Source organism: Zingiber officinale, chromosome 4A (genome assembly GCF_018446385.1).
Source record: "Zingiber officinale cultivar Zhangliang chromosome 4A, Zo_v1.1, whole genome shotgun sequence".
In the NCBI taxonomy this organism is placed as follows: Eukaryota; Viridiplantae; Streptophyta; class Magnoliopsida; order Zingiberales; family Zingiberaceae; genus Zingiber; species Zingiber officinale.
Window position 1 is genome coordinate 156534414 of NC_055992.1, and position 71625 is coordinate 156606038.

A 71625-nucleotide genomic window follows, 5' to 3' on the forward strand; every position below is an offset into this window, starting at 1 on the left:
AATCCTTCTTAGGATTGGCAAGAAAATCATCACTGTTTTTACTCAAACTATGAACTCATATGGAAGCTCAATTATAGAAAGTCTTTCACCTTCGAAAGGTGGCATTATATGACAATATTCTTTAGTATTTCCTGAAATAACAAAAATCTCAAAACATAAGAGGATTATTGCAACAAATTTTAACAAAGAAGCTATTTAGAAAGCAATATATAACACAACTAATTATACCAAAATCCAACAAACATATCTTAATAATAAATAAAATAGACAACAAAAATATAATCTAAACCTAAGAAATGAAGGGCAATGCAAGAATGGAAACCTAATTTAACCTAAACTATATTTGCAGAAAATTAAATGCAAGATAAAGAAAACATCTAATGAAACTAAGCATGCAAGAAACCATAGAACAATTAACAAAACCTAACCTAATAATATGCAAATTATGAACGCATTCAACAAAATGAAGCATTGCAAGAATCTAAGCTACAGAAAATGTGAACTAAAGTAAGACAATGATTAGGGCATTTCAACGTCATTGATCCTGTCCGAAAGTCGATGGAAAGCTGAGGATGTGGAGGTCCCATTGACTGCCCGTAGACTCCGCTCCATCCTACAAAACAGATGATGTAAGTCTCGAGCCAGGGAAGGGGTCCCCGGCATTGACCCTTCGACGCTCAAATCAATCACCGGCGATGATGTAGAAGGTGGAGCAACAAGAATGAACATTGTAGCGCAAATAATGTATAGCGCGTACCTCCGCCGATGCTTGGACCCCCATTTATATAGAGTTCCTGTAGCGCGCAAGCACGCTTCCCCAGGCAGGCACATTTCTTGAAGTTTCCCTGAAAAGACTTGTCAATAAAGTGTCTCTGACACAATACCTTAACAAGCCGAGCATATCTCTGATGTGACAGTGGAAGCTTTCGTCGCACGATCTTCTTATTGACCATGTCTGGTCTCAGCGGCACTAACTCTTAAAAGGATGTCGAGAGATAACACAGTGGGTTCGTTGCTAGGCCGAGCGGATTAGTCGCCCGGCCGGAACTTCGCTATGCATATGCCGCGTCCGCTCGGTCGAAACCTTGCTGCGCCTGTGCCGAGTCCTATTGTCAGGTCGTCCGACCGGCCAATACGATTATCATCCGTTTGCCCATATGATACATGAACGTTGACCGCCCTAACTTTAACATACATCGTGGCAACTAACCCCTGCAAGGTGGGCCCCTCCTTATCACCACATCACATACCTCCCCCTCAAGTCTAGTTGAAGGAGGCTGCAAGTTCGACTGACTGGACAAATTGTCAATGACGCTTTTCACCCGATCGGCTTATGACACTCCTTAGCTTCTGATCGGACCGACGTAGCCCGATGGTCGGCTATGTGACCGCTCCCTTGTAACTGAGCAGATGTGTTAGCAAGTTTCTTTGCCGATCGACTTGTTAAAGACCGTCGTTCGACGATACGTCTGCTTCCTTACATCGATCAACACAAGCAAGATCCTTATGCTTCCTTGGGTGGGCGCGATCTAGGTTTACATTATCTATATTTCTGGGAAATAGTGCAAATCTCTGCTCATTATAGCTGAGTGCACCTACATGCCTAATTGCCTTCATTAAATGTCATCCCGTGGGCCAGCACCACATGTCCCTCCTACTGTCGTTACACGCTTGGCGTGACAGGCGAATATCCTCTGATGATGTGACCTTTAGCGCTTTGAATTCAACAACCAGATTTCTGCCTAGGTCTTTGCGACCCTAGATCAGAGGGCCTCGATCGACCGGCCCTAGGGCTTATAAACTCGTTCTCACCGCCTTCTCCTTTCGCATATTTCCATCTTCGAGCTCTTCGGCGATACTCCACCTTTGTCTCTCGGCGATATCCTTCCTCTCCTGCTCCTCCGGCGACATTCTAGTAAGCTTTCCTTCCCTCCAATCGTATCTTTTCGCTACCTTCTTTGCTTTTTGCAATGGCGAGTTCTTCATAGTCTCCCGTCGTCGTCCCTGGGCCTTGGTACACCTCTATTGAGTCCAAGTTTGACGCTAACGACGGTGAGAGCCTGACAGCTGCCTATGAGTTTCCTTTTGATTACCAAGTTCTTCTTCCTTCTCCTTCCAATTGACCAAATGCTCCACCGCTTGGCTATCTTTGTTTCTTTAGAGATCAGTTTACCGTCAATCTGTGATTTCCCATCCACCTCTTCTTTCCTGTCGTATATAAAAATTTTCACATCTCTCTTCATCAACTAGTATCGAACTCCTTTCAGTTGTTGTGCGGGGCGGTGGTTCTGTTCTGCCTGCACGACATTTCTCTCACTCCCCGACTTTTTCATTATTTTTATTATCCCAAATTGTCTGAGCCAGAGACTTTGCTTTTCTAAGCCTGAGTGGGCTTAGTTTTCTTCAATAAAATGTCGACCTCCAATAAGTATTGGAGGGAGTACTTCTTTTTTGGGTGCCTTCTCGAGCGGCCAGACTTCCCGACCGACTGACAGCTCGAAGTGGTGAGTCAGTCTCCACTTAAAAAAATACAAGAGTTGATTAGACTACCTCAATTCGACTTCAATACTGGCCAGTCAGAAATATGACATGCACAAGTTGCTGCTGGAGGGTAACCTCTATATTTTCGATTTGAGTCTGATCCGTACAAGGCTTCCGTCCAGGCTAGATATGCAACTTCTTCACTTCTTTCTTTGATTCTAACTTATTTCTCTTATTCTTTTGCAGCTGACATCATGCTGCGTATGCGTCTGGCCAGAAAGGCCAAGCTTGCGGATGCTGAGATCAATGCAGCGGACATGGCCGAGCTGGAGAGTCGTGGTCTTCAGCCGATCGGCTCACAAGAAGACCCGCATGGCGAGAGTGAGTGGGCTCCCGCCTTAGTGAGAGAAGGGATAGCCAGCCGGATGCCCAGCAGTGGAGCGATTGGTGCATCAAACCCTCCCTCCAAGTGGTTGCCGGTGATTCCAGTTGAGAGGGCGTCAGATTCGGCCTCATCTGGGGAACCACTGATAAGGCACAAGAGGCGATGGGCGAAGACTTCACCGCGATCCGGTTCCTCAGTGGTGTGAACCCCCATCAGAACCAGTTCGCGCCCTTCCGCCGAGCGAGTTGAAACATAGACCCCAGCTCCAGCTCCGGCGATTGCTCCCTCTACGTCGTATGATCGGACACCATCCTTATCCGGTCTGCCACATTGAACCATCTGCACGCCACCAATTACCTTTATGCTGCTGCCATCAAAGATTCGAAAGTCTGGCATTCGTCTGGCGTCATCATGTCGGCCGTCCGGAAAAGCGACCTCGGGCCAATCAGCCTCGAGCGGCCAGCACCACATAACAGTGATTCTCCATCTTCCGACTGAGAAATGGCGTGAGTCGGACGACGTTGACTCCTGAGCCCCCGAGCACCAGATAATCATTCAGGGGCTGCTCGCACAGATATGGGCTGACGCCCGAGCCCATGCAGCGGTCATACCTCCGGGAGTGCTCGCGGACAGCCACACCCAGATGTCCACTGGGGTAAGTCTTGTATTTTCTTAATTTATCTTCGATCAATATTTTCCTGGTTATTCGCAGTATTGGATAGAGAGTCAGGTTATGCCAAAGGCTTGCTTTTTTGGAGCAGCAGAGCGACCAATCATCTGCTTCTCAGAAGCAACTGGCGCAGATGAATACTGAGATGGCTCAGCTACGAGCCGATCTTGCTAAGAGCGGCAAGCTGCTAGAGGCGAAGAAAGGAAAAAGCGCCGAGCAGGCCACCTAAATAGCTCGACTTAATAAACAAGCCAACACCTTTGAAATCAAAATCCATTCGGCCAACACTAGGAAACTCCGGGCTATTGAAGATCTGGAGATCAAGAATAAAGAGTTTCGGATGTTGGCTCAAAACTTGAAGGATGCTGAGGCCGCACTGAAGGATGAGAGGGATAGATGGTTGACTGAGTAGACTTCAATGAAGACTCAGCTCGACGCCAAGGATGAAGAGTTGGCCCGGTTAAAGGAAGAACTTGAGGCCTCCCGAGCGGCCCTAGAGGCATATCAGAGAGCCGAGTCGGGTAGGTTTGAACTCATGAAGCAAGCTTACATCCGCTCGGATGTTTTTAATGACAAGATCGTCGACCGGGCACTTCATCTGTTTGACCTGACGATTGAAGGGGTGTTCGCCCAACTTAGGGAAGGTGGCTACCTCCCTGCTGCTCTATCGAGTAAGGTCATCAGTCGGGATAAGCTGACTGAATCGTTGCCTGATGATGTCTTGGATTATCTAGAGTGATCTTTGCTCAAGTGATTTTGTATTCAACCTTCTGTTTGTAATCCTCGTTTCAAGTATTAATGATTGATCGTCCGCCCGACAATCTTTTCTTATTCGTTCGTCCCCTTGCCGCCATTTGACTCACATTTTAGTTGTTCACGTGTTGCCGCGTAAAACTCGTATTTCGAAGACTTGCAGCTTTTGAGTAGCGCGTATTCATGGTTGCCCGTTCGTCATTCTTGAAATATAAGATCGACGCTTGACCACTTATCGAGACAAGGGTTTAAGGTCGCCGCTCAATCACTGATGACGACAGGGGTTTAAGGTCGCCGCTCGACCGCTGGTGAAGACGAGGGCTTAAGGTCGGCGCTCGATCGTTGGTGAAGACGGGGGTTTAAGGTCGCCGCTCGACCGCTGATGAAGATGAGAGTTTAAGATTGTCGCTCGACCGCTAATGAAGACGAGGATTTAATGTCGCCGCTCGATTGCGGATGAAGACGAGGGTTTAAGGTCACCGCTTGACCGTTAGTGAAAATGAGAGTTTAAAGTCGTCACTCGACCGTTGATGAAAACGAAAATTTAAGTAACTATCTTCTCCGATCTATAATTTGTCTCTCATGGATTATGTTACAGATCACGAGTTCTAAAATCACGAAAGATTAAATACAATTTTTAATCAGCACAACCTATGAAAAGATTGTAATGAAACAGGAAAGCATTCTCTTGTACCCTACAACAGAACAGAATGTAGGAACAAATTGGAAAATTTCCACTTGTTCAAAAGAGTATTTAGAGAAGGATTTCAAGATTCAGGAACTTTTCTTTATACATTCTATCATAAATATTAGAAATGTCTAACTTATTGATTTATCAAGTCTAGAACAGAAATGTAACAGCTCAACTAGCAGAGTTGTTTTAATAAAAGCGAAAAAAACTAATGAAATTAACAACTCGAATGGAATCCCAATTAACTGTAGACAGGCATCATATCAATTATGTATCTATTGCTAAATAAAACTCGAAAATTTTAAAATTAACAAATAAATTTATTTTACAAAGTTTAATAACTAATCAAATAAATTTAAAATATAAATTTTTCAAATAAATTTGAATTGAGGATTCGATAATATTTAAAAATTAATTTTAAAATTATAAAAAAATTAAGTCAAGCTTAAATAATTATTTTAACAATTTAATTTATTTTAGATTAATTCAATATTTAGTTCAGCTTAATTTATTTATAGTCCTACTTCTATCTTCGAGCAATAGATGAAGTCGCCACTACATTAATGATGCAGAGACCGACTCAATCAACTAATGATCGATCTATAGGTGTCAATTAAATAAAGATTAAATTAAAGGTCAAATTTGATTGATCCATCTGTGGCCACCTGATCCCAATCTGGTGGTTGAAAATAATTACAATTTCAGTAGCCAATCATATAATTTCTTAAATAAATGGCTAAGGCGACACTGTTTATGGCCACCACCCATCGTGCTTCAATTTTTTTTTTTTTCTGAAATTCAAGGCTAAATTTAATCCTCTTTCTTCTCATTAAAAATCCTATCGGAACAGAGATCTTTAATTTTTGGAAAATAATAATAATAATTTAGATCATCCCTTTGGCCATAAAAATATTAGAAAAAAAAATATATAAATCCGTATATAATTTTAAAATCCTTCAGAAGAATGGTACCGCATATGAACGTGTATGGGTTCATTTTGTGCTGTGTCCCCGGCCAACCGTTTTGCGTCCACAAATAAATAAAACTTTCAAGCGCTTTTTTTCCCGTTTGGTAATTGGCGAAGCTCGACCGCCGACCGCTGCCCCATCGCTCCGCCCGTTCCATCTCCGCCGTCGATTTCTCTCGCAGGGAGGGCCGGCTGCGTCGCCCTCACGGCCCCACCCAACCATTCTCGATCGATCCAACGACCGAAGACAAAGTTTGAGGAGGAGGAGCAGGATTGATGAGCGAGGTCCAGCCATGGATGCTCTGGAGCGCCACTGCATCAGGGGCTTCCTCGTCGACGCCAGATTCGCCACCAAGCTCGCCGCTCCATCGTCCAAGGGTAGGAGGAGCTGCATTTGGGTTCCTTTTCCCACGCAACTACGGAGGCCGCCGATCCTCCTGCCGATCTCTTCTTCTTCTTCTTCTTCTTCTTCTTCTTCTTCCTCCACTACTTCTTTGCCCTTCGCCACAGCATCGTCCGAGGTACTCGAATCCTTCGCCCTTTTCTTCTTTTTTTGTTCGGTGGTACTTTTGGGCATCATAGCTTTTGCCTTTTTTTGATTCTCGTTAGCCTTCTGGTTTCCTTCCTCCTCCGTCTCGTGTTTCGGGATCTCGGCTTGCTATGTCTTTCAGAAAGTCCATTACCCTTTTCGAAAGCAAACCATTTGTGGAAACTCGTTGTTTGATTGATATCTGAGGTCGTCCAGAGGATGCAGCGCATTACTTCGTTTGTAATCGAAAGCTTGATTTGAACTCTCGTTTGCATTCTCACAGGTGCAAGCGGATGCGCTCACTCCCGATTCCCCTGCTGAGACCGTGCGCGTGAGGTTTGTTCTACAGAAGGAATGCTTCTTCGGCCAGCAATTCTTCATCGTCGGCCATGATCCGACGTTTGGCCAGTGGGATCCTGCAAATGCGATTCCTTTGGAGTGGTCTGCCGGCCATGTATGGACAGCTGAGCTGGTGAGATCGACGAGACAAGGACTCTGGCGATTTGCATCACGAATCAATATGCAATAGTTTGCCTTTTACACAAATTACATTTGTGCATCAGGATGTGCCTGCCGGGAAGACGATCCAGTTCAAGTTCATACTCAAAGGTCTCTCAGGAGATATCAGTTGGCAGCCTGGCCCTGATAGATCTTTGCAAACATGGGAAACCACCAAGACCGTTGTCATTTCTGAAGACTGGGACGATGCAGGGTGCCGAAAGGTTACTGAGGAACATCGAGGAGTCTTCGTTGCGGTCGACGACGAACCACAGTCCCCTGAGCTCAATTTTGGCGGTAACAATGGTGCAGTAGAGGATCAGACTCCAGTGCCTGACTCGGCACAAGTTCCTGTGTCTGGGAGTGCTTTAGATCCCCCACAGGAAACAATGGTGTTCAATGTTCTCGATGCGCCGTTCAAATCTGTTGAGGCTGAGCACGACAACTCGCCGCAGGTAATGTTTCGACATGATGTTGCTGCAGATGCTGCATTTCCTATCTTCCTAAAGTCTCTGCCATTTTCTTTGCAAATAACATGTTCATAGATCAAATATATGCCCACAGGAAACAATGGTGGTCAATGTTCCTGTTGAGGCTGAGCACGACAACTCGCCGCAGGTAAATGTTCGGCATGTTGTTGCTGCAGATGCTGCATTTCCTATCTTCCTAAAGTCTATGTGCCATTTTCTTTGCAAATAACATGTTCATGGATCAAATATATGCATTGAAACCATCTGAAATCGAGAATTATCAAATACTATGAAGAATGTGAAACATAATTGTTTGTTTCTTGCACCATTGAAGAATTATCAAACACTTTGTTAACTTCACAAATCTGTTTCCATATGTTGCATGGTTATGAATCAGTTCTCTCGGGAAGGAGATGAATCTGAGGGGCCAATCAGAAACCAAATTCAAGAAGAGACTGTTGCACCTTTTCGACAACTGAACATCGAATCTGAAGAAGTTGAGAGTGTTGATGGGGCAATGAGTCGAGACAAAGATCTTCCTAAAGTAGCTGACTTAAAGTCGATGGCTGGGATCATTCATAATGACTTCCAATGGGGTGGTAGAGCCATAAAACAGTTTCTCACGAGTCTGGGAATTATTTCACCCTGATGGAAATTTCATAATGATCTTGTGTAACTTGTTGCTTCATGTGTAATTTGAGCAGCAGCAGAGATTTATTTTTTAACTATCCTCCAACAATCTTCTTTCTCACATCCAACAATTGAACGATAAAAATTATTTAAAACTTTATTCTAAAGAAATAAAGAGAAGGATTGACAAAGGTGAGAAAGGATACTCGGTGGGTTTCTTGGCTAGGAAAAATGTAGACCAAAGGTGTGCCTTGACAAGATAATTAACTCTTAGTTATCCATCCTCATGTTAAAATTAAATCGAACTGTACCATCTAAGCAATCTTCTTTCCACTGATGCAGTAAACACGAGCTCCAGCATCATACACAGTCAGGCCAGCATCTTCGCAACCCTTGAAAAAAAGTTTCTCTTCTCCCCCAAGCCTGCGTCTCCAACTCATGAGAAAAAATGGCCACAGCAATTTAACTTCTTTTCCTAGCAATCAACGAGGCGCATTGATCAGTGCAAACGAGAGTCAGCTACAATGGAGGAACTTTCTGTTACCTGATATTGGCAAAACTATACCGTCTGATACGTTTTCCTTGGGTTTGTAGTTGTTCAAGAGAAAGCATAGAGTTCTTATCAAATTAGGATACTGTTTCACATCTGCAAGCAGAGAATGGGTGTGAGTGGGGAGTTTCCAGCCATAGTTTATGCAACTAGGGAGGAAATCATACATAACAGGATATCACTGGCGATAATCATGTCCCAGTCCGGTTCAGATGTAGGAAACTTGTCGCCCCATGTATCTGAAGAACTCAAAGAGAGCAGAATCATTATAAATACAAAGTTATGTACCCTTAAGAAAAAAAAAAAAAATGGAACATTTAAATGACTACTCTGTTTTATCATTTATAAAGTATCAAATAGAATTCACCTACACATTTATCACCATCAGTGAGCAACATTTGCCTGGTCCATTCCAGAAAAGCACTTACAATGTACTGAGTCAGAGTTTATAGCAGTTTAAATAAAACTTATTATCTAGTTAATTAACATGTGAGAAGTTTAATAGAAGCAGAAAACTTTCAAACAAAAAATCACATACTGGTAAATAATATCAACCAATGAAAGAATTCACCCAACTATTCTCTCTCCTCTCCTTGCAGTAATATCTCTCTCTAAATTGTACGCCAGATTATAATTTCTTTTACTGAAGTTCTTTGCTGTCCATTTCACAGTACCGACGTTTCTTCCCCATCTGGGTTAGTAATTGTTTATAATTTCCAACTCTTTGGCTCTATTTAGTCTTTTGCTTAGAATTCTGGCCTGACTGTCTACCATGGGAAAATCACATCTCATGACATATCTAATTATTAATTATTAACTCCATTCACCCAAATCTATTTGAAGTTGCTCAACTAAATTGAGTTTCTCTTGGCCAAATTGTTTCCTTATCCTACCATGAACCTTAACTTGATTGAATAATTCCTAAGTCAAACGAGTTTCTCATTTCAAGTTAGATGAAGCAACCACAACAAATTAGTACCCATGCTCCTCACACAATGTGAACTGGAGTGGAAGGATTCAATTGAGAAGAATATACCCCCAAATTTTCTACTATATTGAAGCTAAGCTCAAAATGTTACGGCTAAATATTGTATTCTAAAATCCTTTCTCCTTAATGCTCTTTCTAGGATCTACCTAACTACATTGAAAATCTTGCAAGAGTTTTTAGAAATCAGATTCCGACTTCCTTTTCACCCCCATCATCCAACGGCTGAACAATTTAGGGTGAGAATCAATCAAATCTCTCCAAACTCCTAATACCACTTAGTAGCCTTCTCCTAAGAATTGGAGACACAAGGTTATTGCAACAGAATGTGTACTGAGTTTATTTTGCCAAAGGGTGCCAAAACATCTCTACATAGATAGGGGTAGAAAATCAACGGGTTCCTACTTTTATCAAGAGATAGAAGTGGAATTTTTGTTTGTCTCACATCTTTCATGGCCAATATCCACCCAATAGATAATCCTAGATATGATACTCAACATTTTTTTCTTACCGAGGAAGAACCACAAGACAATGGCAATTTATCTACAAATATCAGTACCACCTCAAGAACTTATGTGACGAGCACCATTAATTTGTAAGAATTGGGAAATTTTCAAGTCTAACCCTCATAGTGAACTGCAATTTCTTACTTCCATCTTACTTTTCTAACAAATATTCTTTATGTAGACATCAGCATCAACTTGATTAACTTTGGGAAAGACTCCCTCAAGATAAATCCTGCTACATATGCATCTCTAAGGCAAGCTGGTCTCACAATCTACACTCTTGTCCACTTTTGATGTGAGCCAAGAAGAGGCATTGAAGGGAATTGGGGGACCCATGACAAGGTCCAAGACTAAGAGAATGAAGCAAGCTTTGGAAGGCTTAATAATGAGGCTCAAGGAAAAGGAGGATCAATGCACAATGGAGGCAACAACTAAGTGGATCACATTCCTTCAATTTGAAAGTGAATTTGGACTAACATGAGGACCATTTTCGTGTGCATGCATGGGGGGTTTTTTCTAAAGTGACTTTTGATGTCCTTTGTGTGCTTTTAATGCATTTTTGAGAGTTCCTAAGCTAGTATAACAAATATCATGCATGCATGGTTGCATTAAGCTAGTATTAGGGATTAGTGGTTGCATTAGTGGATAATAAAACTCATGCATGCAAGCATGATATTTATTGCATAATTAGCGCATAGGGGATCTTAAGGGATGTTAAATAGGAGAACTCTTGTATGACAAATCATGTAAGTTTGAATGAAAATTTGAGTTCCTCTTTTGTGAGAGCTTCCTTCTTGTTCTTAGGCAAAGAACTAATTTCGATCTTATCAAGGCAACTTGTGGCGATCAAAACTCCATGACTTATCACTCACCTTCTCATCTTGTTTGAGTGTGGCATCAATACCCTTCCCCAAGCTGAATTTCAAGGCGGTCCAATTACAAGGTTTTCTTTATCATTTGGTATCAGAGCCTTGGCTCCTTGATTTTCAAGTTTGTGTCTTGTTTTCATCTTTGTTGTCCATCTTTGTTGATCTCTCCATCCCTATCTATCATAAATTTCTATTCTCTATTTGGGTCCTCAACTCAAAAAAAAAAAAAAAAAGAAGGAAAATTCGAAAAAAAAAAAAAAGGGAAAAAAAAAGAATCATTAGAGTCATTGGTTTCTAATTGAGAAAAAAAGGAAAAAAAAAAGGAGGAGGAGGATTTGTGAATTGAAAGGACTCAATATTCTTTCTTTGTGAAATCTAAATTCAAAGATATATTCCTTTCATTGCTCTTGATCATTGCTGAATTTCTCGTTTTATCCGTTTATTTCTCTTGTTCTACTCATATTTCTCTTGTTGGTTTCTTATTCACTTGATTGTCTACTTGTTGTCTTGATAAAGATATTGATAAAGTTCTTTCCTTAAGAGCTTATAAAGGAAGCTGAGTGCAACCACGTGAGTAGAGTGGTGAGGTCCTTCTAACATTTCTTTTGTAATTTTTCTTGTCATCTTCTTTTGTTGCAAGCATGAGTGGGGAAAGATCACCTCATTCCCCTAGGCGAGATCTTAACAGGCTTCAAATGGAGGCACTTACTCAACAATTTGAGAGAATACTTCAAAGACAACTTGAAGAAATACACAAAAGGATGGACCGACTTGAAGGAGAAAAAGTTTCCAACCGTGGGGGCAATTCTAATCATGAAGAATTTCGTCAAAGTGAACCATTCTATGATTCACCAAGAGAAAGAAGGAGGCATGAAGGGGAAAGAAGACGTGAAAGAGGAGGTAGAGACCATAGACGAGAAGATGATCTAGGAGGTGTGAAAGTCCAGATACCTTCCTTCCAAGGGAGGAATGATCCTGAAACATATCTTGCATGGGAGATGAAAATAGAACAAATTTTCTCATGCCACAATTACAATGATGCAAAGAAAGTAAAGGTGGCTGCCCTTGAGTTCACCGATTATGCCTTAATTTGGTGGGATCAATTGCAAAAGGAGAGAAGAAGGTATGGAGAGCATCCTATCAACACTTGGGACGAAATGAAGACTTTGATGAGAAGGAGATTTGTGCCTTCCCACTACCATAGGGAATTGCACAACAAATTGCAAAGACTCACCCAAGGGAGTAGGAGTGTGGATGATTACTACAAGGAGATGGAGGTGGCTTTGATTAGGGCCAATATTGTGGAAGATAGGGAAGCTACCATGGCTCGTTTCTCCATGGCCTAAACCGAGACATTGGAGACATTGTGGAGTTACAACATTATGTGGAGCTTGACGACTTAGTGCATCAAGCAATGAAAATAGAGCAACAATTAAAGAGAAAGGGCGTTATGAAGAAATCATCTTCTCCAAACTACTCTTCAAGTTGGAAGGACAAGCCAAAGAAGGAGGGTTCTTCTTCAAATTCTAAGGAGGCAGCAAGCATTAAGAAGCCTATTCCTACTACCTCTTCTTCCACTTCTAAGAGTAGGGATATCAAGTGTTTTAGGTGTTTGGAAAAATGTCATATTGCATCCGAATGCCCGAATAAGAAGACTATGGTGGTGAGGGATAATGGGAGTATCTCTAGTGAAGAAATTTCTTCTCATTCCTCTTCCTCAAGCGATGAAGAAAATGATGGAGCAGCCTATGCGCAAGATGGAGATCTCTTGGTGGTTAGGAGATTATTGGGAAGCCAAGCCAAGGAGCATGAGGAGGACCAAAGAGAAAATATTTTTCATACCCGCTGCCTTATTCAAGGAAAGACATGCTCTATGATCATTGATGGTGGAAGTTGCACCAATGTGGCAAGCACTAGGTTGGTCACCAAACTCAACCTCAAGACTACACCACATACAAGACCATATAAACTCCAATGGCTAAGTAATAGTGGTGAATTGGTAGTGAACCAGCAAGTGTTGATTAATTTCTCCATTGGCAAATATGAAGATCAAGTTCTATGTGATATTGTGCCTATGTAGGCAAGCCACATTCTTCTTGGAAGACCTTGGCAGTTTGATAGGCGAGCTCACCATGATGGATTCTCCAACAAGTTCTCTTTTGTCCATAATTCTCGCAAAGTTACACTTGTACCATTATCACCTAGGGAGGTTTGCGAGGATCAAATAAAAATGAGAGAGAAAAGAGAAAAAGAAGAGCGAGAGCATAAGAAAAAGAAAGAGTGTGTGCAAAAAAAAATACTTGATTTTGAGGACAAAATTCAAAAGAAAAGAAAGAATGAGGAAAAGAAAGAGAGAAAAATAGAAAATTTGTTTACAAGAGTAAGTGAGGTGAAGAAAGCTTATTTGACAAGGCAACCAATATTTCTTCTTTTGTGCAAGGAAACTTGCTTGGAATCTAATACTAACTCTTTGCCTAGTGAAGTTGTTATTATTTTGCAGGATTTTGAAGATGTGTTCCCCAAGGAAGTACCTCACGGATTGCCACCAATGAGGGGAATTGAACACCAAATAGACCTTATTCCTGGCGCTTCTCTGCCCAATAGGCCAGCTTATAGGAGCAACCCTCAAGAAACAAAGGAGATACAAAATCAAGTGGAGGAGTTATTGCAAAAAGGATGGGTTAGAGAAAGTTTAAGTCCTTGTGTTGTACCCGTAATTTTGGTGCCTAAAAAGGATGGAACATGGAGGATGTGCACTGACTGTAGAGCCATCAACAACATCACAATTCGGTATAGACATCCAATCCCTAGACTTGATGATTTGCTTGATGAATTGCATGGTGCTTGCTTCTTTTCTAAAATTGATTTAAAAAGTGGGTACCATCAAATTAGGATAAGGGAAGGGGATGAATGGAAAACAGCTTTCAAAACCAAATATGGATTGTATGAATGGTTGGTAATGCCTTTTGGGTTAACTAATGCACCAAGCACTTTTATGAGGCTTATGAACCATGTCTTACGAGAATTTCTTGGAAAATTTGTGGTAGTATACTTCGATGATATTTTGGTATATTCCAAGAGTTTTGTTGAGCATATTGCACATCTCCAATCTGTCTTGCATGTCCTTAGAAAGGAAAAACTATATGCTAACTTAGAAAAGTGTTCTTTTTTCACTAATCATGTGGTTTTTCTTGGTTTTGTCATAAGTTCTAAAGGAGTGCAGGTTAATGAAGGGAAAGTTAAGGCCATTAGAGAATGGCCAACTCCTAAAACTGTGAGTGAGGTTAGGAGCTTCCATGGGTTAGCAAGTTTCTATAGGAGGTTTGTGAAGGATTTCAGCACAGTGGCAGCACCCCTAAATGAAATTGTTAAGAAAAATATGGGTTTTAGATGGGGAGAGAATTAAGAAAATGCATTTCAAACACTTAAGCATAAACTCACACATGCACCCATTCTTGCTTTACCTGATTTTTCCAAATCATTTGAACTTGAATGTGATGCATCTCATGTGGGTATTGGGGCTGTTTTACTTCAAGATGGTCATCCCATTGCATATTTTAGTGAGAAATTAAGTGGTGCCACCCTCAACTATTCCACTTATGACATAGAATTGTATGCCCTTATTAAAGCATTGCAAACATGGCAGCATTATCTTTTGCCTAAAGAATTTATCATTCATAGTGATCATGAATCTTTGAAGTATTTGAAAGGGCAAGGGAAGCTCAACAAAAGGCATGCCAAATGGGTTGAATTTCTTGAACAATTTCCTTATGTGATTAAGCATAAGCAAGGAAAGGTAAATGTTGTAGCAGATGCACTTTCAAGAAGGTATAATTTGTTAGCTACACTTGAAACTAAATTGCTTGGCTTTGAACATATTAAGGAATTGTATGTACATGATAATGAGTTTTCCCAATTATATGCTGCATGTGAAAAGAAATCACAAAATGGGTTTGTTAGGCATGACAACTACTTGTTTAAGAATAACAGACTTTGTGTGCCTAGAGGATCGATGCGTAAATTGCTAGTTAGGGAAGCACATGAGGGGGGTTTAATGGGACATTTTGGGGTTCAAAAGACCTTAGAAATGCTGCTTGAACATTTTCATTGGCCACACATGAAACACGATGTGCAGAAATTTTGTGCACGGTGCATTGTGTGTAGAAAAGCAAAATCTAAGACATTACCTCATGGACTTTACACGCCTTTACCTATTCCTAATTTTCCTTGGACTGACTTGTCTATGGATTTTGTTTTAGGGCTACCACATACTCAAAAAGGTAAGGACTCCATTTTTGTGGTAGTTGATAGATTCTCCAAGATGGCACACTTCATACCTTGCCACAAGGTGGATGATGCAACTCATGTGGCAGATTTGTTTTTCAAAGAGGTGGTAAGACTTCATGGCATGCTTAGGAGCATTGTTTCAGATCGCGACACCAAATTTTTAAGCCATTTTTGGAGGACCTTATGGAACAAACTGGGAACAAGCTTCTTTTCTCCACCACATGCCACCCACAAACTGATGGCCAGACTGAGGTGGTAAATAGGACACTTTCTACTCTTCTTAGAGCAATTATTAAGAAGAACATTAAGTCTTGGGAAGAATGTTTACCTCATGTTGAATTTGCTTATAATAGGGCGGTCCATTCTACTACTCAATTTTCTCCTTTTGAGATTGTTTATGGGTTCAATCCACTAACACCTCTTGATTTGCTTCCTTTACCTAACACTTCTTCTTTAGTTCACAAGGATGGCAAAACCAAGGCAGAATATGTGAAGAAGCTTCATGAGCAAGTTAAAGCTCAAATTGAGAAGAAAATGGAGCAATATGCAAATCGAGCCAATAAAGGGAGAAAAAGAGTGGTCCTTGAACCCGGTGATTGGGTGTGGGTTCATATGAGGAAGGAACGGTTTCCTACCCAAAGGAAATCAAAGCTTCAACCAAGAGGAGATGGACCATTCCAAGTGTTGGAAAGAATTAATGACAATGCTTACAAAATTGATTTGCCCGGTGAGTATGGTGTTAGTGCAACATTTAATGTGGCTGATTTGAGTCCTTTTGATGTAGGAGATGAAGACTTAAATTCGAGGACGAATTCACCTAAAGAAGGAGGGAATGATGTGAGCCAAGAAGAGGCATTGAAAGGAATTGGGGGACCCATGACAAGGTCCAAGACTAAGAGAATGAAGCAAGCTTTGGAAGGCTTAATAATGAGGCTCAAGGAAAAGGAGGATCAATGCACAATTGAGGCAACAACTAAGTGGATCACATTCCTTCAATTTGAAAGTGAATTTGGACTAACATGAGGACCATTTTCGTGTGCATGCATAGGGGGTTTTTCTAAAGTGACTTTTGATGTCCTTTGTGTGTTTTTAATGCATTTTTGAGAGTTCCTAAGCTAGTATAACAAATACCATGCATGCATGGTTGCATTAAGCTAGTATTAGGGATTAGTGGTTGCATTAGTGGATAATAAAACCCATGCATGCAAGCATGATATTTATTGCATAATTAGTGCATAGGGGATCTTAAGGGATGTTAAATAGGAGAACTCTTGTATGACAAATCATGTAAGTTTGAATGAAAATTTGAGTTCCTCTTTTGTGAGAGCTTCCTTCTTGTTCTTAGGCAAAGAACTAATTTCGATCTTATCAAGGCAACTTCTGGCGATCAAAACTCCATGACTTATCACTCACCTTCTCATCTTGCTTGAGTGTGGCGTCAATACCCTTCCCCAAGCTGAATTTCAAGGCGGTCCAATTACAAGGTTTTCTTTATCAACTTTCTAAAACTTCAAGCCAACAGTATACCACATTGACCCCTATGGTCGAGCTTCCAATATTGCAAACCCCAGTTGCCAAAGTTCCTTCTGCTCCTAAATGCGAAACCAGTCATTGCAAGCCCCTCATTTACTTAAAGTTAGAACCTACTGGAGGTTGTCAGAAGCATGCTGGCTCGAAGCCTCTACTAAAAGAACAATGCTTTTCAGACCTCAGTAACAATTCTTGATGCTTAAGTTTTCCTGAAGATAGAAATTTCTAGGGACTCAAGAAAGGACCCTCTACAGCCAAATTTAACCATCCTTACTGACTCAAGATTGAACTCACCCACAACAAAATAATTGGCAATCTGCAAGACTGTCTCCCAGAGCTCAAGGTTTCAGGCTCCATAAGACCAAGGAGACTGATGAACCTTGGAAGAGTACCAAACAACCTGAAACTCCCTCCTTGATGATATGCTGCTCAACCTGTCTACTGGCCTTCACAACATAAGCACCATTAAGACAATTTCTCATTAACAATATCTCAAGCAATGTCAGAGTTTCAATCTTTATGTCATCAGGTTTCATTGGGTCGACAGAAAGAGACATCGATATGTTACATATTTAGGGATCTAGTGAGAATTTCATTTTAGTTTCTGTATTAATTTGGTAATTCATCAGAAGTTAGGAGATTATTTTTATAATTTTCTCTAAAATGTTATATATTTCCCTTTTATAATAATTAAATTGTTAACTTAATTCTTACAAACAATTCAAAATTCATGATGAGTTTAATGGAAAGGTTGCCACTAGTTATTAATGACAAGCAGAGACTCGATCATCCTAACTGCTTGAACCACTAAAACCGGTGTGCAACTAATCTAGATAATTGAATTAACGCCTAACTGCAAATGACTTTCTTTCCATGCCAAATATATATTTATCTATCACAATTTTAATTTGAGAGAAGAGAAGAGTAATGAAGGAAAGATAACTTTTCAAGAGAAACAACAATAGCATGGAACATTACTAGATAATGAGAAAATATATTCCTCTAAAGGTAGGAACCTGTGTAACAAGATGATTCTGTCAACTCAAAATTTAAGCGAATGCAATCAAGATTGATAAATTTCAATTAGTCTGTTGTGTAATGTTCCAACTTTGGTACTTTGTGATATTCAAGTATATCTACAACTCAAATGCCCTAATAAAAGATGAAAACCGAATATTGTAAGAGTCCAATTGTCATTTAACCACAGTAAGAAGTATGTCCTAAACTTTTTAAGATAGTTAATATCTATGATTCTAGGACTAAGTATCCAATTCAGGTATGGATTCAAGTGTTTAACACAATCCTTTTCAAATAATTTTGACATGCTGTCGATGGAACTTTTGGTGTTCAACTTGGTGAGTTCTTAGAACGTCTAAATGGGAATAGAGGGCTAGATGAAGAATCAAAAGGTCATAAGCAACATTTGCACTTCTATATTGCATGAACTCAAGTAACCAACATGACATAGATTTAGATGTTCATTACATAGTTGAAGATTTCGTTCTGTACCGGGTGGAACGGGCGAAACTTACCGTTCCGCCCGCGCACCGAAACCGGCACCGAACTAGGGAAGGTTTCGTCGAATCGTGCATCGCTCGTCATCACTCGGCAGCATGGATAGCGTCGTCAGAATCTTCCCGTTGCGCTGAAGCGTCGCGGGGCGCTCGGGGGCTACGGAGGCATCGCGACGCGACGTTTCTAGTGGCGCCGAAAGCGTCACGGGACACTTCCGGTGTCGTCGGAAGAGTCGTCGGACGCCTCCGGTGCCGCCGAAGGTGTCGTCGGACACCTCCGGCGCCGTCGGAGGCATCCGTAGGGCGTCGGATGGGTCGCGACGTCGCGGGTGGAGGCGCGGCTTCGTGTGTTCGCGTGGGTGGGTAACTATGCAAAATTAATTTTGTAATTTAAATAAATCAAACAATTCTCATTCCCACTAATTGTGATATTTTAAAGAGACATTCATAAACACTAATTAAATTATCCTAATAAAATATAAAAATATATATATTTAATTTTTTTTAGAAAAATAATAAATTTTATTAAATAATATTCTGAAATTGATTTTACTATTTTAAAAATTCTTAAAAATTCTAAAAAAAATTATAAAAATTCTAATAAATCAAATTCTTATTCTTATATAATTTTAATTATTTTATATTTTTTTACTGTTTTAATATTTAATTGATATTCTAATTTTTTTACTATTTTAAATATATATTATTTAAACTATTAATTAATTAAATAAACAAATAGTTAATTTATATGATTATTATATATAAAATAGTATTTTATATTAATTTATATAATTATGATTATTTAATCTAGACATTGGAGAATTATAAAAGTTATCTAAGTAAAATATTACAAGAATCATTGCTTCCATTTAACATATTATATTATGATGTATCAATTTGAATTAGAGTTATTTATACATCAATTGTTTTTTTTTAAACTATAAAATTATTTTTTATAACAATAATAAGTTGTTTAATAATGGAGAACTTATATAAAATCAATATATAACTTATTTGTAAATTATACAAAATAAATATATTTATCTAATAATTACTATATATATATATATAAATAAAAAAATACCGAAACTGTATCGGCACGGCACGGCACGATACGAAACCGTATTGTTCCGGTCTGAGACCGAAACCTCGGCACGGGTCGAAATTTTAAACCTTGGTTCATTATCCATTTTTGTAATGGTTTTTACACTTGCTCAATAGGAATATCAATGCTGAACTGCTGGCAAGTGTTCAACATAGGTACAAAGAAGTAGATGAAGTGTTTGGGTAGCATAGTTGCACTCTATTCTTTACTCATTGAAATGTGTTTTTCTGCACCATGTCCAGTAAGTTTGTTATTTCACATGTTGAAACCATGTATATAATGGAATAACATATGAAACATAAATTAGAAATATACTACATTTAAAAATGTAGTATTATCTGATAGAAACGCATGAAGAAACGATCTTGCATTGAACTCTTGTGAGCTTTAGCCTATTGTAGAATCATGAACTAAATAATAATTGTAACTTACGCCTGATATGTGGCAGTTCAGGCAGCCCATTAGCTCTGCAGTTATAAGCTATATTTCCTTCAATTTCTGTGTCATCAAAATCTGAGGTCGTGATGTCTACTCCAAATGACCTCCGGAGGAAGATGGCTAAAGCTCCAGTCCCACTATAAATTAAAATTCAGAAAAGTTAAAATTAGTTATAGACAAACAGTCATGAAGAATAAGACATCGAAACTCATGAAAATCAGACTGGGACAAGCAGTTGTTTGCAGAATCCAATCTGGAAAACTCCACTAAGGTACTGCAATTATAACAGCTACCAAAACATCAAAAAATCCAATCTTCAACCTAACTGATCTTGGGTATAATTTCATCAGTTAACACTAAATGATTTAGAAAAATTATAGTACTAGAGCATTATATTAATATGGTTATTGGTGTAATGGGTTAATCTCGCATTAGTAGTTCTAGATTTAGAAGTTGTATGGTTACTCTATATACACCCATCAATGTTTAGCTCATTAATGAATGCAATACAATATTTTCCTATTTCAGATTCTATATGGTACCAAAGCCACACTTTAAGGTATATTAGTTTTCCAAAGAAGTATAACCCTAAGGTGAGGTTGCCACCAGCCTCCCCTCATCCATTTTCTCTACTAAAGTAGCAATTGCTTATTGTTGTCCGCATGCACTCACGTGCTTATCCAAGCTTCAATTCTCAGTGCCCAAGCGACCCACACCTTGCTACTCGCTTGTCCCCATGAATAGCCCTGCTTCGATACGCTGCACTCAGCAAGGATGCCTTGTGCATCCAATTCCATGAAATGAGCAATACATAGAGTGGCTGTTTTACATCATCTTCAACCTTCCACCACACTACAACTAAGTCACCTCATCTCTATCACTAATCTATGAGTTTGAGCAAATTCCTTCCATCTTTTGTTGGTACCATTTTTCTTCCTAATGCTACTTCCGTGTAGTTTTGCCTCCAATAACCACATCTCATAAATCAAATTGCCTATTGTTAGAACTAAAAGAATTCATATATCTTCACAGTGGTATGATATTGTCCACTTTGGACCTAAGCGCTCATGGATTTATTTTTAAGCTCTACCTAAAAGATTTCATACCAATGGAGATATATTCCATCTTTTAGAAAATGTAGATCCGCTACATTAACGACCCCCTAGTGCCGGCCACACGGATATGGAGGAAGGTATATGCAGGTACATAGACATTAGGCACATGGTGGAGTAAACCCCAGGTCATCAGTTCCTGAGAATTGACCCCTAGCCATTACGCCTGAAATGTCATGCGTCCACCGTCTGCGCTACGCCCTGGGGCATATTCTATCCTTTAGAGCATCCACATCAGCTTCACTAAGACAGAAATTTACCTTAAATTTTATATTTTACGTAAAACAAATCTTTACATCAGCTACCCTATTAATTCCCAAAATTTAGATTTCATGGATAGTACTTCTAAATATTTGACATAAAATTCATTCCTTAAATATTAAAATATCATTTAATTTAGGAGAGAGAACAAATAAAGGGAATGGATTGGGTAATGAAAAATAGATATTACAAGAGAAAAAATAATAAAAAAAAGTGAAAGAGATAGAAGAAAATAATAAAAAAATAAAGATAATGGAAATTTTAAAGTGACTGATATAGTGTGTAGTGAAAAATGATTGTCTAAATTTAATAAAATGGGTGGTTTACTCTAAATTTTATGCCCTGTTTACTTGAGAGGGTGGATGTAAAAAATGAGAGAAAAGTTTTTGTAGGGAAGGATGGATTAGGCTTCCTTTCCTCTGTTTACTCGTTATAAAAAAATGAACTGATGGATTCATAAATCCATCTGCGGGTCATTTTTTGTGCCAATTTCATCCGTCCAAATCGAGCGGAACGCCAATCTCTTCTCTTCCTTGCCACATCTCCACCAAATTAGATGGTCGCCAGGGTGTCTCCAACGCCTTTCTCTTCTCGCATCTCCACCAAATCGGCCAGTCGCTGGGGCGTCTCCAACGCCACTCTCCTCCTCCTTGCCACATCTCCACCAAATCGGGCAGTCACCAGGGTGTCTCCACCGCCTCTTCCACGACAGGCATAACATCGGCTCTCAGCCGCTGGAGACGTTCTTCTCCGATGCTCGCCACCATTTTGATGCTTTGCCCAACAAATGTTCGTCTCTACCAATTGCTATCTTTTTGAAGCTTTGGTAGGCTAAAAACTAATCTTTGCTTAAATCGATATCGTAGTTATGTGCGCAAGCAGAATTCAACATGAAAAATATGCTTTTGCATGTGTGATTGGTGGAGCCTGGCTATGGCAGACGACCACTCAGCATGTGCTTTGGCTAGATCTATTACAAGAAGATCCAGATCTTTGAGAAAAAGGCTTGGCGCTCCAGGTCGTCACCGTGCTCATCAGGAAAGGCAGTGAGTGGCAGTTCAAGACTCAAATAGAGACCTCCATGAAGGTGGCGGTGAAGAAGCCCAAGACCAGTGTGCATGGGAGTATAAGATAAAATTTTTTTATTACTACCTAATGATAATCATTATCTTTCCTAGCATACATGGGAGTATAAGAATTTAAATTTGAATTACACTTCAAATTAGGGTATACCTCCCTTACCCTTGAAGCTCCCCCTCAACTCGAGCTCCTCTTCTTCTTCTCCCACTTCTTTAGATGCGCTAGCTTCTTAATCTCCCTCTTCTTGGGGCATTTGGTATGGTAGTGGCCCTCGTGAAGCACACGATGTGCATTCTCCTCTTTTGGGCTTCTTCATTCCTACAACCCATGTTAGTATTTAAAATAACTTGATTGGGTTTAGGAGTTACCTTCTTCTTACCCATTGGACACCTACTCTTATAGTATCCCTTCTCATTGCACCTGAAGCACACAATGTAGTCCTTTGACTTTGCTTCAATGGAGGTGCTCACTAGGTTGACCTCCAAGACCTCTTCTTCATCCGTCTTGGATTCTTCTTCAACCCTTGAGAATGTTGATGACGCTTCCTCATCCTCCTTCTCCTCCTCGGATGTTGAGCATGACTCAACTTCCGGTTGCTCTACCTCCTCTCCTTGAGCAATTGAACTCATTTCCTTGGGCTCTTCTTCTTCTTGTGTAGGCATAAGTTCTTTTCCTAGAACTTTCTTTACTTTGCTCCACAAATCGTGGGCATTCTCGTATTCACCTACATCACTTATCACGTTATGTGGCAAAATATCAATTAAAATCGATATTACCTTTGAATTTGCCTTTGCCCGTGTCGTTTGCTCTTCCGTCCAATATCGTGGTCGGAGTTTCTTCCCTTTCTTATCTTTTGGGACTTCAAATGGTTCCTCGACGGCCAACATGTTGTCCCAATCCGTCTCAAAAAAGTTCTTCATTTTCACCATCAAAAAGGTGATGTCCCATAAGCCTCCTCCTTCAAACTTTGGAGGTACTATCAAGTCGGCCATCTTTTTGCTTCCTTGGTGGTTAGTCCAATGGAGAGTGTCCTCGCTCTGAGAGCACTTGTAGGGGATCTTGTGTGGCCGGCTAGAAGAGGGGTTGAATAGACGGCGCCTCCAAATCGATTGCTTCCTGCGTATTCATTAGTGTGCAAACGGAAATACAATACTAATATGAATACAAAGAAAGCTAAAGACAAAGAAAACAAGCAAACCACTAACACGACGATTTACGTGATTCGGAGATAAAGCTCCTACTCCACGACTGCCCGTAAGATGGACGATCCCGATCCGTCGATGAATGACTCCCCGGCAAACTCCGATTAGCTCACGTAGCTCCTTGTGTAACACCCATAAAATCTCTAGCAATTTTATATAAATTTTGCATGGTTAGAATGAGTTTTATGTGGATTCCTTCTTCAAAAAAAAAAAAAAAAAGAGAAAGATAGAACCACAAAGAGGCATGGCCAAGGTTCGAACCTTGAACCTTTTAGTAAGTGACAAGCTCTCTGTGATATGGGATAACCAGTAGCCCCAACAGGGGTGCGCTGTTAGGAAGGAAAGGGAAATTGTAGTCAAGGGTAGGGAAGGTGAAGGGACACCTTTCTCCCTTCACTTAGAATGAAAAGTTTATTTTCCCTTTCTCCCTTCATTTAGAGTAGATGAAGTAAGGGAATGAAAAGGTGTTTTCCCTTTCTCCCTTCATTTAGAATAAATAGGAGTAAGGGAATGAAAAGTTATTTTCTTCTTCCTCCTCCTTCCTCCCTCCACCGAAACTAGCCTCCTTCTCCCCCATGTTCGGAATCAAGCCTAGGATTTCTTCCTAGGAAGTCTTCACAAGGAGGAGTCCTTAAGGCCTAAGTCTTCTTACAAGCAAGATACGCAAGGAGTCCTAGAAGCGGAAGGTCTTCTTTTTCTCTCCACCAAGGGTATTCTCCTTGTGGTAAACCAAGCGAAAGGATGTAAGTATTTCCCCTCACCTGTAGTACAAGTGGTTTTCCTCGTTATTTTTTTTATGTTGCTTAAAAACCTAGGACCATGCCCCTTGAAGTTTCGGCCAAGAAGAAATAAAGGGATTAGGAAAGTTTAAATTCCAACTAGACTTGCTTATGCTTTCTCTCATGATACCTAATATGTTATGTGATGTTATTAAGATGCTATTCATGGTTGATATTGCTTAAAACCTAAGACCATGCCCCTTGAAGTTTCGGCCAAGAAGAAATAAAGGGATTAGGAAAGTTTAAACTCCAACTAGACTTGCTTATGCTTTCTCTCATGATACCTAATATGTTATGTGATGTTATTAAGGTGCTATTCATGGTTGATGTTGCTTAAAACCTAGGACCATGTCCCTTGAAGTTTCGGCTAAGAAGAAATAAAGGGATTAGGAAAGTTTAAACTCCAACTAGACTTGCTTATGCTTTCTATCATGATACCTAATATATTATGTGATGTTATTAAGATGCTATTCATGGTTGATGTTGTTTAAAACCTAGGACCATGTCCCTTGAAGTTTCAGCCAAGAAAAAATAAAGGGATTTGAAAAGTTTAAACTCCAACTAGACTTGCTTATGCTTTCTCTCATGATACCTAATATGTTATGTGATGTTATTAAGATGTTATTCATGGTTGATGTTGCTTAAAACCTAGGACCATGTCCCTTGAAGTTTCGGCCAAGAAGAAATAAAGGGATTTGGAAAGTTTAAACTCCAACTAGACTTGCTTATGCTTTCTCTCATGATATCTAATATGTTGTGTAATGTTATTAAGATGCTATTCATGGTTGATGTTGCTTAAAACCTAGGACCATGTCCCTTGAAGTTTCGGCCAAGAAGAAATAAAGGGATTAGGAAAGTTTAAACTCCAACTAGACTTGCTTGTGCTTTCTCTCATGATACCTAATATGTTATGTGATGTTATTAAGATGCTATTCATGGTTGATGTTGCTTAAAACCTAGGACCATGTCCCTTGAAGTTTCAGCCAAGAAGAAATAAAGGGATTAGGAAAGTTTAAACTCCAACTAGACTTGCTTATGCTTTCTCTCATGATACCTAATATGTTATGTGATGTTATTAAGATACTATTCATGGTTGATGTTGCTTAAAACCTAGGATCATGCCCTTGTAAGTTGCGGCCAAGAGAACTACTAGAGCTAGAAGAGAGCAAACACTCCAATCATGCTTACTAATGGTTTCCTATGATATGTTATGTGTTGGGTGAACCTTATGTTACCATGTTATGTTTATGCAAGGCTTATGTATGATGAAAGGCCTAAGAGATGCTTCCCTATAAATTGGGACTAAGAGCACTCTTTATGATATGACAAGGAACATGATATGGTATTTTACTTTTGTATGGCTTGTACCGTACCCTAGCAAGGTCCAGGGGATGGGCTCCTACGTCGCTCCTAGGTCGAAGCACGGGCCTAGTTCCCTAGTAGGTTCGGGATTAGCTACCTCGGATTTATTTAGGGATGCGCGCAAATCATGTATGTGGTACAATGTCGGACCCTCATGTCGAGATTTATGTTTAAGTATTTATATAATATATGTTTTCAAAAGAACATCTTGCATATATATTAGTTCATGCTATGCGATTATTATGCTTTAAGATGATGTACTCTTGTGATATGCCTATATGTTGTCTAAATGAACAAGTCACTACTCTATGTTAAATTCATGATTTATGGCTTTCGTGAGTAGGAAAGGATCTTACTAAGCCTATGTGCTTATAGTTTTATTTTTCCTTGTACTGCAGAAAAGGGTAAAGAATGGCTAAACTAAAGGGAGCAACAGGAGGGGCAAAGATGTGTGTGGCAGTGGCATGGTGGAAAAGATCTGTTTTGTAACTTATGAATGTTCTAAGTCTTGCATGTTAACTTGTTCTTTTACTTGATGCTTTTAATGGTTGCTACTTGTTGTGAACTATACTATCTTTTGTTTCCATGAAACCTTGAAATGATAAGCACTTGTTTTAGTTAAAGAATTGCTAAGAACCTCCTTATCATGCTTGAAGTGTTAAGTGATGGACGACTAGGTACTTAGTTTATGCTTCGAACCCCATATTAATGTTCATACTTGTGTTTAGACTCCTATACTTCCATCAAGTTAGTCATCATGAACTTTCATTAAGGAAGTACCAAGTACCCCTTTAGAGAACAATATACATGCTTAGTAGTTCATCCTCTCTTTACTAGTACGCTTTATGCTCTAGTTTTAAACAATCATGTATCATGTTTCAAGAAATAGATACTAAACCAAGTTATATGCAAGAATGCTAAGCATGCTCACATGTGTTACATGTTTACATGCTTTAAGAGATTTACATGTTTAAATGTTTGTTTCTCCATGTTTAAATTTAAATTCTTCCGCTGAAACGATTGCATATGCATGTATGTATGTTCGCGTAGCGCCGCCTTTCCTGCACCCTTTATGAGTAGGAGGAGGGTGGGCGTTACACCCTGTGGGTGGAGAAACTTCACCACAACTCTCACAAGAACACTCGAGACGCTATGGCACAGGCAGACTACTAATAGAGATTAACCGTCTCTATTTCATCAACCTTAATCAAGCTTCCAAGCCTTGGTTATATAGGCCACGGGTTGGAAAACCCCGCCTATCAGTCGACTAATGAAAGTGTCAGTCGGCTGCCCTCTGTGAAGATTCGACTGTTACAACAAAACGGTTCGATACCAGTCAACTGGTGAAAGTATCAGTCGACCGCTCCATGCTGGCCGAGCAAACAGAAGCATTCTGTTCACTCCCAGTCGACAGACAGTCGACTGGTATGCCATTTACATCAGTCGACTAGTACCCCGAGTACAGTCTCTCAGCACTCGGACCCTCACCCTTACGACTCACTTGACTCTTCGTTGCAGCCTTGACCTCTTATCTTCAAGCCTACTTCCTTTGACTCTCATCCCTCGGATGCACCCAAGCCCGCGGCTCATCCCAATGGCATCCTTCGGGTATGCCTCGAAGTCGCTTCCCTCAGCCATTATCCTTGTTGCATTGTCCACGGTCCCTCGGATGCTCCATCGCTCACCGAACCCGTATCCTGCAAACCTGCACAACTCAAATACACGTATCAAATATAAGGGTGAACCTAACTTAAAACTCTTTGCCCAAACACCAAAACACATAGTCGCACGGACCATTGGAATTGCTCCAATAATCTCCACTCCGCAATTATACCCGATCCATTACAAAGTCAACCCAACTAAATAAGACAGATCCTGTAGCAATCGTCGTGGCCCAAGTCAACAAAAGACGATCCAGCGAGAGTTGACTCATCCCTCGATTTCAAACCGGATTAGAGACCATTGCTTGCATGCTCCATTAACTACATAAGTGAAGGCCTGAAGGATGACATGAGGAGTCGAGGGTTCAGAGCATTCAAGGGACTTAGCTTGACAAAAAAAAACTTCAATGCTTGGAGAAAGTACATGAGAGATGTGCATAAAGTGATCTGTATAAAAGGGATGATAGTAGATGACAACTTAGGCAGACTCAACTGTAGATGTAGTCGAAGTTAGGATAACTAGTCCACTGGTGTTGAGATTTAGTCGATTGGCAATTGAGAAAATCACACCCCAAGTGTTTCAGGGTTTTGGTGAATACTCCAAAGTTGGTATGTTTGAGAAATTAAAGTCGACTAATGGATAAGGATTCGTATTGATGGTTTGCTAGTCGCCTAATGTTCGTTTTGCCGAAGAGAAGGTTTTCTAGTCAACTGATTCAATCGACAAATGGTACGTTTAGTCAATTAATGCTACAACGACTGATTCAAATGCAAGCGAAGATAAAACATATAACAGTAGGATTCAAATAAGATATTGTATAGCAACTGATAGTTGTCACCTCAACAAAACAACATGATTTGAGAAGGCTATAAAAGGCGGGCTGCGAGAAGTATATCAATCAAGTGCAAACACGCCCACACTCTGTTTCTTTTGTGCTCCATTGTTAAGGCTTTCTTTCTTATATATTGTATTTGGTAAAAGATTTCTCTACATCAGTGCTATCAGGATGGAGGAAATAAAAAGATTCTCGAGAGTGATCCACCTGACACATCATAGGTTGTAGAATAAGAGCTTGGGGTTAATGAACCATGCGAAACCGTCAAAGTACTCAGGTTTGCATTAATCTTTTATGTTCTTATAATTTATGCTGCATATATTTGTATTGTAGAACACTAACAACTCACAAAGTGGTATTCATCACCCTCTACTATGTAGATCACAACATCCACTCGATCCAACATAGATTTCTACATATTCTACATCTCATTATTGTGAAAAAATTACAAACATGAAATCAGTTTGATTCAATTTGAATTAAATAGGAACCCCTAGTTAAAGAATGTTTTGAATTCACATTACCAACTACGAGGTTGGAAGTCACCTTTGATCCACAGTAAAACTAGCCAAAAAAAACAAAGTGATTTTTTCTTCATGCAAAAATTTACAAACATAACCTGCATGATTGTGAATCTAAGTGAGGAACTTCTACAATATGGAACATAATAGAAAAAAACAATAATTTATGATAATCATATCATAGATGCAAATTAGGAATGATAACTGATATCTGTAAATGTATGCCCTAGTAATTTCTACAATTAGAATAACAACCCATCATAAATATCTAAGATTAACAAAAGAACGGGCAGTCCAAAACTACAACTATGATTCCATATAATATTCAATCTCTATATTCAACTACATGAGGTTGCTCAATATTGATTCATAGTAGAAAAGTTCACAGAAAAAGGGAATAATTCAATCTTACTCAATCACAACATTTCCATATACAAATTTGTATGCTTGAGAAGGGTTGCTCCATACCTCCCTATTTCCAAAATTCGTGTTCCTTGTAAAAGAGATCGATTTTCAACTAACCAATTGCTAAATGCAAATGTCCCAGGCCATAATAAATTGGCATTTAACTGATGGAATGAAAATTCTCGAATAATAAGATCCTGCATGTAATAAACAAATCATTAAACATAAAGTTAAAATAGATGATTTTTTAAAATAACCATATGGAAAAACACAACACTTAATAACTCTAGAAAAATTAATCCGACAAAAGAAAATATTTGCAATAGACCAAGATACAAAGATGAACAAGTAGACATGATAATGAGAATAGTCTTCAAAGATTACCAGCATACTTCCTCTGAGATACAAATATGTCTTCAAAGGCAACTTCCACTCCACGGAAATAGCATGGCTTCCACAAGTTTTTAGTAACAAACTTGACTTATGAACATCTTTCTTTTTATTTATTCTATATCTTCCACATAATTTTCTATTAAAAGAATTTTGTCAACATAAGGTGTAACCTTACTGTTTAGGAAGCTCTATGTAGAATGAATATTGAATGGATCTGTTTTGCAGATAATTACTTTCAAATATTTTTTTCTTTTCCACTTTATTTTCCTCTAATCTTTAGAACAAATCATCATTGTGAATATTCCTGTATATATTTTACTGATTTCAATATATTAGATGGAGGGGGCATTTTACACTCATTTTTCATTAAAAAAAGGTCATATGAGAGACAATAGATGTTATAATCACAATTAAGGGCATAAATGGCCATAGTTTAGGATCAGACAAGATGCACATCTAGCACTAAAACCATAGTTCACTCATACTCTACTTGACAACTATCTAATGGTAGAAGCAATAAACTAAGAATGAATCAAGAAAAGATACACGTACAAATTCATATTCAAGAGGAAGAATATCTTAACATTACCAAACTTGAAAATGATAAGCGTATTTTTTTGTTCATTCAAACTTTCAAAGGATTATATCGTGTTACTTAGAAACTAGGTGAAGAGTTAGAATGGAACAAAAGAACGTAAAATAGCTGCAAGTTTACTACATAGTTTGTCAATTTGAAGAAGAAATGATAACTGTCTTAATATAACATTGGTCCTTGTCACAATTCTATATTTTCAACCAATACTTGCCAAAATCTTTTTCTACCAAATTCCCCAAAATCAACAGACACTTCATTCTGAATTATAGAACAATGCATGGATGGAACATGGCCATATGTGGGTTTGGAATGTCCAACATGAGTAATGTTTAGTTTCTTTTTCTAGCTCAAATAACAGAAATCCTCAGAAAATTGGAGATTAAATTTGTAATGGAAAGTTGCGTGGTCTTCAATTAGTGAACTAATTACAAATTCTAAGGAAACGCGAACCAAAACCACCATTCTAACTCTCAGTGTGAAAGACAAAAATTGCAAATTGCAGCAGTTTCAAGAGAATAGGAATTTTTATTCATTAGCTCAAAGGCAAACAAGAGGTGAGAATTATTACCGCTCCGGGAAAGGAATGAATTCTCTCGACATGAATGTCCTGCTGGTCAGGGCTCTCTTTCCCTTCTGCGGCTGCTGGGAAAGAAAGAAGAAAAAAAAAGCATAATGGAAGTGAAAACAAGATCGAGAATAAGAGAACTTGAAGAAGATTTACCGTGGCACGCTTCATTGATGATGTCGTTGTCGTCGTCGTCGTCGTCGTGAAAGAGAGCCGCGGGGGAGAAGAGGGCAACATCCATCGAGCCACCTCCGCCCTCTAGCAAAACCCCTAGAAGAGAAGGTCAATTAATAATAATAATAATAATAAATATTAATAAAAAAACCCAATCTTTTCTCCCAACAAATATATCACTATTCTCTGCATGATTGATATTTTTTTTTTCCTTTTTTTTCTCCCGATTTACATCATTGTCCTTTTTCCAATATATATATATATATATATATATATATTCATTTTTTTTATATTTCAGTTATTGTCTGTCACTTCGCACTTTTCTAACACCTAAACTTTTTAGAAATTCCAAAACAAATAGATGGACCCTCTTGCAGGGATTTTTTTAAATAATGTAATTAAGCTTTAATAACATTTATAATATAATGTAATATAATTAATATTATATTATCATATTTGGTGAAAAAAAAGTTATATACTAGATATGAAGTCTTTATTATAAAGAATATTCTTTTGTTTAATGTTTTTTATTTTTTATAAGGAATAAATTTATATTATTATAAAATAATAAAAATATCTTATCACCTCTATCGTATATCACCTCTATCGTAGATGGTTACCGGCAATTGATGGTGGCAATTAGCAATGACGGTTGGCAATAGCCGATTGTGGCTACAACTGGTGGCAACCGTCATTGACGATGATGAGCATATATTGGTACATGAAATAGATGGAGTATATTTGATTATTATTATAGGTTTAAAATTATATAAATAAAATAGTAATGTAATCCTAATTATATTGTAAGACTAATTACCAATAGAGATTAAGGTGTACCTTGATAAACAATTCATTAATAGTTGAATCAATTCAATAAATTAATCTTTTAATAATCTTTTTGGGAAATTGATTGATGGTGCACATTAATTGATTATTATTGAAAAATCCATTGGGAAATCAAAATTTTAGTATTCTTTTTGAAATATCAATCAAGCAATACGCTGATAATATAATAGTTGCTTTCGATCAATCGATTTTGAATTTTAAAATCGAGATAATAAATCAAAAATAATTTAGAATTTTTAAATAAATTTATGAATAAGCTGAATCCAACTTTTTTCAAATTCCATTGTTTATTTAATTGGTTTTTTGTGCATCCCTATTTTGACTATGAAAATTGACTATTTAAGAGTCGTGTTAAAATATTTAACAATTTAATAATATGATATTATAAAAATCTTTTATTTGAAAACAAATATTATTTTACAAAGAATAAGTCATATTAGTAAAATGAGTTAAAATCTTATGTATTCAATTATATTTTTAAAAGTTAATATAATTTTAATTTTCAACCGGTTAAAACTATTATATTAGTTTAAAAGGATTCAAATATATTAAAAAAAAGTAGGGTATTCTAAAAAGTCCACATAATACAAAAGAGTATTTACTTGTGTAATTTGATTTTTATGTTAACCTAAATTGTTCTAAATTAAAAGAGGGGGGAGGGGGGATATAAACAAATTTATAGGATCCACGTAGCAAAAAAGGAGTGTTTATTTATAAAGTTTAATTAGTGTAGATTAATGTGATAAATTTGTCCGCAATTATTATATAACCTTATATAAATTAAAAAGGCAAAATTTTAAAACAGCTGTAGAGGATCTGTGGAATATAGTAGAGTGTTTGTTTATGAAATTTTATTTAGTATACATCCATAGAACAATTTTATCAAAATTGCTACATAAATCTAAATTGTCCAAGTTTCAAATATATAATTCTTTTGTTGTTGCTCACAAATATTCTAGAAATTTAATAATTCTATAAATTTAAATGGAGGTCCTTCATAGTCATTTTAATTTATTTCCTTGAGGTCTATGGAAACAAATTCTTTTGTGTTCCTTAAACGCTTTGAAGTTATTCTAAGTTTTTTGCTTTATAATTTAGACTCCATGTAGCAATTTCAAATCAAATTATTGCATGAAACTAATTTAATCAAATTTCACAAGTAAATACTCATTTGTATTCCTTGGAGCCCTCTAGACTTATTCTCTATGTTTATTTATAATTTAGACTAATTTAGATTAATGTAGTAGCTTTTGCCAAATATGCAACTACACTATTCAAATTTTAAAGAATTTACTCTTTTTATGTACCTTGAAAATTTAACATATACCATTTGTACATGTATACAAAATTGCTACATACGACATCTAAACATATACAAAATTGCTACATGCAACATCTAAACATACAAGGCGAAAAAAAATGTTGACACTAACTAGCAACTTGTACATAAAATTTATAACATAATCAGGTTATACTGTAATAAAATTTATAATATAAGTAATATAAATAATATAATTAATATTATATTACTATGTTTTATGGATGAATTGTATACTATATTATATATGTAAGATGATTATAATTTTTTTTAGTTGGTGTCTATTATTTTTTATAAGAAATATAATTTATATTATTATAAAATGATAAAAATATTTTACGATAATAATCGACGGTTGACGGTCAGCGACGGCAAGGACCAGTTAATATAGAAAATGGACTAAGAGGTATATTTGGCATATTAAATTTTAGGGTTGGAATGTAATTCGGATTACATGTTATTAGTTTTATAACGAGTTTAAAATTGTACTAAACAAAATAGTTAATATTGTAATGTAATTTTGATTATACAACATATAGTAAGTATAGAGCCCTGGGCCATGATGCAATAATAAAACACATAAGTTATTTTCTAAGCACTCAATTACGCCCGGTTGTATGATGTTTTCTTCCCGTGAAATAAAAAATCTAAGACGTCTGCAACTAGACGAGAAGTGGCTCACATTTTTCAAATATGTTCGATGGTCGAGCTATGGATCCGACCATCCTTCTCAGATAATTCGGATCTTCTGTTCCTAAATTTTTCTGTCCCCGTGTTCTCTCGCCGATCGGACGGACCAGAGTACATCTCAAAGATGTCTTACACACCATGAGGATACTGCACACATCTTAAGGATATGATGATGTCTTGAGATATAATTTGATCGGTTCGATCGACAGGAGACATGAGGATAAAAAAATTTGAGGACGAATTGTTCCTCAGAATTTATTAGACCGAAGGTTAAAATGACTAAATTAACAAATTGGTCAATAGAGTTATAGGAGACCATGGACCCGCACTTGCCCTTCCAAATGCAGCTACCATTGCCCTGCTCTGCCCGGCGGCTGCCTTCATACTACATAGGCATTGAACTCGCTGCCCGTAACTAAACCCGGTCGGTTAACAAGTTCGGAGGCATGCGTTAAGAGAAGCATCCCGTCACGTGGTCCGGATGTGACCCAAGACCGAGCAGGTAGGGGCAGTGCCGTCTGGTGCAGCGGCCGGTCAAAATTCAAACGCACAACAACTGCCAACACACACGCGCACACACGTATGTATGCGTACATACGCACTACGTTTCACCATCGTCTCCTTCTTCCCTAATTCTTCACCAAACCTTCTCCTCCACCTTCCCCATATATATCGATCCACTGGGACTGGTCACCGCCACCTCGATTGAGCCGCGGCGCCTGCGGTTTCATCATGATCATTCCCCCTGCGACCGCCGGTGACGGCGCCGGCACGCTCCAGAAGACGCTTCAGGCGGTGGTGCAAAGCGTGCAGTGGACCTACAGCCTCTTCTGGCACCTCTGCCCTCAGCAAGGGTACCTCTCCTCCTTTTCTTCGATCGTTCGTCAATTGTGTTTACTCACGAGGAGGAGTAGGAGGAGGAGTAATTAATCATTGTGAGGGAGGGTTGCTGCAGGGTTTTGGTGTGGGGGGACGGGTACTACAACGGGGGGATCAAGACGCGGAAGACGGTGCAGCCGGTGGAGGTCAGCACGGAGGAGGCGGCCCTGCAGCGGAGCCAGCAGCTGCGGGAGCTCTACGAGTCGCTGTCGACGGGGGAGGCCAACTTACCGGCTCGCCGCCCCTGCGCCGCGCTCTCGCCGGAGGACCTTACCGAGGCCGAGTGGTTCTATCTCATGTGCATCTCCTTCTCCTTCCCGCCGGCTGTCGGGTACGCACCTGCGCATGCCTTCATGCTAATTGATACACACGATTAATACTTTTTTTTTTTTCTTTTTATTTCTCGATCTCTAGGCTCCCTGGAAAGGCATTTGCCCAGCAACGATACGTTTGGCTGACCGGAGCGAGCGAGGTGGACAGCAAAGTATTTTCGAGGGCTATTCTGGCAAAGGTATATCAGTTTTAATTAATTATAGAAAATTTGGGAGAAAGATTATTTACTTAAATACTAATTCTCTTCTTGTTCTTAATCCAGAGCGCTCAAATTCAGGTATATATATTTGTGCTTAATTATTCAATCTAGTCTCTTTATTTTTTCTGAAATGTTTGGTTTCGATCGTATTGTTACGTACAGACAGTCGTGTGCATTCCTCTGGTCGATGGAGTCCTTGAACTGGGCAACGTCGAAAAGGTCGAGGAAGATGCGGCGTTGATACAGCACGCGAGGAGATTCTTCGGCGACTATCTCGAGACGCACACTAAGCCGGTTCTCTCAGAGCAGTCCACTTCTAATCTACTTTTCCAACAGCCGCCGCCGGCGATCGTGCACCATCAGATGAGCATTGACTTTCATGGTCAACACGACGAAGACGCTGATCGCGATCACAACGATGCCAATTACGACGACGACGACGATGAAGATGACGACGACGACGACGAGGGCGATGAGGAGGATGGCGACGACGCAGGGTCAGGTGGTCAAGGAATAAGATCGATCAGTGCCGCCGTCGTCGTCGACGTCTCCGATAATGTAATGGCCGTGGAGGGGGTAGCGAATGAAGTCACGACGAGCGAGCTGATGCAGGTCGAGATGCCGGAGGAGATGCGCCGGGTGGCCTCTCCCAGCGATTGCTCCAACGTTGGATCGCAATCGAAGGTCCAAATGCAGGACGATCGCTCGTACAGAAACTGGCATTTCCTGCTCGAAGATCTCGGTAATTAATGGAATCGGCATATCTATCTATCTATCCATCCATCTATATATATATATATGATGGCAAATGTGGCACGTGCAGGAACTCAGCTCCAAGATTTCTCCCCGGAGGACGCTCACTACTCGGAGACGGTCTCCAGCATCCTCCGGCACAACCTGAAGAGGTGGGTGGACGTCGACGCCTCCTTCCGCTACTCGATTCATTCTGCGTTCCTCAGATGGAGCCACAAAAGAGACCACTGCTACAGCCATCGTCCACAGAAGACCTCGCAGTGGCTGGTGAAGCGTGTTTTGCTGAACATCCGGGAACTGCACTGCAAATTCGGCGACGCTGGCAGCTCGCCGAAGTCGCACAAGGGGACGACGACGATGACGGCGCAAGAGGAAGGAAGCGCCAATCACGTGCTGGCGGAACGCAGGAGGAGGGAGAAGCTCAACGAGAGGTTCATGATCCTTCGCGCGTTAGTTCCGTTCGTCACCAAGGTACGTACGTGTATACGTACGAATCTTATTCTACTTCAGTTATTCGATCGTCAAATATATATACAACCTGCACGTTTCGATCTTTGCTCTCCTTTTAGTTAGTTTGACGATCAGTGCTCGCTTTGCCCACTTCGATTCCTTCCGTTAGCACCTTTAAGCTTCCACAATTGTCACCTAAAAGGTTAAAGATTGAGGATTAGAGGAAAAAGATTGGAAAAGTGGAGAGCTAAACTGGTCAGCGGGTGTCGGCCAGTACTGCGTTGACAGAAGAAAAGTCTTTGTCGTTACTGTTGAGAGAGACTCCATGTGGTCTGTCATGCAAGCCGGACATGAGTCAGTTGAGTCGATAGAAAAGGATCGGTCGTTAAGGGGTACAATGGCCATTCGGCGTAGATTGTCTTGTTAGGAACACATATGATGCCCTGTTTACCTTGACACTCACGAAGGAAAGGATGGATTGCATTTGAAAGTTTTTACCCGGTTTAAAATTAGAAAAACAACTGATTCTAAATTCTTTTATAAATCAATTTTAACTTTTTTTTCTTCATCCCATCAAAATTGAATAGTGCGACTCAGACCTGACCTCGGACCGGACCGAATCAAATATAAGTCATATAATAAACACTTATTCTTCTTCAATATGACTATATTAGACACCATTTACTTTCTTTAATCTTCTTGAGTCGACTAACATGTACATAGTTCACGGTTGTAGATGGATAAAGCATCGATATTAGGCGACACCATCGAGTACGTGAAGCAACTAAGAAAGCACATTCAAGACCTTGAGGCCAAGAACAAACAAATCGAAAGCTGTTGGAGGCTAAACCGCACAAAGCAGCAGCAGCAACAAAGCGCCCGCAAGAAGGGGAAGCTAAGCGCCAGCGGCAACCAAGAGCTATTAGACAACAGGCTCGGTGCATTCGAGAAACAAAAGTTACCCGTTGTGGACCCGAACAATAGAGTGTTGAATCTCACAAAGACGAGCGAAGCAGCCACGAGTGTGTGCGTCTCGGTGGTAGAATCTGAAGTTATCTTGGAGTTACAATGCAGCTTCAGAGATGGACTGGTGTTGAGGATTCTTCAGACACTGCAAGAGCTCGGCCTGGAGGTTACTTCCATTCAGTACTCCTCCACTGATGGAGTCTCCAATGTGGAGTTGCATTCACAGGTAAGTACACTGATTAGCATGGCACTTATTGTTCACTTGGTTTATTACTACTGTATTGAAAAGTAATAACAAAAACAAAATTTGAGGGAACATCTAGGCAAAAAGAGAGCTTGATTCTCTAGAAAACCTTTATAATAGGTGGGATAGGGACGGATTCAAGAATTAGTGTGGGAAGCACACCAAATTATTAAGGAGATGAGCTGAAAGGAATGAATTTTAATAAGTAAAGTAAAAAATTTATATAAATATTTTTTTATAGCTAGACTAGAGTCCAAGACAGTCCTACTTAAATAGATCCATCCTTGGTAAACTGCGAGAGGTGCATGATAGAAATTAGAGTTTTCTCCTACCCTTATGAATTTTAGGAAAGAAATAAGAACTTGAATAGAGAAAAGAACATCTGAGCATGAATCTTCGTTTCATTGAGAATATGACATAAAAAAATAAATGCATAAACATAATAGACAAGAAATCTAATTGAAGAGTTATGTTTTGATTTTTTAGCGTAGTCTAGAAAATCTTAAGGAAAAAAGAAAAAGCTGAAGCAAACAAGGAGGATCTTCCAAAGGGCTTAAGGGATGATGGCACCGAAAAGTATCTTGTCAATGGGGAAAGAAAAATTAGATCAAAATTTGATACCCTAAACTCTTAGGAACCTCCCCTTTATATAGAAATCTAATATATTATCAACCTATAGATAATAGCGGATTGAGCTAAAGAGTTCTACACATTGAACTCATTTCCAATAATCCAAAATCCAATAACCTTAAGTTAGATTAGATTTCGGTATCACAATTCACTTAAATCACATGTAAACTCACCTTAAGGGATACTACATCCAACAGTGAAACCAATCACTATTCAAAACCCTTCAACTCTTTTCATTTTAGACTCTCTTTAAAGTTGTTCCAAGCTCTAATTGGTTTTTTTGGCTTTATAGTTTCAATCTTGCAAACTTATCCTTCTCTTTCGACTAACCTTCCATACCTCAAGAATCATGAAACTATTCCATCTCGATATACAACCAAAGGTAGAGAAATAACAATAAAAGGATGGGGAACCATTGTTCTTCATATATAATGAGCTTTGGTAAAAACTAAACTTCCAAAAGGCCTCTACATAGAAGTTGTATATACTATTGTCTACCTACTGACTAGAGACTTGAAAGTTAAAGCACCCTACTAACTAGAGCCTTGAAAGCCAAAGCACCAACAAAAGCATGGAGTGGATAGAAACCTTAGACAAAAGATCTTAATTAAGTGGTTGGTATATTATCTTCATGCCCCACGATAAAAGAGGAGCAAACTTGACGATAAAAGTGAACAAAAAATTTTCGTGAGCTACAATACAAAGTTGAAGAGACATAGAGTGTGCAACATAAATACAAAGAAAATGATGATGAATAAAAATATGAAATTTGATAAGAGAGATGAAGGAAAAAAAATGGAGAAGGCAATCATCAATACAATTATTCAGCCACCAATTATAAGGGAAAGAGAAAGTTTATAAGATTTAGATTTTTAAAATAATATCACAGGATTTAAGTTGATCATTCCCTCTGTTAGAAACTCTAGCTTGAAATGAGAAGATTACAAGAAATCAATCAAAACTTGCAACTATACAATAGTATAACTAGAAGGCTCCAATGCATTGGTAAAGAAGATGTGTGTATAAAGGCCATGGAATAAGAAATTAGAATAATCAAGAAGTACTAGACATGGGATCTAGTTGAGTGCCCCTAAGAGAGAGATTATTGAAGTGAAGTAGGTGTACAAAATAAAGTTTAAACTAAATGACACAAAACAAAAGCAATATAAGAATAGTTGAGAAAGGCTACTCTTAACTTTTAGGTATTGACTACCCTATAATGTTTTCTAGATGTCAAGTTAACATTTTTAATTGAAACTTGTGCAACCATTTCTTAGAACTCTTGAAGATGAAGTGTATTTGAAGATATGAGAGTATAACTTGGTCTTGTCAAGAGCACCATTTCTTAAAAACATAAGTCTATCAATCAAGATCAACATTTCTTCAAGTTGATATGAGCTTGGTTCCTTTAAGATTTCAAACTAAGATATAAATACTTCATGCATTCTAATGAGAGGGTAGCTCTTAACTCAGAAGAGAACTCGACTATTAAGATGATTGTAGTCAATGATCTAAATGATTGAGTAGTGTCTCAATTGGTTGGTGGTTGAGTTGGCTCACATCCATCAGCAAACAAATATAATTATTTTTGAGGTAAAATTTTCTTTTCAAATAGTTCTCCAACAAAAATTTATTCTCAAACTCTTTGTCCATTTTCCACCATGTATAATCTTTGATTTGCCTTCATGAGATTTTCAATGTTTGATATGTTCTCATCAAATAAAAGCATGTTTAGTATTCTATGGAACAAGTTTCACCTTGTGATTATCCAATATGACTTTGCCATCAAAAATTTTCTCAGTGAAATTAAGCCAATCTCTATCAATTGATCGATTAAAAGTTATTAACATAAACACTTCATTTGGTTATAGTAATTACTTCTAATACCAATTCAATTTCCACTAGGTTGACTTGAAATCTAACCCTAAAATTGATGCAAATGATGATAGTGAAAAAAATAAGTTTGAACCATCTATAACAATACTCACATAAGTCTATTTTCAATGCTTATTATCTTGACTTATTCTAGTTTCTTTTTTTTTCAGATGAAAGAGGTACAAGGAAAGAGAGCTGGAATTGATGATGTAAGAAAGGCCATTCACCAAATTATTGTTTAAGAATCAATTAGCTTTGCTATAGTACACTTGTACTTGGCATTGCCCACCATGCTAATGCTTTATGGCATTGAAAGAGTATACAACCTTAATTCCCCAAATATGACAGTGCTCTTCAGAAAGAGGGCATGAGCCAAGAAAAGACAAATAAATTTACAAGACTACAATAATGTGGCATCTATGCTAAGAATATTTTCCTTGATTTTTTAGAAAATTGTTGCAAATAACACTTGACTACAACATGATAACATGTGTACAAATCTATGGGAGATTTTAGTACCCATATGTTGGATTATCCTAATCCCTCTCTTAATTCGTTGATAGTAGTATTTCTTTTATGTTCATTTAGGGTTCATGTTTTCGTTGTGATGGATCTTGTGTGTTTGATATTTGTTGGGACTTCTTATAAAAGCTTTTGGTTAATTTTGTATCTAAGCATAAAATTTCAAGTTAGACAGTTAAATTTAATGCAAATTAACTCTACAGGGATCATGAATAAAGTGTACTCTTGTATGTTGGTCAAGCAAACATTGTGATATGTGATCAATCTGATATCTTTAATAGAGGATGTAATGCAAGTGGGGTTTATAGTTTAGTCATATAAAATGTGATAGGATTAGATGGCCAAGCTAGAGAGGGAGGATTAAGTAGTGATGGTAAACATGCAAGTTTGACTCTATCTACTCATCTCTTAAGGTCCCAAAACAATTAGCGTAGTAGAAATGAAAATGCTATGGATATGGCTCAAGGGTAGAGGGGCAATTAGGAGGGAAAAGGAGGACATTTTAATCATTTGATTGTAGTCCCTTTTAGAGTACTGTCCCTCCACCAGGCATGCCGAGACCACCAGGCATGCCGAGACCACCAGGGACGCTTTCGCCGCTCACCGAGCAGCCGCTCTTCGAGGGCCGCCCCATGCTATTGGACCCACCTTCTTTCTCTCGCAAAGGGCGATTGGGAGGTTGGGTGGTCCGTCGCCTCAAAGGAAAGAGGCCGACACTAGCAACCGAGGCAGACGCCAACAGATGACGCCGACGTCATCCCCGTCGCGGAGTACTCCCCTCTCGACGATCTCCTCTTTGTGGCCTCCACCTCATGTTTCTTCTGTTAGGATGTATACTAAAAGCCTAGTTTTTTATATGAACATTTATTGAATGAACATTTATTTTGTAATAAGAATCACATTGGTCAAATGTTTGTATTTATGTTAAATGTAGTTGTTCATTTAATTTATATTGTAGATAACATGATGTGTGATGTCACACAGAAGATCATGTTATCAGTTTCTTATAAATTATAAATAGTAGCTCACAACCAAGATGGATTTGGACAAACCATTGGAATGGTTGTAGTGTAATTTGGTATTAGTTTATCTTGACTATAAAATTACACTAGTACACTATGTGTGTATTGAGTAGGACCATTTGAGGTTGTTCCTTTTATACTGACTGCATAAAAAAACATAACCTCTGTTATTATGGATGTGAGTACTCTTAATCCCGATATAATTACAAACACATATATTTAGTATTTATTTTTTTAATTTACCAATGGGTGAGATTTATTCATTAAATCAACCAGCATGATAAGTTGGGAAATAATATTATTTATATGGTATGTTGTTGATTATAGAAGGAAACTGTGTCCTAGTTATCTAGGTTGATGATGCCCTCTTAAGGAGCTCATAAGGATTGTCATGTAAACCCTGTAGGTGGAACTAGTCCGACATGACAATAAGGTTGAGTGGTACTACTCTTGGAGCTAGATATTAATTAAGTGAGTTGTTAGTAACTCATTTAATTAATAGACATTCGATATCTTAAACACAGAGAGACTAATGCACTCATAATAAGAAGGAGCTCATAATGTAATATGAGATTGGTGCGATAGTTCAATAATAACTCTTTAGTGGTATGAGTTATTATTGATGAACTTGAGTTGGGTGTTCAGGGCGAACACAGGAAGCTCAAGCTCATCAGAAGGTCAAAACCAATTCCTCCTCTCAGTCCCTGTTGTAGCCTCCATAAAGCCTTATATCCACCAAGTCTACTTCTTACCCAAGTAATGGGTCGGACACATCCTTGCTTGGTGCAAGGGGGTCGGCCAAGCATTAGCTTGGAGCCCAAGAAGTGGTCGGCCAAATCATGGTTTGGTGCCCAAGCTAGGGGTCGACCACTAGGATTAAAAGGGGATTTTATTTTTATTAAAATCTTTCCTTTTATAGCCATCCACATGGTTTTAAAAGAGAGTTTTAAATTTTAAAATCTTTCCTTTTATAGCTATCTACAAAGGATTAAAAGAGAGATTTTAATTTTGTTAAAATCTTTTCTTATTTGTAGTGTTTAAAAGAGATATTTTAATTTTGATAAAACTTTCCTTTTTTGTAACCATGATTTAAAAAAACGTTTTAATTTTAATCTTTCCTTTTTTGTAGTTATCTACAATATTTAAAAGAGAGAGATTAATTTTAAAATTTTCCTTTCGTAACCATCATAATAGGAAATTTAAAAGAGAGATTTTAATTGTTATTAAAATTTCCTTTTATGCCATGACCAAGGATTATAAAAGAGAGGTAGAGGGTGCCTTATGGGAGACACACATCTCTTAATTCTCTTGCTCCATAAGGGACGGCTCTTCCTCTTCTATTCCTTGGTGGCCGACACTCTCTCTTTTTCTCTGCTTTTTCTTTTTGCTTCCTTAGGGTCAGTGGCACATCAAGTGGTATCTCCTTGGTGGCTGGTTGCTTGGAGAGGAAGAAGAATAGTAGGAAGTTTCCTATTTTGGTTTCCCTTGGTGGCCGAATTTCTTGGAGGATAAGAAGTTGTTTGGGTGGATTTCATCTTGGTAGATCGTCGCCCACACGATGTCCAAGAGAAGGAGAGGAATACAACAAAAGGTCAAGAGGTCTTTAGCTACAAAGAAATGTATAATTAATTAATTGTTTCCGCTTCAAATTAATTAGTTTGTGTTCTTTGTATAGATCCTGAAATACCAACACAAGAGGCTAGCGATTTCGTGTTTTGATTTTGTGTTTCAATTTAGTGTTTTGATCTTGTGCTTCTATTGAGATCTTTGTAGTTAAACCTAGGGTTACTGTAAGAAGTTTAAATATCCAATTTCTTTGAAAGGCTTTGTCTAGGAAGTGGTGGATGATCTCATGCCCAAGAAGGCCGAGTGCCTCACCATGTTTAACCTGGAAGTCAATCCTTGAAATAGATATTTAATCAACTTTTGTAACATGGGATGAACTTGGATTAATAATATTAAGTATCGTTTGCAATCCAAGTTTTAACTACTGAAGAACACATGAGTTGAACTTGAAGTAAAAATGTTAAGTTCCGTTTCCAATTTAAGTTTAACTCATGAGGAACACATAGGTTGTTAGGAAAGTTCTGTGCTTGTACAAATTTTTGTACAGGGAAAGTAGAACGGAATTCCGAGTAGCATCCAACACCACTCTCTCGTGACCACACCCACTGTCGTAGGGACCTCACGCGTGCCACCTCTCCTGCTGCAAGCTTCGACTTCTCTCTCTCCCGCATCCAGGCGACCTCCAGTGACCGTCGACTTCGTAGCCAACCTTGAGCCTCTAGCGGCCAACGCCGCCCTTCGTTCACGCCGCCGACACGCGAGGACGCAGCCACTGACACACGTGAGCAACACATCTCTTTTGTTGGCCACACCTCTGCGCCACTACCAACGATGGTCGTCTCTGCGAGCCGCCCCTTTCTCTCTATCATCTACAACTGGTCGACGATGTATCCAGCTTCTCTCGGACGGCTAGACCGCCTCCGATGCTGCACCACCTCTCCTCTCCGACAGACGATGCCGGGTAGATCTCTGATCTCCCCCTCTTCCTCGCTGCCCTCGCGGTTAGTCGGTTAGCCGACGCCGCCCTCCAAGTCGTCCACATTATAACATGCTTTCGACTCTAATCTGATATCTGATCCACCGTTGCGTTCAAGCCTTCGAGCCACTATTGTGTTCCGACCATCAAGCCACTATGTTTAGGCCTTCGCACTGCTATTCTGATTGTGAGTTGTGGATATTATCCGGCCTTCGTGCCTTTATTACATTCCGGCCCGTGTGTCGTTGTCATATCCTGGTCTGTGTGCCGATATCATATCCCAACTTATGTGCCATTGTCGTATCCCGCCCTGAGTGCTGCCTTTCGGATCCATGCCGCGTTCGGCTCTACGCTGTCAGATCAAGCTCTTCATCTTGCTCGGAGTCATCTGCTCTTCCGGGTCATGACAACTCGAGCAGCATCCTGACCAGCTCACCGATCCATCCGAGGGTGCCCCCCTGGGCTAGGGTACGTTCTCCGTACTCACTCTACATTTATTTCATTATTATACGTTTTAGTCTGTTACTTATATATTCGTTGGATCTGCCTCGAGCATTGGGGTACTAGGAAGCGGGGTGACTCGATCGCTGGCTGCAGGTAGCGTTGACCAGAGGACTTCTGACGACTTGGTCAATATAGAAGGCATCTCAACATACCCCCCTTTGGGTCATCGTAATTTGATCAACATTCCATCCACCTCGTCCGACGGTCCGTCTAACTCAGATTCTGGACAGGATCAGAAAATATCAAAGCAAATCACACTTATCATGCTAACAAATTTGTTTGACATGATTCAATAGTTTTCAGGCTCTTACTGTTAGGACATTCCGACGAACTAGAGGGGGTGATTAGCTCCAATCGCTTCTTCAATAATTAGTTGTAGCCAAAAACACTCGAAGTAATGCTAACACCCAGATTTATTTGATATTCACCTTAACGAGATGATTAATCCAAGGATTTACATAGAGTACACTCTTCACTATGAAAATACTCCTTCTCGAAAACACTTCGGAGATGGAGAAATCTCTTACAAGCTCACATACAAGAAATACAATGCAAACAAAAAGAAAATATACAATATAAATAAAAATCTTGCTTGCTTTCTTATAACTTGTAAACACCTCTTAATTGGTTGGAAAGTAAAGCAACTTGTCTTCTAAAGCTCAAGGATCGGCGGTGAAGGGTGGAGAAGAAGCAGAGAAGAAGTGTTAGTGTTTGAATCTCGCCAAAACCTTTATATCTCGCGATCTAGGCCTCCCAATTTATTGACCTTACCCCCAATCGATTGCTACGTTAGATCCGAACAAATCCAGCCATCAAACCTCGCAACAATATTCTCCCAATCAATTAGCCAATCGATCTCAAGGATTGAATCAATCAGCCAATCAATCTAGCCACTTTTTGTTTGTCGCGATTTTCTCCACCCAATCGATCACCTAATAGATTGGGAAACCACTGGTTGTCACGAAGAAAACATGTCTAATTGATCACCTGATCGATTGTCACAACCCAATTGATCACCTAATGGACTGGGAATGCCTTTGTACATCATAGAGAAGCATGCTCAATTGATCCACTGATTGACTGAGAGCTACGCCAATTGATCGATTGAGAATGCCTCTACGTCACAAAGAAGTGCGGTAAATTGATCCACTGATGGATTGACACAACACTCAATCGATCACTTGATCGATTGTTCAACCCTAATTTGCTTAACCAAAGTCTAAGGTTCCCTTACCCAACCTCCGGTCAATGGTGACCTATTGGGACTTCTCCACAAATGTCCAGTTAACCTTTTGACTCACTTGGACTTTGTCAACTTTCTGTTGAATTTTCGATCACCAAGTGAGGTCCTCCTTGACCCATTTGGATTTTCCTCTTGCCTAACCGTAGTTAGGGTTTTACCTTGCTAACGTGCGATCCTCCTTGACCCAGTTGGACTTTCCTTTGCCTAACCGCAGTTAGGGTTTTTCTTTGTCAACGTGTGGTCCTCCTTGACCCACTTAGACTTTCCTTTGCCTAACCGCAGTTAGAACTTTCCTTTACTAATGTGTTGTCCTCCTTGATCCACTTGGACTTTTTTTACCTAACCGTAGTTAGGAATTTTATTTACCAATGTGTGGTCTTCCTTGACCCACTTGGACTTTCCTTTTCCTAACCTCAGTTAGGATTTTACTTTTGCCTAATCCTAATTAGGGTTTTCTTTGCCTAATCTCTAGTTAAAACTTTACCAATCAAGTACTGGTCCTCCATGACCTACTTGACTTCTCTTACATATGTCCTATAATATATTGTCTAAATATGTTGTCCACAACATATTGTCCAAACAAGAAAAATCAATGTCTTTAAATAACTCTGGAAATAAGTTTTTTAAATAAAAAAACTAGGATGTCCTAGTCTATAGTGTCATAGCATTATTTTTTCTCGAATCGAGTTTGAATTGATATTGTTAAAGCTCTGAGCTTTTTTATTACAAACAGGAATTTTATTCAAGAAGTAAAGACCTTCAATTATCCTACCACACTCAATCATCATCCTCGAGTTCTGGTCCTAAATTTCACAATGTGATTCAAGAAATATAATATGATAATTTAAATATTTAGATTGTTTACTAACAAACAAAAGGTTGTAGGCTAATTTAAGAACATGAAGAACAAAATTGAGATTAATTTTCTCAGTCAGTTTAATAAGTCATTTTCCTACAATAGGTGAAAAACTACCATTGACAATTCTAATTTTTTTCATTTCCAGAAGAAGGGAAATAAGTATTAAATAAGTGAGAACAACTAGACATGTGATATGAGGCTCCACAATCTATGATCCACAAAGAGGAGTTTAAATAAGAGAGTGTTGGTGCAATATTCCCTAGGTCAAGGTTGACCTGGTTAACCAAGCCTGAGTCTTGGTTTGGATTTCGATGTTTGATAATATATTGGGTTTAGATGATATGGACAATGCAGGTGAAGTTGTTCATTTGGGGAGATTTTTGATACAATTCCCATTTGGTCAAAGTTGACCAGTTAAGATTGTGAAGGAAAGTCAAGTAGGTCAAGGTTGACTAGATACTTGACTGAAAGTCCTGGTGAGTGAAGCCAGGTAGAAGGAAGTCCTGGTGAGTGAAGTCAGGCAGAAGAAAGTCCTAGTGAGTGAAGCTAGACAGAAAGAAAATCCTAGTGAGTGAAGCTAGGTGAAAGTCCTGGTGAGTGAAGCTAGGCAGGAGGAAAATCCTGGTGAGTGAAGCCAGGTGAAAGACCTAGTGAGTGAAGCTAGGCAATTGGGAAAGTCCTGGTGAGTGAAGCTAGGCAGGAGAAATCCAGATGGGTCAAGGTTGACCAGACATCTGGTAAGAGTCCAAGTAGGTCAAAGGGATTGACCAGATACTTGGCACGAGGAAGAAAAGTCCAAGTAGGTCAGAGGGATTGACCGGATACTTGGCAAGAAGAGAAAAGTCCAAGTGGGTCAAAGGGATTGACCAGACACTTGGTGAGAGAGTCCTAGCTGGTCAAGGGTGACCGGATGCTAGGTCTTATGTACCAACAAGTCATGGTTGACTAGATGTTGGTTTAGGAGGCTTTGGACTTGGTTTTGGGCAAAAACCAAGATCTGGATTGATCAGCCGATTGATCCAGCAGATTTGGATTGATCAGCCGATTGATCCAGCAGATCTGGATCGATCCAGCAGATTTGGATCGATCAGTGGATCGATCCAGCAGATCTGGATCGATCAGCCGATCGATTGGATCATGCTCAATCGATCGGCCGATCGATCCGGTGAGTCCCCGCGAACAGAACCCTCTGGATCGATCGGTGGATCGATCCAGAGGTCCCAATCGATCAGTGGATCGATTGGGAGCTGCTATTTATGCGCGATAAGCCCTGGATCGATCCACCGATCGATTCAGGCTATTTCAGAAAGCACAGAGGCACTCTGGATCGATCCGTGGATCGATCCAAAGCCTCCCCGATCGATTGGGAGTAATCCAATCGATCGGGATCCGACCGTTGGCGTCGATTTAAGCCGCAGGCGTTCATTTCCTTGGCAACAACTTCACCGATTCACTCCAGATACTCTCCAGGACCTCCATAGCTCTCTCCAAGCTCCAGATCGCCAGTTCTTGAAGATTCTTGGAGGCTTTTCTAAATCAAGAGGCGGATCAAAAACAAGAAGAAGAAGTTAGGGTTAGGATTTTTATTGCACATCTTGTAAGCTTTTGCTTATCTTGTATTTCCCTTTCTTCTTCTTGTATTGAGAGTGTTGTAGGGTTTCTCCGCCTTTGGTAGTTACCATAAAGGAGTGTTATTCATAGTGGAGGGTGCGTGAGTAGGTGTAGAGCCTTGGACTAGTCACCTCTTGTGAGGTGGATACCAAGTAAACCATCCGTGTTAGCGTTGTATACTTTTGTTTCTTATATTTCCGCTGCATATCTCTGAAGAAACAAGCAACGCCGACCACGAGCACGCGACGAGTTATTCACCCCCCCTCTAGCTACTTTTCGGTCCCAACAAGTGGTATCAGAGCAAGGCCGCTCTTCACCGAAATCATCGCCGGAAGGGGCAAACAAAACAAGCAAAGATAGAGGGTGAAGAAGTTGGAGCAAATTCATCAAAGTCAAAGAATTCAAGAAGCTCAACTTCAAGATGCAATTCCAAGATGGACTTGGATTTGACACAAGGGTGGCTCCACGGTGCACATCCACAAGCTTCGATTCTTGGAAATCAAGAATCGAAAATTTTCTTATGATGGAGATAGAGCAATGGTTTGCTCTAATGGAAGACTTCAAAGCTCCAACAAACTCCAAGGGCAAGCTTCTCAAGAAAAGCAAATGGAGCTTGGAGCAAATTCAAAGGAGCGAGGCAAATGATAAAGTGACCAAGCTTTTGGTCAACTTATTGCCTAGCCACATTTTGGCTCAAATCGGAGAATTCAACAATGCCAAGGAGCTTTGGAGCAAATTGGCAATAATCCATGAAGAACCCTCCACTGTACCGAATCAAGAGGAATCCAAAGAGGGCGACTCATTGGAGCAAGATCAAGAGGAGGACTCCGAAGTTGAGAGATGCTCAACTTCCGAAGAAGAGGAAGCCCAAGAAGCTTCATCCTCAAAGGAGTGCAATCAAAAGAACAAGGAAGGAGCATATTCCTTATTTCATGTACAAGAGGATGAAGAAGAAGGTGAAGCCTCGACCTCTAGGATTGAGGGGGAGCAATCTTCATTGACACCGGATCAAGAGCAAGAAGAATCCTCCACATCCGGGTCAAGAGAAGATGAGGATGAAGAAGCTTCTACCTCCGCAAGTCAAGCAAAATCGAATGGAGGAATATCTTCGGATCAAGAGGAAGCTTCTACCTCCGGATCAAAAGGAGAAGATGCCACCCCTACAAGCAAAGGTATAAACATTTCAATTAATGATAAAAATCATATCATATGCTTTGAATGTAGGGAACATGGGCATTACAAAAGTAAATGCCCTAAATTAGCCAAGAAGAAGGGCCAAGTGGCACAAAAGGGCAAGGTGAAGCCCAAGGAGACCATCCCCAATACAAAGAAGAGCAAGGAGCATATTATATGCTTCTCTTGCAATCAAAAGGGGCATTACCGAAGTCAATGCCCAAGGGGAAGAAGATGGTCAAGGCTCAAGGAGGAAGCTCAATTCAAGGGGGAGTCTCTAAGGTAAAAAGAAAGGTAACTTTTATTGAGCCTATTCGCTTGCATAATGGTAAAAAGGATGCTAATTCAAGTTTATATCATTTTAATGCTATTTACCATGAAAATAGGAGGCATGATAAAATTAAAGAAAATCATGTAGCTTATCATGCTAAGACTACCACACCTAGGATTAGGAAGATAGATAAAAATCTAGGCAATCACACTAAGGACCATAGTTATAAGCTTAGAAACAAAAATGCTCATGGGTGTAATGAAAAATCAAAATCTAAGAATTTAATGATAGAAAATCAAGTCTTGAGGTCAAGACTTGACAAACTAGAAAAGACCCTAAAAAGGATGGAAAATATCCTTAAAGGACAAAATCAGCAAAATCTAGGTTTAAGACAACAAGGGTCATCCAAGGGCCATAGAGGTTTGGGATACAAACCTAAAATCAAAAAGGATGTACCTACTTACCATAGGGTTTCATATAGCTATGGAACCAACCCTAAGTCTAGAAGTCAAGTCAAGGATACAAGGGAAGTCATCTCTAGAAGTCAAGTCAAGGATACAAGGGAAGTCATCTCTAGAAGTCAAGTCAAGGATACAAGGGAAGTCATCCCTAGAAGTATCTTTGCAACAACAAATGTGACTAGGACTTCTAAGAAGTCTAAGAAAGTCACTAACAAGGTCACAAGGGAGGCTATCCCTAGAGTTGACCTAGAAAAAGTGACCAAGGCTTCTAAGAAGCCAAACAAGGTCACTAGGAAGGTATCTAGGGAAGTTATCCCTAGTGAATACCTAGAGCATCCAAAGAGCACCAATAGGTTTTGGGTTCCTAGGAGCATCTTCTCTACCCCATAGAAGGGTTAGAGAGTGTCAACTCTAAGAAGAATGGTAGTTAACCCAACTTTGAAGAAATTGACACTCAAGGAGCATTTTCAAGGTTATTATTAACCTTTAAAAATGAAATGGATTTATGTTTACTCTTGGGAAGAGTAAAATGTATCACAATTTGATAAATTGGATGATATTTTAAGTGACACAAATTGGGAGAATCATAGGAACTGCCAAGTTAGGATTTTGGTATGTTCTTAGGAAATTTAAGGTCAATCTAAGCCTTAATTTAAAGTGCTACCCTTGTGAAAAAATAAAATTTGCCAATATTTGAGGAATACACTTAATTTCAATTGGCAAAAATTAATCAAGAGAATTAGAAATGTCAATATAGGTTTTGCCATTTTCTTGAAGCACTTTTGGGCAATCTAGGTTTAATTTTTAAGTTAGCTAAGATTAAGGATACTTAGATAGGTAATCTAGGCAATTTTATTTATGCTAAACCCTGCCATGTTATGTTTGCCCATCACATGCCATGATACCATATTTAGTTTTATATTTTTCATTCATGACTTATTATGAAAAATATAAAAATACCATGTCATGTCATACATACATCATGTAATTATAGGAATCTTTCTTTTGAAAGCTATTTCATTTTGATGTATGCAATAACATTATCATGCATTATGTTTAATTCCTTAAAAGCAAGGACAAATGACATTTATCAACAAGTGTTTTCAACAAGTGTTGTCAACAAGTGGTATTAACAAGTAACATCCTAAGTGGATGTTCAATATCCACAAAATACCTAGATAGATATGCATGATCCCTAGATTAGAGCAAAATCAAACTTTATATCTCAGAAAGACCAATAAGATGACTTGTATGTGTTTTAGTGCACATTAGATACAAGTGAGATGTTAGGATGATGAACAAAACTCAAGATGTTGATTTAGTGCATTCTTTTGAGTTTTAAGTTCATCAAAACATATAGTTATGTGTTTTCCCATCATTGGGAAAGCTAATGTACAAGTAATGTGCATTAAGCCCAAGGAATATGGTGGGATATTGGTTTTGAAAATGTTTTTAAAATAATTTTGGAAAACCTTGGTGAAGGCTATCTTTTGATAGTAATCACCATTGAATAGTTAGACACAAACTTAAAGAAAACACTAAAGTTTTTGCAAGTTCTCAAGTTTGTGTCGATCTTTGAAAATATGATGTATTTTCATAGAAAATTATTTTTCCATGATAAATTATACCCTAAATAATGTCTACACAAATTTTTTACGATTTTGGAATTTTGTAGAATTTTCTAGGGGTTTCTGAAATTGGCTGAAATTGAATTTCAGCAATTTCAGGCCTTCAATCGATCAGTGGATCGATTGGAGTGCCTCAATCGATCAGCCGATCGATTGAGAAGGCATTTCTCGCGAGCAGAAGCTCGCTGGATCGATCAGCCGATCGATCCAAGAAGACTGAATCGATCAGTGGATCGATTCAGCAGGGTTCAATCGATTGGAACCCAACTCTAATCGATCGAAGATGCTGATTTTGGCTGGGAATGTCTGATTTCAGCATCTTTGAACCTATTTTAGTCTAGGTAACCATTCCAAACCCCTGAAAATACATTTGTATACATAAAAAGGGTGTTTTCGTGTGGAAAACAAGGATGGATTGGTTAAGGAAGGCTAAGTTGAAGTTTAGGTTGAGGTTTGTTTCAAATTTTGAATATTTGAACCTCAAAACTTCTAAAATTGGGTTTCCTAAAGTTTTAGGGATTCCAAGTCATTGTTGGTGCAATGATAGAAGTTACCACCATGTCTTTAGGGGGAGGGACTCTTTAAAGACATGAAAATTATTTTTCATGAACCTTGGAAGGTGGTTAACCTTCCGTTAAGAACATGCTCAAGGTTGAGCGTTTGAACTTTAATGGGGAGTGGATATCCTCATTGTTTAAGTGGTTTCAAGTGGATAATGCTCAAGGATGGACATTTGCCTACATTGGGCGAGAATGTAGGGTTAAGGATAATGAAGGGTATGGGATCTTCATTATCGTGTTGATCACAATGAGTGAAGTTGTGAACAACGATGAGCAACTCTTCAGGGGGAGAGTTTTCAACAAGTGAATTTGTTGATGTGTGGGAGTAGCCTAATTTCCTAACTTAACAAGAGGTATTGTCAAACATCAAAAAGGGGGAGATTGTTGGTGCAATATTCCCTAGGTCAAGGTTGACCTGGTTAACCAAGCCTGAGTCTTGGTTTGGGTTTCGATGTTTGACAATATATTGGGTTTAGATGATATGGACAATGCAGGTGCAGTTATTCATTTGGGGAGATTTTTGATACAATTCCCATTTGGTCAAAGTTGACCAGTTAAGATTGTGAAGGAAAGTCAAGTAGGTCAAGGTTGACTGGATACTTGACTGAAAGTTCTGGTGAGTGAAGCCAGGTAGAAGGAAGCCCTGATGAGTGAAGCCAGGCAGAAGAAAGTCCTAGTGAGTGAAGCTAGGCAGAAGGAAAATCCTAGTGAGTGAAGCTATGTGAAAGTCCTGGTGAGTGAAGCTAGGCAGGAGGAAAATCCTGGTGAGTGAAGCCAGGTGAAAGACCTAGTGAGTGAAGCTAGGCAATTGAGAAAGTCCTGGTGAGTGAAGCCAGGCAGGAGAAATCCAGATGGGTCAAGGTTGACCAGACATCTGGTGAGAGTTCAAGTAGGTCAAAGGGATTGACCAGATACTTGGCACGAGGAAGAAAAGTCCAAGTAGGTCAGAGGGATTGACCGGATACTTGGCAAGAAGAGAAAAGTCCAAGTGGGTCAAAGGGATTGACCAGACACTTGGTGAGAGAGTCCTAGCTGGTCAAGGGTGACCGGATGCTAGGTCTTATGTACCAACAAGTCATGGTTGACTAGATGTTGGTTTAGGGGGCTTTGGACTTGGTTTTGGGCAAAAACCAAGATCTGGATTGATCAGCCGATTGATCCAGCAGATTTGGATTGATCAGCCGATTGATCCAGCAGATCTGGATCGATCCAGCAGATTTGGATCGATCAGTGGATCGATCCAGCAGATCTGGATCGATCAGCCGATCGATTGGATCATGCTCAATCGATCGGCCGATCGATCCGGTGAGTCCCCGCGAACAGAACCCCTCTGGATCGATCGGTGGATCGATCCAGAGGTCCCAATCGATCAGTGGATCGATTGGGAGCTGCTATTTATGCGCGATAAGCCCTGGATCGATCCACCGATCGATCCAGGCTATTTCAGAAAGCACAGAGGCACTTTGGATCGATCCGTGGATCGATCCAAAGCCTCCCCGATCGATTGGGAGCAATCCAATCGATCGGGATCCGACCGTTGGCGTCGATTTAAGCCGCAGGCGTTCATTTCCTTGGCAACAACTTCACCGATTCACTCCAGATACTCTCCAGGACCTCTATAGCTCTCTCCAAGCTCCAGATCGCCAGTTCTTGAAGATTCTTGGAGGCTTTTCCAAATCAAGAGGCGGATCAAAAACAAGAAGAAGAAGTTAGGGTTAGGATTTTTATTGCACATCTTGTAAGCTTTTGCTTATCTTGTATTTCCCTTTCTTCTTCTTGTATTGAGAGTGTTATAGGGCTTCTCTGCCTTTGGTAGTTACCATAAAGGAGTGTTATTCATAGTGGAGGGTGCGTGAGTAGGTGTGGAGCCTTGGACTAGTCACCTCTTGTGAGGTGGATACCAAGTAAACCATCCGTGTTAGTGTTGTATGCTTTTGTTTCTTATATTTCCGCTGCATATCTCTGAAGAAACAAGCAACGCCGACCACGAGCACGCGATGAGCTATTCACCCCCTTCTAGCTACTTTTCGGTCCCAACAGAGAGAACTTTAGAATTGCTATCTATTTGTGCCAAGAAAACACTAGGAATACCAGATAAGAAGTTGGATTTTATCATCTTCAAGAATTGATCAACTTGCTCTTTGTTGAAGGGACCTGAGTCGACCTCATTAGTAGTGGTAATTCCATGATTCTTCTCTCCTTGCTTATTGCTTTTCCAATTGGCAGGTTTGCCATGAATTTTCCAACATGTCTCATGTGTATGGCAAGGCTTGTTGCAGAAATCACACCAAACCTATGGCTTATCATTAGGCATGTGTTAGTAATTTGCAGCCTTGTAAGTAGCATCAGTAAATAATGCAGAATTTTCAATTGACTCACTGTCACTCCTTTTTTGGAGCATGACACTACTTTGGCTTTCTTATCTTCTGACTTCGGCAAATGCTTCACCAAAGGATGGGATAGCATGCATCCTAATAATCCTTCCTCATACTTCATTCAATTCAACGTTGACACCTGTAAGAAACTTGTAAATATGGTCGTCTTCCATGGTTTTCTTGTGGTGGTTGTAATCATTAGTAGATTTCCATTCGTATATATTGAAGAGGTCAAGATCTTGCCATAACCTTTTCAACGAGTTGAAGTATTTGCTGACAGAATTGTCTCCTTGATGAATTTTTCCCAACTTTAAAGTCAATTCAAAAACCTGAGATTGATTACCCAAGTCAGAATACATTTGACTAACATTATCCCACAACTCTTTTGTAGTAGGATAACCCCTGTAATTGGTACTTATATCCTCTTCCATGGAGTTGACTAGTCATGTCATAACCATGGAGTTTTTAGCATCCCATGTAGCATGCAGCAGATCATTAACAGTAGGAGCCTTCTTGTCACCCATGATATAATCGATTTTTCCTTGCCCACAAATATATATTCGGACGGATTGCAACTATCGGAGGAAGTTATCACCATTCAGGAGGATGGTGGTTATTTAGACTAAATGAGAGTTGGAATAGTGTTGTGGGGTCTTAGAGGGTTTTACCGTGACAATGACAGGGATTGTAATGGTTTTACAAGTGACTTCTGACATGACTACTACAATTTTATTGTTGTTGTATTTTTTTTCTTCTTGCTCTGATACCAAGATAGAAAATATGAGGAAAATAATTATTTCCACTTAACTATAATAGGTACAAAGCTCTCCTTTTATAGAGAGAATTTATAATAGAAAAGGAAATTAAATAAAGCTAAAATTGGCATATTATACTTTCCTATTTTTTCTAATTTGTATATCTTTTATAATCTATATTTACATAAGCAACGATCCTAGAATATTCTTAAAATTATGACTAAATCAAAGACTTTAATGACAAAATTTCCAATAGCTTGTCGTCCAATAATTGATTGGTTCATCACCAGTAGTCAACTAGTCCTTGAGATCCAACCGTTGTTATATAGTAATGACTCCGTTCCTTTCTAGTCACTTATCATCAATCGACCGATATCATCAATTAATTGACCAATTGACTCAATCACAACTAGAATCATTATCTTCATTGTCTCCTTAAACTCAATCAACTTCCCTAACTAAATCCAAACAATTGACTGCTCCAAGTCACAAATTCATATGTACCATAACTTCAGAAGTTTGGTTTATCAATCGACTCCAACACAAGTCAACTACTGGTCAATTCTTATAGCTAGATCCATTAGCGACATTGAGTTACTAGCCATTAGTTAATTGTTCTCCATTAACATTCAACTGTTACCCTTGACCATGACCAATTTTAAGCTTGAATCTACTTATGTTATGTTCTATCCTTACCCCATTGATACAAATCACTCAATACTCAATTTACCTGAGTCTTACCATTTTCAGTTTAACTCCACCTTTGGCCATCTATCATTGCCCATATACCCTTTAGATGCATCCAAGCCCATGACACTTTCATGCCTCTTGCCTCATGCCTCATGCAACCCTCTTGCCTCATACCCCTTAGTCCATGTCTATCAATTGTAATTTTCATTGGCTCAATGATTCTTGTCTTGTCGTCCCTTGGTTTGCCTCATGCAATCTTCTTCAATCTCAATGGACTTTAAGCCATTGAACTACCAACCTAGTTATGCTAGGTCATCACTCTAGAGATGCTCTGGCACCACTTAGTGATCATCATTCTTAGAGCTGTTAATTTGGGTTGGGTTCATCGGGTTGATTTGTCCCTTAAAAATTTAAGCAGGTTGGGTTGAAATTTTTTCAACTCATTTTAAGACGACTCCAAGTAAACCAACCCCCTGGACCCGCGACTTACACGAGTCTACCCACAACAAGCTCGGGTTGGCCCATGGGTTGAGAATTATTTTCCTTCAAAAATTTAAAACTAAATTGGAAAAATCAATAGGCTCGTTGGCTTGACTTGCCTAACCAGTAATCCAAACATAAAATTTTCAACTTTTTCTATATATATTTTATATATTTTTATTTTATTTTTTTTGACAAGTTCATGAGTTGACCCGCCTAACCTGCAATCCGTCTTAGGTTGGTTTAGGTTGGAGATTTCTCAGCCCGCCAAGATAACAGGCTAGCTCACCTCGCCTTGTCATATGATAGGTTTTTGATAGATCGACTTGCCCCACCACGGGTTAGCCCGTTTGATCTAATCATCTTATAATTTCTTGGATGTCCTATATCATTCTTTTCCAATCTCATAGGACCTCCAAGCATTAGAAGTGCCACCTTGGCTATGCTAAACCAATGAGATCCTAAGCTCCATGTGTGTTTTTGCAATTCCCTACGTACTCAAACACACATAACTAATACATAGAATAAGATCTGACTTAAATCATTTACCCAAAACATCCAAACTCAAGGTGGCATTGAATCAGTTGAGGAACGATTTCATTAAAAAAATCTCTATTTTAATATTTGACAATATACCATGAGAAAAATCAAATATAAAATTTTGAGCTTTAAGGGGAGTTTAGGTATAGGGGAAGCCTACATATAGGTCTCGATGTGTGTGTGCGCACACACACATTGAGACCTATATGTAGGCTTCCCCTACACCTAAACTCTCCTTAAAGCTCAGGATTTTCTAGATTCACCATTAGATGAGAACAAGGTTCTCATAATCATTTCTCTCTTCTTCCTCTAATTTTCTATCTTTTCTCCCTCTAATTTCCTATCAAGTTCCTCCTCATCAAAGTTGTACCTATGTTCAACAGGGGTTGAAACATAAAAAAACCACGAATATTCATAATTCCTACAACGAGACTTATGATGAAACAAAAGCTATGAGATTACAACTAGAATCACTTCTTTCCCTTTTAAAATGGATGACAACAATGATCATAAGTCACTCCAGTGAATAGTACAACATAGATAATCTTGCTAATGAACAACCAATAGAATAAATATAAAACCTAACTAGCCATATGAAAGAAGAGGTTTCGCTTGTAACTTTTGAGTAGTAAAATGACCATTTTTACTAAGAAAATCTCTCCAACACAAGTACGGTTCTGCCAGCATCGCGTGCGACAACCACTGAGCCACAATATTAGGTCACGCGAGCAGTCGTCGGCCCGCATCCTGTGCGGTTATCACCATGAGAATCAACACGATTATGTTGCACGAATGACTGTCGTTGCACAAATAGGACACAATTGGTGTTGCATGTTGCAGGACGAAGAAGAAGGTTAAAGAAAAAGATTAGGATTATCTTTTATTCGGTGGATTCGTGCCTTGGTGGAAAGAACACCGGAGAAGAAATCGCGTGCAAAAAAGAGTCATGCGTTGATGCGTGCCTCAGAGCCATGAGAATTGGGTTTAGCAATATTCCGTAGGTATTTACCGATGGAATTTTTTGATTCCGTCTGTAAACACCGACAGAATATTAATTCCGTCGGTAAACACCTACGAAATATTAATTCCGTCGGTGTTTACTGACGGAATTAATATTCCGTTGGTAAACCCATTTTTTAGAGCACCCGACCCCTTTCCCTTTCATGCGCGCTCGCTGCTCTCCTCCCTCCGATCCCGATCTTCGAGCCTCTCCTCCGATCCAGATCTCCGGTGATTCGGTACGTCCCCTCTTTCTCCTTCTTTCCTGCTCCTACCGACGCCGACAGTGACTGGCGGTCGACACAGCACTCGCCTGGCGACTGTGCTGGCTGCGAGCATGCGGCTGGTGGCTGTGCTGGCCACCAGCACGTGGCTGCAGCTGTGGCAGCCGCCAGCACACGGCTGCGCCTGCGGCAGCCGCCAACACACGGCTGGCGGGTGTTATGGCGCCAATAGCGGCCAGCAGCACATGGTTGGCTTCTTTGTCGGCTGTCGATGCGGAGGTTAGGCGACCATCGACTTGTTCCTTTTGAATTTATATTAGCATGCCATATTTTTTTTTTAATTTTCTCTAAATTTTATTTCTTTTGCAGTATACTACATTTGCTGCTCTTCTCCGGTTGGACTACACATATTCAGGTATAATTTATATGGTTGAATTTAAATGTAGGTTAAGTTAGTATTTTGATATATAACATGATATAGTCATATATATGGGGATTTTAGTGTTGGTAGACATTACATGTTTAATATATGGAAAAACAATCTAGGTTCATTTTGGTTCACTAAGTTGAATGTTCAATAGAAAGTGAATGTTATGCGTGATCTAACCTATTATATGTTGTTAAATGGAAACTACTCACACTATATTATGTTTGATTACTTTATTTAATGTTAAATTAAATTGTACAAGTTTAATAGTGTTTTAAATTGTATTGTCATTAGGTGACAATGTCTATGAATAAAGCATGGATGTATAATCAATTAGAACAAGACTTTATTAGAGATGATTTTATTGCTGAAGTAGAACAATATAATTTGTGAACTTTGTTAAGAGTTATCCAGAATGTATGAATGGTGCCGAGTTACGGGGTCCATGCAATCATAAAAAATGTCAAAATAGAGCTTTTCGTGAGAGGAATTCTTGGGCAGGGCTTTAAGGCAGTTGCCTCTTGGGACGGGCCCTGAGGCAGTTGCCTCTTTGGCCTTATGGAAGGTCCGACCTTGCTCATAATACCAACCCAGGAAAACCTCTCAAGAGGAGAACAAAGTTTTCCGTTGAAATATTTTTTTCTACTCTCTCCCTTTGTCACACTTCAAAAAGATGCATGAATAGCCCTTAGGGCAACGGTGCAGTGGCAAGGCACCTTCTCAGTTTTCTAGGCATCTAAGGATCGAGTCTCAGCTTCGGTGAATTAACAGATGAATTTCTCTTAACGGACGGTTGACTTAAGAACATTGGGCTAATGAGTAGTCCGCTGCGAATGCTTTCCAATTTATCTTAATAGCCTATATAAAACTTTTATGGGATAAGGTCAATCACCCTAGCTAAAATTAGTCGGCGTAAACTGGATATCTAATGTTAACTTTAAAAAAAACACTAATAAAATCTTAATTACTATCCCATTTCAGCTTTCCAATATTATACTAGTCAACTAAAATCTATTTTCAGAAATAGTCAATTGATTTTTGAAATAGCTGATCGACTAAGTTTTTGAAAAACTCAACTATGTCATTTCCAAAAACTCCCTAAAAATGCTACAAACCTTTAAAAAAAAAAAAAATTTGTAGAGAGATTTTCTTAACCTATGTCTTCTTAGGGGGAAAAATAAATAAATTTTCTCCAAAAATCTTTATCAATCCCGAGTTTCACACAAAACTCAAAAGTAGCCTAGCTAAATGGTTCAAATAAATCTTAAACGAAAGTCATAGTTTTGACTACAAAGACTAAGGAATGGAGCTTTGGATGTTAAGTAAGTGCACTTTAAGTAATATAATATTCTTCGAACTCCACTTGATCCCATATTTATATCCATCAACTCAGTTTCATTACAACCAACTTTAATATCTTAATTGAAACTAGCTTCATGTGAGCCTTTTACACAACAATGGTTACTTCAGTCAACTCAATCCATCATATATCATTTGATCGAATCACTGTCTCATCGTAAGCAATCTAATTATCATAACCTTTCTTTTAGAATCAACCTTCTTGTCAAGAAATTAATTGACTGCCCATTCGACTTAACTATAATAAAAATATTTTAATTCACATTTTGCTCATCCCTTTTACCTATCCATCATCTTTTAGAGTAAACGGACTGAAAGAGCCAAGACAGAAGATGTAGAGAGTAGAAAGGCATAGAAAGAGTCTGGCTCAGAGAGCCCCAGCACAGAGGAAGATGAGACCTCTGTTTGTGGCCTTACAGTGATCAAACTCCAGACGTCTCAGAATCCCAAAACCCCTTTTCCCCAAAACCATTTCTGTACGTGATAACTGATAACAAATATTTAAAATAGATAGATAGATATCTAGATAGATAGATAGATAGATAGATAGATAGATAGATAGATATGTATGCATGTGGCTACATGACCGAGCAAGCATTAGGGTTATCGTCACTGTAGCGAGCTCGATCCTCGTCGCTGATGATGTGGGTGTGCGTGGAGTCTTGGTAGTAGCCGTGCATGCTGGAGTCTCCGTAGCCATGCATGCAGTAGTTGTAAGACTCCGGATCGACGTTGAAGATGAGATGGTGAGGCGCCGGCGTCCCCTGGTGCAGCCGGTAGTACTCCTGCGTGTAGATGCACTTGTCGGGCTCCGCCGCCAGGGGATACGGCCACAGCACCGCCCTCCTCCCCGTCCGGCGAACCGCCTTCAGGACCTTCTTCTGCTCCACCGTTCCGGTGACGGTGACCTTCTGCCTCTCCATGTCGATCTCTACTCCATCCACGCCTGCAACGCATTCAAGTGATGATCCGATCCGGTGACCACATGGAGCTGAGCTTAATTTAGATTCTTGTTAATTAAGTACCTCTGAGCTTCGAGATCGCCTTCCGGATCTTGCTCTCGCATCCGGAACAGTCCATGTGCACGCACAGCTCGACGATCTGCTCAAGATCATGCAGTTTCTCAAGAGAAAAATTACACTTTTGGTTTGATTTGATTTTATATTTAAAAAAAAAAAACAGAGTCCCGATTAATTGACGTACTAAATGCAGTAAAAAGGCTTACTTACACTCATGATATCTTAAGGAGATTTAACTGACACCTTAATTCTTCCTTACTATGACTATGATTTCTATGTACAATGGGGTTAGGGTTATATATATAGGGCAATGAAGACTTCAAGGTGAAGGAACAGCACGGGGAAGGAGAAGGAAAGGCAACATAAAGGAGATTCCTTGCTGAGAAGGCCAAGAAGCTACAAGAAGCCAAATCCAAGTGCAAATCTGACACTTAATTGAACAGATGTTTTTTCAGTTGGTTTAATTTGCTTTCTGGGCTAGCTCCTTCTGGTTTTACTGTCCCTATCGATAAATGATTATCTAAAGAATATGCAGATTCGTGCAGTGGTTGAGGTGTTACATCTTGGGGGAGATGAGCACGAATATTTTTACTTTAGTTATAATAGAGCCTCCAAAGATGGAGCTAGCTGTTGACTGTTGAGGATATCCAACGTAACTGAGATATTTTTCAACAACCGTTTATTTATTGATTGATTTATGTTTTACTCAAAGCTTTCTCTCTTTTCTTAAGATTTTTCATTATGTTCTTTCTGATAGAGTTTTTATTTTAAACTTACTATCAATCCTCTTTTTCTCAATATAAGTAACTGATCCGGTGATAAGGAGGGGTCTCGGTCAGCGAGGTGGCCAATGGCATGGTGAAGGTCAAAGTCCAATCGGGCAACCCCCTCTCCCGCTCGGGAGGAAGAGGGTCCGGGTGGATACAAGTACAGCTCGGCTCCATACCGAGCTTTCGACGCTCAGGACAAACGAAGTAGGCGCCGAGTGGCCAGCCCGCTAGGACGCACATCGGTAAACATTGACGACCGAGTAGGCTACATTCGGACACAACTCCGGCCTACATAACGTGGAACCAGGACAGTGGGTTGTTCGCCGAGCGACCATTCCGCTCGGCCAGAGGATAAGGCCCGTCGAACGATCGAGGGCTGGTCGAGCGTCCATCCCGCTCGGCCCACTAACAGACAAAAGGAGGATCAACTGATATCTTCATAGGGACTTGCACCACCGACAGATGGCGTGGTTGGCGCGCGGCATGGACGGGCAGAAGATCATACGGTGGAAGCTTCCACTATCTTGCCAGAGATATGCTCGGGTCGTTAAGGTATCGTGTCAGGGACACTTTTCTGCCACGTCTCTTCAGGGTATGTTTTGAGGAGCGTGCATGCATCGGGGAGCGTGCATGCATCGGGGAGCGTGCACGTGCTCCCAGAGAGTCCTATATAAAGACCCCCAAACTTCGACGGAGGTATGCATAATCTCTACTGTAGCCACAGTTACGCTACCATTTTGCTTCCTTGTTTCTTCTACATCGTCGGTGTTTGACTTGAGCGTCGGAGGACCATCGTCGGGGAACCCCTCCCTGGCTCGGCACTGATGTTGTTGTGGTTGCAGGCTTCATTGACGAGGAGTCCACCACCAGTCATCAGGAGCGCTACGTCCCCAGCGTCCATTGCCTTGACTCTTGGACATGATCAAATTTAGCGTCGTCTGTGGGAACGTACCTGCATCCGAGCCGAGAAAATGGAAGAAGCTGGACGACTTCACACTGTGACGCTCACTCAAGAAGAGCTCGATGCGCTAATACAAGCGCGAGCGACAAAGATCGTCGAGCAACAATAGCAAAAGGCACTAGCCGACTGACTAGCGCAACAAGCAACGTCGACCAATGGAGGCCGAGCGACTCACGATGATCGACTGGAGCAATATTCTATTTGGGGGCAAAATAGACTGCCGACCAGCACGCATGGAGAAGCTCCACCTGCGCCTATTTCATTTCATCGGGTTCTTTTCCAAACGCCCTCAGAGATTGCGCAAACAAATCAGGAGAAGGGATCTTCTGCAGACGAAGCGCCCGTTCGGGACGCAAGGAAAGGCAAGGCGCCCCGAGCCAACGCATCTCCCGAGCGGATCAACCGCCAATTCTCCGAGGCAATACTGTAAGATCCATTGCCAAGGCACCACGCTCCATTGGCAATCGAAGAATACAACGGATCAACCGATTCGGATGATCATTTGGGAAAGTTCGACAACGCTGCTACATTTCACCAATACACAGATGGGGTGAAGTGCCGAGTCTTTCTCACAACGCTATCTGGCTCGGCCCAACGATGGTTCAGGAGGTTGCCGGACGGATCAATACAAAGTTTCAAGAATTTTCGAACGACCTTCCTCCACCATTTTTCAAGCAGCAGGCGCTACCAAAAGATGAGCGTCAGTCTGTTCTCTTTGAAGCAAGGGCCGAGAGAAACCCTTCAAGCATACATCCAGCGCTTCAACCAGGTAACTATGGATATCCCCTCGGTCTCATCTGAGATCATGATGAATGCCTTCACCCAGGCGCTCGTGGAGGGAGACTTCTTCCGATCGCTCATCAGAAAATCGCCTCGTGACTACGACCACATGCTCAAGAAAGGTAATGAATACATAAACGTGGATGAGGCCCAGGCAGCCAGAAGGAAGGAGACGCCATCCGAGCCCGCGGTGCCAGCAAAACGGCGACCGCCTAACATCCACCAACCACCAAGAGGGCCAAGAGTTGAAGGCCGACCGCACAAAGAAGCAAGGGCCCAGGCCGTTCAGCATGTGGCTTCCGATTGGCCAAAAATAGTGAAGGGCAAGGTATGGGTGCATATGTTTTGTTCCTTCCACCAATCAGCGTCACACAACACCCAGGACTATCGCAGGTTTACACCAATCACCCGATCAGTGCCAAGGGGCTCTCATCACCGATCGCCTTCACCCGACGGGCGACGTGGGCATCAAACCGCCGGGCGACGAGAAGATGTCGGGCTGTCACCCGAGCGGCCGCACCACCATCAACAGATGAGCAATGACTTTCCCCGAGCCTCACACGAGCGACACAGGCCTAGCGCCCGGGAAGAGGAAAACATAAGTAATGTCGCTCGGGGAGAGATAAACATCATCGTCGGTGGACCGACCAGCGGCGACTCCAATCGAACCACAAAATCATATGCTCGACGCTTGGAAATTCACGTCATGGGCTGTAGTTAGGAGAGGATGAGCGGGCCCGAGATCAGCTTTGGACCCCGAGAACTCGAAGGAGTGGAAGTCCCTCACGACGACGCCCTCATCATCCGAGCGGTAATTGCCAATTATACAATTCATCGGATTTTTGTTGACACAGGGAGTTCGGTGAATATAATTTTCAAGAAGGCCTTCGATCAACTCCAGATCGAACGGGGCGAGCTGCTGCCGATGACGACCTCACTATATGGGTTCACCGGCAACGAGGTTCCGCCGATCGGCCAAGCTAAGTTGGCTATATCACTCGGGGAGGAGCCGCTCAGAAGGACTAGAACCACGAACTTCATTGTAGTGGATGCCCCCTCAGCCTACAACGTCATTCTGGGCCGGCCGACTCTCAACGAATTCCGAGCGGTAGTCTCAACATACTGCCAGAAGATCAAGTTCACGGTAGAAGACCGGGTATGAGAGGTTAAAGGTGATCAATTAGCTACTCGGTGTTGTTATGTCAAGATGGTCAAAACCGAAGCTAGAGCCGCTCGGAAGACACCCTGACTAGAGGTAAGCGTCATCACTGAAAATCCCCCCACTCTAGTCTATGAAGAAAAGGAAGAAGTGCATATCTACCCCTACCGAGAGGAGGCAACGAATTTCATCACGTCCGATTTGGGAGCCTAGCAGAAGGCGGAGCTGGTCGCTTGCCTCCAACAAAATCACGATGTATTTGCATGGTCAACGCACGAGCTTCCCGAGATCTTGCCGAGCGTTGCGCAGCGTGAGCTCCACGTCCGACTAGATGCTTGGCTGGTGAAGCAGAGAAAGAGGGACTTCACCGCCGAACAAAATATGATCATCCGAGCAGAGATAGAGAAGCTCTTGGAAGTCGGTCACATACGTGAGGTTTAATTCCCGAGCTGGCTCGCAAATGTAGTGTCGGTCTCAAAGCCGAGCAACAAGTGACGTGTCTGCATCGACTTTAGGGACCTCAACAAGGCATGCCCGAAGGATTTTTACCCCCTGCCCCGGATTAATCAAATGGTAGACTCCACTGCCAGGTGCGAGCTAATATGCATGCTGGATGCGTATCAAGGGTACCACCAAGTGCCGCTCGCCCGAGAAGATCAAGAAAAGGTCAGCTTCATCACGACCGATGGAATCTACTGCTACAATGTCATGTCGTTCGGGCTAAAGAACGCTGGCATTACTTATCAGAGGTTGATGAATAAGGTGTTTCTACGGCAGATCGGTCGTAACATGGAGGTATATGTCGACGACATACTAATTAAATTCCTCTGAGCAGCTGACCTATGTGCAGATATCAAGGAGACTTGCCAGACGCTCAGGACATATGGAATCAAGCTGAACCCAAGCAAGTGTCTGTTCGGCGCAAAGAGAGGGTGATTCCTGGGTTACATCGTCACCGAACGGGGTATCGAGGCGAATCCCAGCAAAGTGAAGGCACTATAAGATATGCCGCCGCCAAGGAATCTCAAGGAAGCCCAGCATCTCACTGGGCAGATAACAGCGCTATCCCGGTTCATCTCCAAGTCAGCCGACCGGAGCTTGCCGTTCTTCAAGATATTACGTTGAGCTACCAAATTTCAATGGGACGAAGAGTGCGACTGGGTGTTTGAAGAGTTGAAAGAATACCTTAGTTCATTGCCTGTATTGGCTAAGCCAACTGTCGGCGAGCCACCCAGAATTTATTTATCCTCAACCGAGCATGCGGTCGACTCGACGCTAGTTAGGCCGAATGACGAGGAACAACCGGTGTACTTTCTGAGTCATATATTGAAAGACACTGAATCTCGCTACACCCATCTCGAGAAATTGGCTTTTACGTTGGTGCTCGCCACTTGGAGGCTTCACCCTTACTTCCTAGTGCATTCCATCATCGTGATGACCGACAGTCCTTTGGGGAGAGTCCTGTTCAATCCAGAAGTGTCCGAATCCTTGGCGGACTTCATCATCGAGGTACAAAATCCCGAACCAGAAGTCGTTTGAAGAATCTATGTAGATGACTCGCCCACTCGGCAAGGGAGCGGGATCGGAATACTACTCATCTCCCCCCAAGAGGAGCGGATGCAGCTGTCCATTCAGCTAGACTACCAAGCGACCAACAATGAAGTCGAATATGAAGCACTTATAGCTGGCCTACAAGCTGTCCAACACGTCGGAGCCATCAAGGTCCTCATCCACTCGGACTCACAGTTGGCTGCATAGCAGCTAGCTGGAACGTTCAAGATAAGAAACACGCGGCTCAGACTCTACATGGAGGCTTTTGAAAAACTTAAGGCCAACTTTCGGAAGGTCATAATATAGAAGGTCCCTCGAGCAGAGAACCAAGCTACAGACGAATTGGCCAAATTGATCAGCTCGTAATCATCGATCATCATATCACAACCGATCGAGCAGGTGGCTTTAGTGGCTTACATTGACCGGATGGAAGGACTCACCTTCCCAGACAACTGGAGGATGGCGCTGACAGAGTTTCTGCGATCGGGAGCTACACCGTCCGATCAAGAGGAGGCCCGCTTATTGAGAAAGAGGGTTGGTCGGTTTACCCTGATCAGAGATTATATCTATAAAAAGGCTTTCTCGAGGCCCCTACTTAAGTGTGTTGGGTCGGAGGATGCCAATTACATACTGCAGGAGGTGCACTAACGGTCCTGTGGAGGACATCCGGGCGACCGCTCATTGGTAAGGAAGATTTTACTCACCGGATACTTCTGGCCGACCCTCTAGGAGAACACCGTTCGGACGGTTGCCACCTGTTTGTCCTGTCCAAAGTACCACAACCTCTCACACCGACCGATCGAGGAGATGAAGGCGTCCATAGTGGCATGTCCGTTCGACCAATGGGGCATGGACATCGTGGGACCCTTCCCCATGGCGACGGGTCAGAGGAAGTTCTTGCTCGTCGCGGTGGACTATTTCTCCAAATGGGTCGAAGTTGAGTCGCTGGCAAGGATAACCGAGCAGATGGTCATGAAGTTCATTTGGCAGTACATCATTTATCGATTCGGAATCCCACACCGGCTCGTCTCTAATAATGGAAGATAATGTTGGATCAAGACCACGCTAGAGGGGGGTGAATAGCGTTCGTGGCTATTTCTTTCGATTCGTAAAACAAACGAGTAAAAGCGCAGCGGAATAAAGAAATAACAAACACAGAGAGACAGGAAGATTTACTTCGTTCGGAGCCTAAAGCGACTCCTACTCGAAGGCCCGCGATCCTTGATCGTTTTCCGTGGGCAACAAATATAAGCACGATAAAACTATTACAGATTAACTACAATTTAAAACAGTAAACAGATTATACCGACAACAAAAGACTAAATCGAAGCTCCAGGTTGTCGGGGTGTCGTTGCAGCGCTTTCTGGACCGAGTCGTTAGCAGCTTGTCGCAGGGAGATTACTTAGATTGTCGTTGTACTTGGTGCTGCACCTCGACCCTTCTTTTATATGAGGTTCCGGGCGCCTGGATCCCTTCCGGGCGCCTGGAGTGTGACGTGGCCAACCAACCAGGATGCTCCACGTGTCAACTTCGCGCAGGGGATAAACTTTGGTCTCGGGCGCCCGGACAGCCTTTTTCCAGCAGGTTCCTCACCTGCAAACAAAGGTTAGTCCGAGCAAAATCTCCTGCAAGACAGTGTTAGAATAAGACAAAACATCGTAAAAGAAGAATTGACAGTCTTCGGACTGTCCGAGTCTGACTTCGGATTTCCCACCGGAAATCCTAGGTCGACCCGACGCCTACTGTTCCATCTACGGGGAACACTCCAGGAGATTTACCTGTTGCCAGTCGATCCTCCAGATCGACTGGACTTTTGCTCAGCACTCGATGCTTCCGGACTTTCTGCTGGACATCCGCTTCCCGGCTAGTCCAGACTTTCACCTGGTTCGCGACACCAGGACTTTCCACCTAGGGTTACCACCCCCTAGGACTTTTGCCTGAAGCCATCGACCTGCCAAGACTTTCCGCATAGGGTTACCACCCCCTATGACCTAGGGTTACCACCCCCTAGGGTTTTTCCCTTTGCCTAACCGCAGATAGGACTTTCCTGAAATACTCATTCAACCATGTTAGATTACACCAACCCTTAACTTTAAATCTTTTGCCATTATCAAAACTCAGGTTCGATCGTCGGATGCTTCCCGCACCAACAGATAATTCGTGGGCCAGAGGCTCAAGGAATGATGCGAAGGGTATGACATTCAGCAAGCCTTCACTTCGGTTGCCTACCCTCAGAGCAATGGACAGGCGGAGGTCGTCAACCAAGAAATATTTCGAATCCTACGCATTCGACTCGACCACATTGGAGGGAGCTGGGTAGATGAACTCCCCAGCGTGTTATGGGTAATCCGCACGACTCCCAAGGAGGGGACGGGGGTCGCGCCCTTCCACCTGGTATATGGCAGTGAAGTGGTCGTCCCCGTCGAAGTCGGGATTGAATCCGACCAGATTTCGAACTACAACGAAGACAACGTCGAGCGGAGGCTTCTGGAGCTGGACTTGGTGGACGAAGTGCGCGTTAAAGCGGCCATCCGACTGATGGCATACCGGCAGAGGATAAAGCAGAGCTATAATCGGAGGGTGATTCCAAGATCGTTTCAGGTCGACGACTTGGTGTGGAAGAAAGTAAAGCCGGTCGGCGACGTCACTAAGTTGAAAGCTCCCTGGGTCGGACGCCTCAAGGTTGTGGAGAAGCTCCGCTCGAGTGCCTACTACTTGGAAGACGAGGACGGGCAATGACTGGAACGTCCGTGGAGCGCGAACCATCTCCAGCCTTATCGAGCCGGATGAGAGGTGCACCAATGTGATCAATGTATCTTTATGCCCCTATGTTCCTTGAACGCTGGACAGGAAATAAAAAATTAAGCTTCAAGCTTTGTGCCGAACGGCATGCCGAACCGTCGAGCTGCGACGTTAAACCCCTGTCTTCATCGAACCATTGAGCGGTGACGATAAACCCCTGTTTTCACCTAATCGTCGAGTGACGGCGTTAAACCCCCGTCTCCAACAACGGTCGAACGACGACCTTAAACCTAGGAGAAGGTATGAACCTTATTTGAATTCAGCGAATGGCCAATCAACGACCCGCAAGTCGCCGAGCGGAAACACTTGGTACCAAGCATGGAAACAAATAAGTCATGAAGAAAAGCCCCGCAGAACGGGCAAAACGTTCATTTCGCAAAAAGATACTGCCGAGCGGCAGGATTACATTTAAGACATGAAAAACTTTTACAGGACTCCAGCTCACTCTATATAGTCAAATACATCATCAGACATGGAGTCGTTCAGCTGACTACAACTGATAACGTCGTCTATCATGGATTCGGGAAGGTGATTGCTCGCCTTGAGCTATTGGAGGGTCTCATTAGCGACCAACTCGAATGCTCAGATGATCCACTGGACTACTTTTTAAGTAAACTGGTCCGAGCAGAGATACTCCTGTTTCATCACTACAAATCGGCTCGTCTCTTCTTGTTGGTAGACTGTCAGGGAAGAATGGGAGGCCTCAAGGGTAGAACGGGAGGCCTCCAGGGCATCTTCGGCCTCCTTGAACTTCTTGTTCAGGGACTCCTCTCTAGCCGCCCAGCAGGCCTGCTCGGCGATCAGATAGTCCTCGACTTCTTTGAGCTTTTGGGCAAGTCGTCGAGCCTCCTGGTTCTTTAGTTCCAGGTCGGCGATGGCTCACTGCTTCCTTGTGGAGGCCAGCTTAAGTTTTCTGTCGTAAGTCTTCAACTGAGTCTCGATCTGGTCCAGCCTACTAGCCTAATCGGCCGACTTCTGCTGCTCCGCCGTGAGGAGTTGTTGGGCCTTTTCCAGATCGGCTTACAACTGGGCGACCGATGGCCCCTGGGAGGAAGAGGCGCCACCAGAAATCTTAAGCTTCTTCAGCTCTTCCTCCACAAGGTCGAGCCGTTGGCACATAGCCACGCTCTCCACCAGTACTGCAAGGGGACAGAAAAATATTAACGTTGATCGGAGGAAAAGTATGAAATGATGAAATATGTACCCTAGTGGCCATCTGTAAATGGATGTTCCCGAGCGCTCCTGGCGATATCGTTGCCGCTTGAGCTCGTGCTTCCTCCCAAATGCCGGCAAGTGGCCCACAAATTATAATCTTGTGTTCAGGGACGGTCGGATGGGCGCACTGCTCAAGATAGTCCTTCGATGGAAGGTTGATAGTCGCCGTCACTGATCGACTACCGCTCGGATCTGACGAGGAGGAGACCGCTGGACCAGAGCGAGCAGCAGTCATCACGAGGTCGATCCTGGACATCCGAGGCCTCCGTAGGGTTCGGGACGGGGCTAGAGACGCGATCAGTTGCGCAGGGATAGACTCCGTCGGCAGATCGGCCAGAGATGGGGTCCGATCGAACGAAGTGGCTTCCACTGTTGGGATAGCCACAGGAGAAGAAGTGCCCTCGGTGGCACCCACGGCCAAGGTGGCGGATCGGGAGGTGTTTTCCATACGGCGCCTCTTGCGCCTGATAAGTGGCAACCCCTCATTAGAAGACTCGATACCCTCGGTCTAAGCGGGGGGTTGTGCTTCGAGAGTTGGAGGCGACACGACAACTTCTTCGAGGCTGGTCGTTTGAATGACAGTAAGAGACTCCCTGCTCTCAGCTTGCGTGCTTTCGTGGGAGCCGCTAGGCTGAGGCTCACCATTTTCTTGGCAGCAGCCGCTTCGATCTCGGCATCCTTCAGCTTCGTCAGGCCGGCCACGCGCGCTCGCATCATGGTTTTGGCTGCAAGAGAGAAAAAACAAATCAGTTAGACTCAAAGAAGAAGTGCCAAGAAATTTCATACCTAAGCCGTTCGGGAGCCCTGTGCGGATCGAACTCAGCCTAAAGATGTATAGAACACCCTCCAACAGTAATTTATGGATGTCGTACTTCTGACCGACCAGCATGTTCACCACATGGAGATAATCCGGCCGACTCTTGTACTTCTTCAGGTCCGATTGAGGTGGTAGTCTGACCTACCATTGGGTCCGGAAGTTGGGCTGCTCGGGGAGTCTCAGGAAGAAGAAGTACTCTTTCCAGTGCTTATTTGAAGTGGGCATCTTATCAAAAAATATCAAACTGATTCGAGACTGAAAGAGATAGGTCCCCGGCTCGGACTGCTTGGGGTAATAGAAATAATGAAAGACTTGAGGG

General features: G+C 40.9%; 4 protein-coding genes and 1 long non-coding RNA gene across 7 annotated transcripts; 2 read left to right on the plus strand and 3 right to left on the minus strand.

The window, feature by feature from the left end:
• The first annotated feature begins 6133 nt into the window (after positions 1-6133).
• Positions 6134-8169, plus strand: LOC121971828. 2 transcript variants are annotated; one of them, XM_042523284.1, is made up of 5 exons: positions 6135-6468; positions 6760-6948; positions 7040-7429; positions 7539-7592; positions 7842-8169. In XM_042523284.1, exons 1-5 carry the CDS (start codon positions 6241-6243, stop codon positions 8091-8093), a joined length of 1113 nt encoding a protein of 370 aa, XP_042379218.1. In that variant the 5' UTR covers positions 6135-6240; the 3' UTR covers positions 8094-8169. The 2 variants fall into 2 exon arrangements, with proteins under 2 accessions (XP_042379219.1, XP_042379218.1); XM_042523285.1 differs by lacking the exon at positions 7539-7592 and having other exon boundaries at positions 6134-6468.
• A 36-nt stretch (positions 8170-8205) lies between these two features.
• Positions 8206-30941, minus strand: LOC121971829 (protein-lysine methyltransferase METTL21C-like). Of its 2 annotated transcripts, none has more exons than XM_042523287.1 (7): positions 30787-30941; positions 30634-30704; positions 29141-29274; positions 19853-19995; positions 8792-8863; positions 8619-8720; positions 8206-8549 (listed from the first exon to the last, which is right to left on the minus strand). In XM_042523287.1, the coding sequence occupies exons 1-7, from the start codon at positions 30869-30871 to the stop codon at positions 8389-8391; spliced, it is 768 nt and encodes a 255-aa protein (XP_042379221.1). In that variant the 5' UTR covers positions 30872-30941; the 3' UTR covers positions 8206-8388. The 2 variants fall into 2 exon arrangements, with proteins under 2 accessions (XP_042379221.1, XP_042379220.1); XM_042523286.1 differs by having other exon boundaries at positions 30634-30707.
• LOC121971830 lies at positions 23095-24596 on the minus strand. Its single transcript, XR_006109260.1, has 2 exons — positions 23517-24596; positions 23095-23427 (listed from the first exon to the last, which is right to left on the minus strand). It is a non-coding gene; the product is annotated as an uncharacterized LOC121971830 (long non-coding RNA).
• A 3396-nt stretch (positions 30942-34337) lies between the features above and the next one.
• LOC121971831 (truncated basic helix-loop-helix protein A-like) lies at positions 34338-40570 on the plus strand. The gene is made up of 8 exons (XM_042523288.1): positions 34338-34512; positions 34614-34868; positions 34952-35048; positions 35133-35147; positions 35232-35811; positions 35893-36293; positions 37009-37464; positions 40158-40570. The coding sequence occupies exons 1-8, from the start codon at positions 34391-34393 to the stop codon at positions 40227-40229; spliced, it is 1998 nt and encodes a 665-aa protein (XP_042379222.1). The 5' UTR covers positions 34338-34390; the 3' UTR covers positions 40230-40570.
• A 20118-nt stretch (positions 40571-60688) lies between these two features.
• Positions 60689-61610, minus strand: LOC121973831 (heavy metal-associated isoprenylated plant protein 28-like). Its single transcript, XM_042525176.1, has 3 exons — positions 61462-61610; positions 61258-61333; positions 60689-61178 (listed from the first exon to the last, which is right to left on the minus strand). The coding sequence occupies exons 1-3, from the start codon at positions 61465-61467 to the stop codon at positions 60811-60813; spliced, it is 450 nt and encodes a 149-aa protein (XP_042381110.1). The 5' UTR covers positions 61468-61610; the 3' UTR covers positions 60689-60810.
• Between the last annotated feature and the right edge of the window lie 10015 nt (positions 61611-71625).

What these genes read in the sequence shown, in the direction of transcription:
- LOC121971829 (XM_042523286.1), bottom strand. Translation starts at nt 30,871, where the DNA reads ATGGATGTTGCCCTCTTCTCCCCCGCGGCTCTCTTTCACGACGACGAC. An exon ending in TTCATTCCTTTCCCGGAGCG is followed by an intron (nt 29,275 to 30,633) that starts GTAATAATTCTC and finishes TATTACATGCAG; the next exon opens with GATCTTATTATTCGAGAATT. An exon ending in CGAATTTTGGAAATAGGGAG is followed by an intron (nt 19,996 to 29,140) that starts GTATGGAGCAAC and finishes TTTAATTTATAG; the next exon opens with TGGGACTGGAGCTTTAGCCA.
- LOC121971831 (XM_042523288.1), top strand. Translation starts at nt 34,391, where the DNA reads ATGATCATTCCCCCTGCGACCGCCGGTGACGGCGCCGGCACGCTCCAG. An exon ending in TAGTTCCGTTCGTCACCAAG is followed by an intron (nt 36,294 to 37,008) that starts GTACGTACGTGT and finishes TCACGGTTGTAG; the next exon opens with ATGGATAAAGCATCGATATT. An exon ending in ATGTGGAGTTGCATTCACAG is followed by an intron (nt 37,465 to 40,157) that starts GTAAGTACACTG and finishes TTTTTTTTTCAG; the next exon opens with ATGAAAGAGGTACAAGGAAA.
- LOC121973831 (XM_042525176.1), bottom strand. An exon ending in GGCGATCTCGAAGCTCAGAG is followed by an intron (nt 61,179 to 61,257) that starts GTACTTAATTAA and finishes AATGCGTTGCAG; the next exon opens with GCGTGGATGGAGTAGAGATC.
- LOC121971828 (XM_042523284.1), top strand. Translation starts at nt 6,241, where the DNA reads ATGGATGCTCTGGAGCGCCACTGCATCAGGGGCTTCCTCGTCGACGCC. An exon ending in ATGTATGGACAGCTGAGCTG is followed by an intron (nt 6,949 to 7,039) that starts GTGAGATCGACG and finishes TTTGTGCATCAG; the next exon opens with GATGTGCCTGCCGGGAAGAC. An exon ending in AGCACGACAACTCGCCGCAG is followed by an intron (nt 7,430 to 7,538) that starts GTAATGTTTCGA and finishes ATATGCCCACAG; the next exon opens with GAAACAATGGTGGTCAATGT.